The sequence below is a fragment of the Magnolia sinica genome, chromosome 2 (genome assembly GCF_029962835.1).
Source record: "Magnolia sinica isolate HGM2019 chromosome 2, MsV1, whole genome shotgun sequence".
Lineage (NCBI taxonomy): Eukaryota > Viridiplantae > Streptophyta > Magnoliopsida > Magnoliales > Magnoliaceae > Magnolia > Magnolia sinica.
The window spans coordinates 121,798,041-121,862,686 of record NC_080574.1 but is presented as its reverse complement, the minus strand read 5'-3'; the positions used below and the strand labels follow the sequence as shown (position 1 = coordinate 121,862,686).

The window sequence follows — 64,646 nt, the reverse complement described above, 5'->3', positions numbered from 1 at the left end:
CTATGTGACAAAAAGAAATAACACTTCGAACTTCATCCTCTGGGACACAACATCTAAAAATTTGATCAGTCCCATATTTATATAAATACGGGTCATCCCAGAAAAAGTTCCTAACTTCAGTTTCAAAACGCTTCCTATCTTGTGACTTCCAATGATATGACATTTTTCCCGTTACAAGATAGTTCACTATATCCGCATACCAAGGTAATTTGGAGATCACAAATAATTGTTCATCAGGGAAAGTGTCCTGGATATGTATCTCCTCAGGGAAAGTGTCCTCAATGACATTTTTCCCGTTACAAGATAGTTCACTATATCCGCCCCAAAGAAGTTATTTTGTGGAGGCATTTGAGGTGCATTGGGCGCATTAATTTATGGTCCATTCCTCCAACTAAGATTAGGATGGTTACGCCAATTTGGATTGTACGTGTTTCCCATTGGTTGCATAATTGACCTTTGGTAATTATTTATAGCATTTGCTTGATCATGCTCATGCGTGATATTTTGTACAACTGAGATTATTGGATAATCCTTTGTGTCATGGTCTGTACCACCACAAATGCTACAAAAATTACCTAAGGAAGTGTTTGCTTTAACCATATCAACCTTTCTAATTTCCAAGGCTTCGACCTTTCTAGCCAATGCAGCAAATTTTGCATTAAGGTCGTCTTCCTCTCTTAGGACATACATTCTAGCTTTCTCTCTAGGAATGGGTCTAGTTTGGTCTGATTTAGCAGAGACATCTCATGTCTGAGTATTCTCTATTAACATATCTAGAAAATCCCAAACCTCATTATGATCTTTGTCAAGAAAGGTTCCACCACACATCATCTCTATGAACTGACGGGTATCCATGGTGAGCCCCTTTCGGAAAGCATCAATCACATGCCATGGTTCATAACCATGATGTGGACAAGTAATTAGAATGTGTTTGAAGCGCTCCCAAACTTGAAAAATAGTTCATTCCCCTTTTGGGAGAATGACATGATTTCTTGTTTTAGTGCATTTATTTTGTGCTCGGGAAAGAACTTTTTCAAAAACTCTCTATTTAAGGTTTGCCATGAAGTGATGATATTAGGTCTTAGAGAGTTGAGCCATGCTTTGGCCCGATCCTTTAGAGAAAATGAGAATAAACTAAGCTTAAGTACATCCCTATTGCCATTGCTTACTTGTAACATTACAATTACTTCCTCAAAGTCCTTGAGGTGCAAGTAGGGGCTTTTAGAATCTAAGCCATGAAATTTAGGAATTAATTAAATCATACCTGGTTTAAAATCAATGTTCCCTGTGTGAGCAGGGAACACTATGCAAGATGGTAAAGTTGATCTCTCAGGGTGTAAATGTTCACGTAAAGTTCGTGGTTGGTTTAACACATTCATATGAACTTCATTTTCATCCTCAAGAGGAGGATTATTTTGATTTATAGTTAGATCTGGCAGATTTGGATTTAGATTATCAACTGGGTCTGTCATGGAATCCAAGTGATGTTGAGTGCCTCTTCTAAGTGAATAATAAAGGCCTGGAACTAGTCCCCCTTCAGAGGAGAGTCGATTGTTTTGATCTCTACTCCAACGGGACATAAACCATCCACACCACACAACAAATACCACTAATTCAAATCGCAAGTATGATACTTAAAATAAAAATAAAAACTTAAATCAACAACCTTGGTGGCAGGGCCAACCATGAGGGTTCAGTCCACAAAGCAAAATAAATGAACAACCCAGGTGGCAGAGCCAACCATGAGGGTTTAGTCCACAAAGCAAAATAAATCAACAACTCAGGTGACAGAGCCGACCATGAGGGTTCAGTCCACAAAGCAAAATAAATCAACAACCCAGGTGGCAGGGCCGACCATGGGGGTTCAGTCCACACAAAAAAAATTTTAAAAAATAAATAAATAAATAAATAAAAGTAAAACTAATGCAGAAATTAAACTATGCTAATCTGGAAAATAGATTCAGCAGATGATCTTTGTGATCAAACAGCAACTATAGAACAACCATAGCACTTGGGTGATAAAATCCCAAGCAGGGCAACCTTATGTCATAGTTAGTGCTTGAAAGACCCAACTGAATTTATTTTCAAAGAAAAAGAAAAATAAAAAAAAATAAAAAAAATCTACAGAAAATCTGGAGGGTTTAGAAGAAAACTTACCTTAGCTATCTTGCACAGATCTGATCTATCTCAGTCTCTCCCCGGCAACGACGCCAAAAACTTGATTGCTTGCCTCCAAGTGCAGAGGTTCGTAAGTTGTATCCCGTGAATACAGGGTCGATCCCACAGGGAGATGAATTATGAGAAGAAAAAATAATCAAATGCAAAATAAATTAAGTAATAAAAATTAATCTGATGATTTGATTTTGGAATTTTTGAATGGATGTAATTCAATTGAATAAAATAACACCCAAGCTTCAAAGTTCCACACATAGGTTAATGTTCCAAAATCATGATGACTTGGATAACACAACTAGGATTTGAGCACTATGGTCAGCCTAATCGGAAAATAAAACAGTTTAAATATTTAATAAATGATATAAAAGATTAGAAAATAATGGATTTGCACCATTAACATATATTCTCAAGTGCCAGTGATTTTAAGTATTCAATATCTATAGGATAATGAATATCAAAGAAATATAACAGGTTGAGAACATCTCCTATCTAGGAAATCTGATTGATCTAGGATAAGCCTATCCATCAATGTGGATCTCATATGATGGGTGTAATGGATCTCATATTTTAAATATAGCTTCAAAATGAAAATTTGAAGCAAACAGTGTACATACATCCAACTTCAACGTTTTTTTAGATGGCACATTCAAATGTTGGATGATGTCATTCCATACACTCAGTCTTAACGACGACTCCCTTATATATTTCACACTTTCTCTTATGTTCTTTACAGTGTGGTCAATTGCTTTCAACCCTTCTTGTACAATCAAATTTAGAATATGGGCACAACATCTGACCTGGAATATTTTTCCATCAAAAAATAAATTTCTTATTGCCCTAAACTAGCTATGTAAACATGAAATGACACTGTCATTTGCTGAAGCATTGTCTAAAGTTATTACTGAAATTTTTTTCTCAATGCCCCAGTCTTGTAGACAATTGTAGATGTAATCTGAAATAAGTAAACCAGTATATAGAGGAGGAAGATTGCGAAAGTTCAAAATTCTCTTGCAGAGTTTCCAATCTTTATTTACATAGTGAGCGGTTAATGAAATGTATTCTTTTTTCTTATTGGACGTCATCCATAAATTAGACGTCAAACTTATTCTATATACTGAAGCTAAAACTTCTTTCAATTTCATCTTCTCATTTGCGTACATCTTCATGCACTCTCTCTGCACAGTGATGCAGGAGAAATTCTCAGCTCTGGGTTAAGAAATTGATAGAAAAACCTAAACCCTTTACTTTCTATCATTCTAAAATATTTTTCTTCGAGAATCACTAATTTAGCATACCACTCCTTCAGCTTCTCTTTATCAAACTTATGAGTGGACACTACGTCTTGTGAGTCATCCCCTTCTGACTTGGTAAATGACAGCAATTGTTGGCCTGGAGGAGGGAGTCTTGATTTCTTAGAACACGCTTTCAAATGTCTGTTTATATGTGTTGTTGATCCTCCTGGAATCCTACTGTATAGCGAGTTGCAATGAATACAATTTATCTTCGACACACCATTAACCCTGACTTCTTCGAAGTCATCCCACACTGCTGATACCTACAATTGAAGACGTGTCTCCCTCTACGATTAGAGGAAATGTGGCTGATGCACCCACACCGGGGGTATTTGGGGTTTTCTCTTCACTAGTCATCTATAAAACAAAGTTTTTGATATGTTATAATCTTCACTACACCACTATTTATAATTGCAAGATGTAATACTTACCTTAGTTACCTATGTGGTTATACCTAGACGAGCATATTTTCCTAACTGTCTAAATTATTCACTCATTCAAGGTTGGATAGATTGTAATGTCTTTATTTTTCAATTTAAATGCTACGTCGAAATTTCGGCAGCATCTTCACTTATCTCTCTAAAATAGATTCATCCTATATTTGATTCCCATGTTAACCATTAATACAAAGTGTGGACATTTGATGAAGGAAATAAATGCAGGAAATATAACCAGAGAGAAAAATGAGAGATGAAACCAGAACAGACATATGCATTTAAATTGGAATAAATAAAGATATTACATTCTATCTAACCCTGAACTGTCTAAAAATGGGACAATTTGAGAATTTCTGTCTCCAAGAATACATTGTATCTATGTCTGGCAACATAGAAATCCTCAAATGGGTAACTGATTATCTATCCTCATTCCTTACAATCTAATAATAACATATAAAAAACAACTTAACTAATTAACAAATTAACATTTACATCTATTTAACAAAAATAATATCACAGATTCACAATTATCACAATTTAATAAATTAAAGACAATTTAACTAAAAAAACAACTTAGCAAATATCAATTAATAATTTAACACTTACGATTACAATTTCATATTTGATTTATCCAACAAACACAATCTCATAATTTAACAAATTAAAACTTACATCCATCTAACAAAAATAATTTAACTAAAACATAACTAATTAACAAAAACAATATCACAATTGTCACATTTTAACAATTTATAAACAATTTAACTAAAAGAAAAAACCTACCAATTAAATTATAAATTAACACTTACATCTAACCATCATCCAAACCAAATCATCCATAAATCCATACACTTACGTCCATCTATAAATCCAACCATCCATAAATTAACACTTACATCTAATCATCATCCAAACTAGACTACTCATCCTTTTGCCACCTCATTTTAAGGCAAGAACCTATAAATCAAGTAAATTTGAAGCTTAAGTGGACCACATCACAAGCAACTGAGGATTGTCTGCCCACCGTTAATTTTTTTATTATTTATTTTTATCAAATTAATATTAATAAGTTTTCCCTTTGAGCTTACCAATGGTCCACTTTGAGCTATAAATTTGATTCATTGACATATAGCTTGGATATAGATAACTAAGTGGGTCGTACCATGGTTGTATGACCAATTGGTCCAATTCTATGTGTAGCCCACCCGATGATTGCGGTTCGGCCTGATTTCTAGGTTGCACCTTTTGGATGTCATACACAACCAAGTGGGCCCCACAATGATCTTCAGCAACACCACCTAATCCCCCCATACATCCATCATCCATAAATCCAACCATCCCACAGTTCAGTGATCCATAATCCATTCATCAAATAAGCAATTTAATTATTTTTAAATCAATAATATATATATATAAGGGCTACAGCCCACAGCCACCCGGCCAGTGGTCGCTGGTTGGATGGGTTCCGCTACTCGGACGGATGCTACTCGCCGAAAAACTGGAGAGAGAGGGGAGGAGATGGCTCACTTTTAGATGTCGGTCATCCGGACAAATGTTAAAAGGAGAGTATTCGCCGAGCGGTGGAGAAGGGCGATGGATTTGGGCAAATGGATGATACTATTTCAGCAAACGGATGGCCAAGAGGCGGCGAATGGGTTAGGGTTGCTAGCCGATTTGGGTGAAAGGGGGAGAGTTGGACGATTTGAGCACTGGCCGCCGGGTTAGGGTTGGGCGAACAGGTTAGGGTCGAGCGAAGTAAGGGCTTTTTTTTTTTTTTTAAGGGTATATATATGACTTAAAACTTGATCCGAGTTCAGTCGAGCTCAATACCGAGTCGAGCTAGGTCCGCTCAGACTCAACTCGAAATGTTCCGAGCTCATAAAAAATAGCTCGACTCAGTTCGAACACAATTTCAATCCGAGTCGAGTCGAGCTTTTCCAAATCGATCCGAGCGAGCTAATGAGCTAACTCGACTCGTGTACAGCTCTGCCCTCAACAAAAATATTAGCTAACTAAATCTTGGACAATACATACTTTATAACAATTTCCTTCTATGCAGCTTGCTCACGAATGAAATGATAGTCTATCTTTATATGTTGTCCTTTCATGAAAAACAAAGTTGTTAACAATGTGAGTTGTAGCTTGATTATCACAACACGGTAACATTGATGCTCCATTAAGCAATTTGATTTCTTGGAGGAGAGACTTAATTCATAAGAGTTCACACACAGCGTGGCCCATAGCACAATGGCGTTGGACCTTGCAACAACACTATTATTTTGCTTCTCCATGTCACAAGGTTCCCTTCGATAAATGTATCGTACCTCAAAGTAGATCTTGTCTAGTATGAATCTAGCCCAGTCTGCATTAACATAACCTTATAAGATGTCAATTTCTCTTATAAATACTACTCCAAAACAGTGAAAAAATAACGGCCCAAAATTGTTGCTAATGGAGATTAGCAACGATTTTGAACCATCGTAGGGTCTGTCATCGTTGCTATGTTGCAAAACTTATATGCCCAACATGGTCACATCCCACGCTACATGTTATCTCAAGTACTATCTGCTGCTCATAAAGGGAATTTGCCTACAGTTAGGGTGTAGACCATGCAATATTAGACAAGCCCGTCAAGCATGATGCAATGCTTTTTCCTAAATAAAAATTATATTTTCTTATGTTTCTGCTATGTACAAAAACTTAGCTATTATTCTATTTCATGAGAAGATAGTCTATTATATTGACATATCAAGCTGGGTCACAAGGTATTCCTATTATAAACAAATAGTGCAAGTTCATAATCAACAACAACGGCATTTTAATGACATGGGACTCTCCTTAAAACCAATTATGAATTATCCAATGGGAGGCATCAATTGTTTTAAAGAGACCTACTAAAAAACTACATTCTAGTGTAATATGAGTGCATTTTCTACAACATGCTAAAGTCTATTCAATGCAAATTCCCAACACAACAAATATCATAGGAAGAGATCCAATGCCTATAAAGGCATGAAACTTTTATCGAATTGTGCATACATACCATGAACCATTGCTGATTTGTTTTTTGGTTATTCACTTGCATGAAAATGATAAAAGGATTAGGATCATTCGTTGTTGGACTGTAGTGACAAAATTCGTTCTCAGCAATTTCTCGCCTCTGAAACTTCTTGGGAGATTTTTAAAATTTGAGGGTTTTCTCAAGGTATTATCAGGAAAATCTTCACAAAAATAAAAATAGTTATTGCAAATTAATAAATAAATTTAATATATATATATATATATATATATATATATATATACCCCAACGTTTTTATTTTAAAAACTACTGATATTTTGACATCTTGTGATGATATCATTTAGTGTGTTTCTTGCAAAATTATCACAATATTTCTAAAATCTAGATGATATTTGTCATACTATATATGTTGGACCACTTGAATGAACAGTTCGGTCACCTCCCATGTATACCAAATGTGCAGTGATGACACGGAGGTACTTCTCATGTCTCCAGAGGCACAACATCAGTTCCCAATATCATAATATATCATCTATATCACTGATTATTATTTATTCCAACACAATTTCGACTTAAAAAAAAAAAAAAAAAAACTACTTTTCAAAGTGAACTTTAATTCAATTCTCTCCTTAATTCAAACAAACAAATCCTAAAGTAGTAGTAACAAATAAAACTGAGAACTGAGGAAAGTAAGAGTTGAATAACTTGCAAGAGAAAAAACCTCAACCTCCGAGAAAATTTCCTTCTCTGATTCTCCCTCTCCTCTCTTCCGCAATGCCAGCACTGCCAGATTCTTCGAAGCATTGAAACCACCGCTATGCGAAGCCGTCTCTAATTAAAAGGAGGTTGGCTCAATTCGACATCCTTGGAAAAAAGATCCTGCCTGCATGAGGTGAATTGTAAAAAAAATGAAGAATTATGAAAATGAAATTTATTTATTTATTCTTTTTAAGAGGTAAAAATGGATGGATTGATATCTCCCGTGTATAAATTTATATTAAAACAGTTAAAATAGCTAGATCCCCAATGAAATTCTTAAAAAAATCTTCAAAAGACTCAGGTGAACACTACTTGGGTTATCATTCATCCACAAAAAGTAGCTCGAAAATGGAAAACAATTAGGATTTTAACATAAATGGAAGATCCATGTTCAAGAACATAGATTGATCAATCTCCCAAACTAATTTTGGGAACTCTAAAAACAACTGAAAATTTGACCCCTCAAAGGCACAAAAATGTGCCAAAAGAAAAAAGAAGAAAAGAAAAGAAAGTTGAGCACATGGATAGTAGATCAATGTTCTCCAAACTGATAAAAAAAAAAAAAAAAGGAAAAGAAAAATATGTAAATATCCCCAAATCAAACAAAAATCAAGCATGATTTGGTGGATTCAAGGTTATCATGTTGAATCGACACAATACAACAAGAATAAAAGGATTTTTTAATGCATTTTTTATTTTACAGAAAACTAGCTCCTTCACCAAGACCTCGGCCGTTCAAGCCATAGTCCCGTAGTGGTAGACATAGACGGCCTTTGGAAGGATGACGAGGTTTGGGCCTGCCCCACATTGGCCCTAAGAAGCCACAAGAATTGATAGAGACATCTAGTAGGGCGAGATTGGAGCTGTAGGGTTTGTCTTGATCCCAATATGATGTCATACGTGAAGAAGGACGCAAGGACTAAAAATAGAACTAGTGAACCGAGACAAAGCCACTACATGCACATCATGTCTACAAATGGAAAATTGTCCTCCAAAAATTGAGGAATAGAGATATGGTGATTCGGCCCTAGGGCAACCTTCGCTTTCCTCCTTTTGCTTCTCATCTTCGTGTAGATCTAAGATCTTTAACTAGAATCAAGATGTAAAATTTAGATTTCTAGTTTGAGAGAGGGAGAGGGAGATCAATAGGGAGAGAGAAATGTCAATATGAGGGTTTTGTTTTTAAGAGGAATTTGTGATGGCTATGGATTGTCACCGTTGAGAGAATTTTTTACAGCCAAAGACCGTCGTCAATTTAAGATGTAATAAATACCCGTCCTCAATGTACTGCTATGAACCAATATTTTCAAATTCGCGACGGTTTTCATCCATCAAAAAATTCCATCCAATTCCAATCATATTAGTGGCTGTTATAAAATTTAGCGACGGTTACTAACCGTCATTAAGCCAAGTGATTTTTTCGACAGCCTAAAGCTATCGTTATTTTTACTGTTTTGGCATAGTGAAGTGAGCCCCCATCTAGGTATAATCTTTTATTTAGTGAGCCAAGTGATTTTATGTAGTGCGAAATTCAAAAACTACATTCGAATTGTTCTTGGTTTATGTATAAATCTACCAACCTTCAACAATAAAAGAAACATCTGAATGAGTGACCGTTAGGTATATAAGTTTGCCTACCAATCTCATTTATTTCTCCAAGCATGTAAAAGTCTCTCCCTTATCATTATCCAACTTCATGTTTGGATCGATGACAGTGTCATATGGTTTGCATCCCAACTATCTCATCTCTTATAGCAGCTCAAGAGTGCATTTCCATTGAGATAGTAAGATGTGTGAGTTAGACCACACCATTTCAATCCGAATGAACCATTTGAAAGGGCCAAGATCTTTTGTTTGGAACTGTCGCCGCATGTGATTCTTAACATTGGCGCTCTTCATCATCACTTCCGGATATAACAACATCATCAACATATATGATGTGAATAACTACTCATTTGGATTCATGCTTTACAAACATGGAATGATCGACTCTGCAATGATGAAAACTAAAGTTTAAAAGAGACCAATTAAAATTTTCAAAACATGCACATGGAGACTATTTGAGCCCATAGATGGCTTTACGTAGCTTGTACACCTTCCCACTCTCTTCCTGAGTAATAAATCTTAAAGGTCACTCTATGTATACTCCTTAGACAAATCACCATGAGGGAAAGAATTAGCAATGTTGAGTTGGTAAAGAGGCCAATGGAATAGACATCAAAGCTCAAATAGAGTTTAGTTTCGCTATAAGTGAAAATGTCTCCTCATAATCCAAGCAGGCAATCTAAGTGTGCCCCTTGGCAACAAGACGCACCTTGTGAAGCTCAATAGAGCCATTAGGTTTATATTTGATTGTGTGGACCCATTGATAGCTGACAGTCTGCTTACTAGGAGGAAGAGAGGTCAGGGACCATGTGTCAATGCGATGCATGGAAGAGATCTCGTCTTCCATAGCTTTTCACCATCTTAGATGAGCCAGCACATCAAGGTGAGATGAATAGACCACATCATGAGACATGGTCAAAGTAAAGGAGCAGAGAGAGGGAGAGAGAGAGAAAGAGAGAGAGAGAGAGAGAGAGAGAGAGAGAGAGAGAGAGAGAGAGAGAGAGAGAGATGGTGATAGGAAACAAAATGAGACATGGTGTGAGTAGATGATCAAATACCTTTATAAAAGGCAATAATGAGGTCCAAATCAAAGGGGCCTTAAGGTGAAGAAGGTGGAGGAGAGACCACTAACGACAGTGGACGGTCGGAAGGGTGAGACACGTGGCACGTCCTCACTTCCAAAAGAAGGTGTCAGAGTTAGTAGCATAGGGCAAGGTTGGGGTGGCATGGGTCGAGGTTTGGGGTGGAGAATCTTTGAAAATTTATAGCACTTCCTCAAAAATGAGACGTCGGTACTAACATACTCATGGTTGATGGCTAGGTTGAGGCACCTATATCCTTTCTGAGTTCTGAAATAATCCAAAAATAGACATTTTAAAGCATATGGATAAAGCTTGTCAGTAGAACTACCTGATTTATGAACAAATGAGACACATCCAAATACTCTAGCAAAAAATACAAAAGGTTTAATGCTAGGATATAAAATAGAGAATGGAGTAGTCCCTTGAAGAATTGAGGATGGCTACTTATTGATGAGGTAGCAAGCAATGAGCATCACATAACTCCAAAAATGTTAGGGAAAATTCGTATAAGTTAAGAGTGAGCATGCTACCTCTAATAGGTATTGATTTTTCCATTCAGCTATACTATTCTATTGCTGTATGTAGGTGCAAAAAGTTTGGTGCATAATACCACATGAAGTAAGGTAATTTACAAAAGAAAACATTTAGCCCCATTGTTAGATCACAAGAAACATATTTTCTCTTGAATTTATATACCTATTTTCATATCGAAGAAATTAAACACTTTAAACAATTCAGAACGATCATATAGTAAATAAACTCAAGCCATCCTAGAGAATTCATCAATAAAAGTAACAAAGTAATAAAATCTATTCAAGTTTGGTCACTTCCCACAAATATCTGAATGTACTAAATCAAAAGGAGATAAATTGTTATTCGAAGTATGGGGTAAAAAAGACGATCGATGATAATTGGACAACTAACATGCCTCACAATTTATTTGGGTAACACTAGATAGAGAGTGAACCAATTTACATAAAGAATTAAGAGAATGGTGCCTAAGGCAGGCGTGTCATATTGAAGGAGAAAAGGAATTGGTTGAGAGTAGCGCAGAGTTCACACCCTTTAGTTCGAAGTAGTATAGCCCCCGTAATTCATACCCTCCACTAATCATCATTCTTGTTCGAAGGTCCTAAAGAACATAATACAATGGAAAAAATGTGATGAAACGATTTAAAGATTTAGTGAGTTTATTAACAGACAAAAGATTCATAGAAAATTTAGGTACAAATAAAACTAAAATCAACTCAAATCAAGTTCAAATCAAGTTCTTGGAGATGTAGTCCATTTTTCTAGCACTAAAGAGAGTGATCCATTGGCTAAGGACACAAGTGGACAACAAACAAAACTATTAACGGAAGACAATAATGAGTGGAAACCTGTCATAGGATCTGTGGTTGCCGAATCAATCACCCAAGGTAAAAATTCAATGGATGCAACTGAGGTGTTACATGGGGTAACAAGTGAAGTGGAAGCGCTGACACCAGTATATGTAACTAAGGTCCTTGCAAGTAATTCTCCAAGTTCACCAAAGAGAGGATACTGATTTGGCTGGAGAAGATGTCTCACTAGAGAACACAAGAGTGGCTAGCTTGAGGAGAGTTCTAGCCAAAAAGTTCATTCTTCTTCATTAAATCCTAGCATTTATTTACTGTATGATTGGTCTTTTTACAGTAAATGCAAAACCAAGGATGTGAAGTGGATCGACCATGACCACGTCCTCCACCATGCCACCCGTAGTAGATGTGCAGCCCCCCTTGAGCATTGTTGTCCTCATTAGAGTAAATAACAACATTGTCTAGAGAGGGCGTTGAGTGGTGAGTAGGATTGGGGGTGGAAACGTATAGAACACATGCAAAAACATTGGAGAGAGATGATACTTGCTAATTTCTAAGATTTTGAGCTTTTCCTGGGTCCAATTAGGGACACACACTAGCAAGAAATAGTGGAACCAAGACCTCTTCTCGTTGACATAGTTGAATAAATCTTGGACGAATGGGGGTAGAATGACCATTCATCTGCTAGGCCACGAAATTGAGCACAATGCGCATGTAAATTATCTCCCCATTAAATTGTTTGGAATTCATAAAAGACATCATATAGACGTATATTCTTCTATGTAGAGTTACCGCAGATTGTCCCAAATTTCTTTAGCAGTCTCTCGATAAATCACATTGTTGTAAACTTGCTCTTCTATACAATTGAAGAGCCAACTCATCACTTGGTAATCATCCTGAGAAGTTATCAGATTCCTCACTTGGGATGTTCTTTGAAATATATTTGTATTTTCATTTGGATTGTGTAAAAACTATGATAGAACAAGCCCAAGCAAAGTAATTCTTGATGCCTCATTTTTTAATCGTATAATTTGTAGATTCTTAATTTTACTTTCATCCGGGGACTCCATTATAACCATAAAATAATAAATAATCTGAGATGGAATTAAAAAGTTTCTACAATAATAAGCCACCAACAACTGAAAACAGAAAAGTTTAGGAATCCAACTGAACCAGTCTGCAACATGATGAACCAACTCTCGACAAGCCCACTTGATTAATAGGCCATAAATATTATGTGAGAGAGAATCTATTTATACTAGCTTATGGATAACTAGCAACATTGTTCCCGTAAGTAATAAGAGGCATGGGCCACCGATCTTAGCCATGGCATAAAAGAATCCCAGAAAAGAATTCCAACGATGTGGGATCCAGTAAAGTGGGCCCCACATTCACATGCAACAATCCAATGTTCGATGTTCAACCAGATCTTACAGGGAAGATTCACCATCAATAGATCTCCAACATTCTCCACATTGGAAGAGGATTTAAGAGGAATGGGCAATGTCCTCCACAACCAACGTTCCACACACATAGATCATACAAATATAAACCAGTAGTGTGGAGATAATTCAAGAATGGTTAGTGGCAATAAGAGATCCCAACTTGATCTGAACGAATAACCCAACTGGTCACAACAACGAAGAGAAGGTGTTGTATCTTACAACTTTATCTGTTCATGGGGAATATAGAGAACCAAATTAGTTCTCTTCCTGAAGAAAAAGGGAAGAAGAAGGCGTTAGGCAATCAAATTGACAAAGATCCACAACCTTGATTTGTGATCAATCTTTGCTGAAGATCGATGCTATGATCCTACTGCTATGATACCATGTGAAACGGCGACATACATTGAAGCGAGATGACGAAGAGGGCTAATTTTAAGATGGTCACAGTGGTGGTGTAGCATGAGAAGAACATGAGGAAGGAAGAGAAGAGAGATAGAGGAGAACGCCTATGAGAGATGTGAGATCAGAAGAACGTGTATTAGAGTTTCCTTCATCTCCCCTTATTTTATTTAATAAAAATATTAGATAACTATATAGGCCTAGGTCCACATACGAGGCCATTACACATATAAATGGGGTCGGGCCTTTTATTCTCTAACAATATTAACCAAAAGATAAATTATGGAGCTCACATGCGTTGATCTATGAGATGATCTGGATGAGATCTCATGAAGATAAATATAATCGGCATTGTACTTGACTAGATCGTGTAGTCCTATAAGTTACAATGAAGATAGATTCTGGGTTGATCGGATAGATTTCACGTGATGATTGTAAGCATGAGGGTCGCTTGATCATTCACAATATGGGAATAGAAGCCACACATGTTGCGAGATCAGTTACTTTGAAGTGATAGATTGATTCCAATTCCGTTGTTGTGGAGGTTTTGTGGCTCATGTTTCCTTATCATAGCTTGAAGATCCTAAAACTCAACTCAACTTGATGTCTAGTCGAGTTGGGTTAACTTAAAGACTCAGAATGAGTCATTTGACTTGATGTTTAATGACAATATTAAAGTAATAAAGATTTTAATAAATATTTACAATAGGGTAAATAGTATAAACTAACAAATGCGATAAAAATCATGTTTACTGTACTGGTCTTATAAGTTGGTTGTCTTATTGGAGGCATAATTTTATGAGTCGTTTGGCAAGTTTTTATCTTACAACATATTCTAGTAAGTCTTTTAATCATATAGCTAAATTAAGCGAAAGATACCTCGTTTCAACACTTGTGGTCTTGGTTCGATCCCTAGTGGGGGTGGCTAACAGTGAAGTGTCAACTGACAGTGGGGTGTACTAACAAGCTAACAATATATATATATATATATATATATATATATATATATATATATATATATATATATATATATATATATATATATAGCCTATGGAAGAATTATGTCTCTTGGAATATAGAACCTAGATCATGTTGAATTTTTCTTAGGTACAACGTATAATAAAAGCACAAAAGAGTGATGAGCGAAAGTAGCAGAAGAAGCAGGAAATGAAGATTTAGAATTGTGAATACGCATTGGCAATGGTTTTATTTATTTATTTATTTATTTTTTACACACACACACACCCAACACACTCACGCCGGTGGAATTTCACCACCTATGGGTACTCGAACCCTTGACCGGGAGTTGAAACTCCTGAGAGTCTACCGCCCGGGCAAGAGTAAGGACTTGGCAATAGTATTAGATTGAGATGATGATTATTATGACTTCTGGACTATCCAAAGATAAATGGAGAAATCTTAGATGAGGCTCAGAGATCGAAGTCGACCATTCATCTAGCAGAAACCAAGATGTATTATGATGTATGACGCTAATGCTCGTGGAGCAACATGAAAAGAGAAGTCATCGAATACGTATTAAGGTGTCTGACTTTTTACTTTTTTTTTACACACGCACATGTTGAGGGTCAAATATTGCATATTAGACCCCAATTATTACATGATTTTACGTACATGATAATGTTTAACGTCCTATTTTAATCATGTTTTTTTATTGCAAGGTGAATTTAAGAGCTTGGATTGAAAAAGGTTACTAAAAGTATGGATTTAACGCTCAAGAATCACCAAGGCAAGGGACAGATCTTAGGGGACCGAGATTGAAGAATTCACACGCCAAAGATTCGAGAAAATCAAGTGCTTGACGATAAAGAGGCTTGAAAATTGTCCTGAATGCAAGATCACAACCATTCGTTTGGCTCAAAACTTTATAAGAGGCTTGAAGACCCTAAATTAACTGTATACGTTGAAATTCGATCCTTAGATCATTGTGGAAGTGGTCAAACGAACCAGATCAGCCATAAATCACTGATCTGGGGGCCCACTTGATCTCTGGATATGCTTCAATTTTGGTCTCAATCCCTTAAATTAGATGACAAAATGGATAAACAGAGCGAATTTCTCATAAACATCACAGTGGACCCCACCTGGGGATGTGCGCCCACACAATGCACCCACACACGTAGTGCACCGGACCGGAGCGTCCGGTCAACAAACGCTGACCTGACCCTCTCTCCCTCATTTATGCACAGCATCCGCAAGTCTGGACGCTGTGGCCCACCATCAGGGCCCACATGGTTGATCTGGACCATTCATTGTGTCCAGGGGGTGCCGACCAAGTCATGTTAACTTTTTGCTCCCATGCACGTGTCCACACGCAGATCACCGTCAAACGTAGGATAAATGGCAGAGTGATTTGATACAGTGGGTCGCACCAAAACTTAATCAAAACCACCCATTTCCGACTGAAATCTCGCCAGGATCCAATGGACGGGGTGGATTTCTCTGAAAACATCACTGTGGGGCCCACCAAACATCCCAGCGCAGGTCCATGTGCAGGTATGGGCGCAATGCACGTCCGGAAGCTGTGAGCCATTGTGTGATCATGGAGATGGCCGGATACAAGATCCAGACCATCCAGAAGACGCATATGGGGGCCACGACCCTAGCCATGAAATCGGATTCTAAGGACAGGCCATTCACCGTCCCGAAAATAAGGCCAAGCGCAAGTCGGTTTGCGTTTCGTTGCGCACACAGTTGTTTGCTGCAAAAAAAGCCACCGCCCTACCTTGCACATAAGCCCAGCCGACCGACTCTCTCTAGGCTATAAAAATGAGAGAGAAAGACATGGAGAAGGATATCTTGGGATGTGTGGAGCAAAGGAAGAGGAGAGAGAGATCACGTGGAGTAGCCATTTTCGAAAGAGTTTTTTTTCCCTGTTTTTGTTCTTGTTTATTTATATTTTTAAAAAAAGAGAGATTATAGCTATATCATGCCTGCGATTGGATCAACCTCTTAGCTAGGGCTAAGAGGTGAAGCTTATAGCATGATGGGATCTCTTCTATGGCTTTGATTCATGTAAGTTGAACTGCCTTTGAATTTAGTTTGATTATAAGAAATATTCATAGTTTTTAATGGTTTGTTGTGACTTAAATTACAATAGATCTGCGATAGCTTTGAGTATGTTCTTTTCATTATAAAAATTGTAAACTTGGGAACCCTGTTGTTCACCATCATCCCTTAGGCATGGTTGGATGATGAAATCCTTCCTAATGTTCATAATTCGTTCAGATTAGTTGTGGATTGGTAAATTCTATTGTTTACTTTGTCTCATGAGTATGGTCTTGTGATGGAATCAATTCTAGTTCTCATACCTCTCATCTTTTGAAAACTAGATCAAAGGAAGTTCATAGTTGATTTTAATGAATTATCTTCCAATTGAATGAAGATGAGACTCTGATTCTAGTTGTGTTCTTGAATTAGGCATATATCTCTCTGATCTCTACAACTGCATCCTTGAAAACTCTAGTTTTCCACCTTTGAATTTTACAAGTTTTAGTTAAATAGTTCACATTTATTCTCTTAACTTCCTCAGATTTAGATTACATCTTCTTCTAGTTCTAGTTCTGGTTACTTTCAGATTACGTACAAGGTTCAGTCCCTGTGGATTCGACCCCGGTCTTACTGAGATAATTACTACATCGCGACCCCATACTTGGGGTGGTGAACAAGTTTTTGGCGCCGTTGCCGAGGACTGACGGTTGCATTTTTCTAAGATTAACTAGTTTTAGAATTAGGTTAAGATTAGGGATTTCTAATTTTAGGTTTAGATTTTTCTATTTGATTTTTAGAAACTAACCTAACTTTCCTATTTTGTAGGACCCTGATATAGACTTTCTAAATTGATAATCTCTTTCTAGTTTTTCTAGTTTTTCTATCTTTTATTTTTAGATTAGGTTTTATTTTCTGTTTTTAAAAACTTTCTAATTGTAGGATTTCTTTTAATTTTAGAAACTTTCTTTCTATTTTTAGGTTTAGAACTTTCCTAAGTTATTTTTTTATATAAAAACTTTCTATTTTAGATGCTTTCCTTTTTTAGAAACTAGTTTACTTTCTATTTTTTAAGAACTTTCTAATTTTAGAAACTAACTTGTTTTGTTTTGTTTTGTAGGTTTTTAACTTAAGAACTTCTAATTTGGTATCTTCTTTTCAACTTTTTTCTTTCTATTTATTTTCTTCCTTTTTAGGTTTAAGTTAGAATCTGAGACTGAGGGCTGCGAGTGTTTCATGCCCAAGTGGGTCCATGACAACACTCGACGTCTCTTGATTGAAGGAGGATTGGTTGAGGGGTTAACTATCCATTGCAAGACTAGACACCACTCGAAATCTCTAGAGTTAATTGAGGTTATAGCCGCAAATCAATTGGCTAATTAACTAGAGGGACTACCCCAACCTAGGGTTGAGGAAGTCCAGGATGAGAATGAGGTGCATCAAGCACCCCTGCCTCGTACCTTATGAGATTATTTACAACCGGTGGGGGTGAGCATGCCCTTATGCATGGTTTTTCCAGAAAATATGGGACACATGGATATCAAGCTAGGGGTGATCCAACTCCTTCCTAAATTTTATGGGCTTAAGTCAGAAAATCCATATCTACACTTGAAAGAGTTTGATGAGATTATAGCCACTTTATATTTTCCAAATGTATCTGAGGACACAGTCAGACTAAAACTCTTTCCCTTTTCTTTGAAAGAGAAAACTAAGACGTGGTTGCATTCACTACGTCCTAGATCTATTGGCACATGGAATGACATGATAATGAAGTTCATAAAGAAATTTTTTCTACATCATAAAACGAACACTCTTAGAAAGTCAGTCATGAACTTTGCCCAAAAGGAGGATGAAACATTCTTCCAATGTTGAGAGCGGTTCAAAGATCTTGTCAATTCATGCCCACAACACGGTTTTGAAACGTGGCGCATTACACACTTTTTCTATGATGAACTAACATCTTCCATGTGCCAATTGGTTGAGACAATATGCAATGGGGAATTCATGAATAAAAATGTCGATGATGTGTGGAACTACTTGGATAGACTTGCTGAAAATGCACAATCATGAGACACTTACACAAAATCAAGCACCACTTCTAAACTCACTCAATCAAAGGAGGGGTGAATTATACCTTCTTAAAGAAGATGATGATATCAATGCTAAAGTGTCTAATCTCATAAGAAAATTCGAGGCCATGGAATTAAAGAAGGATAAGGTTAAAGAAACTGTTTGCAATATTTGTGTTTGAACATTCACACAACTGAAAATTGTCCAACAATACCTGCCTTTCAAGAGGTGTTGAATGAGCAACCCAATGCCATGAACAATTACTAAAGACCTTTCAATGGACCTACCTCCAATATATGCAATCCTAGTTGGAGAAATCATCCAAACTTCAATTGGAGGAATGGACAAAACGTTACTCCTCAAGGTTTCTTTAATCAAATTCCAAATCAAGTGAATGCTCAAGAAGAACTGGTTCAAAATTCTACGCAAACTCAAGAGTTTACTCAAGCAATACGAGAACTTACAAAATTAATGTAAAAGATGAATTCACGTGTTACGGTTATAGAAAAGGGGATGCTTCCTGCTCAACCTCTCCCTAATCCTAAACTGCAATATGAGATAAGTGATCCAAGCTCTTCAAATCAGATGGAGCAAGCTAAATCTGTCACTACTCTTAGGAGTGGGAAGACCATTGACAAAACCATTCTGGTTAGGGCTGAAAAGCCTAAGGACATGGAAGTGGACAAAGATGATAGATCTAGCCATATTCACAAGAATTAGAACCGAAACCACAAGGGAAACTAGTTGTTTCATTTCCCCAATGGTTGGTTGCACCGAAATCTCTCTCTAACTCTTAGGACTTATAGAGGTTTTGAAACAAGTGAAGGTCAATATTCCTCTACTTGATGTCATAAAACAAATACCTTCATATGCCAAATTTCTGAAAGACTTGTGTACGACCAAAAGTTGGCAAAATATTCAAAAGAAAATCTTCTTAACTGAGAAATTGAATATCATCCTAAAGCAAGATGTGCCACAGAAATTTAAAGATCCTGGTAGCCCAACCATCGCTTGTGTAATCGGAAACTACCGAATTGAGCACGCACTTCTTGACTTAGGAACGAGCGTAAATCTGATTCCCTACTCGGTGTATAAACAATTAGATTTAAGTGAATTAAAATCCACCTTAACCACATTACAACTTACTGATCGCTCTATTCATGTACCGAGAGGGATCAATGAGAATGTGTTGGTATAGGTTAACAGATTCTACTATCCTATAGATTTTATTATCCTGGATACGGAACTCATCAGTAACATGAGCACTCAGATTCCCGTCATTCCTGGTCACCCATTCCTTGCCACTTCAAACACAATTATCAATTGCAGGAATGGAGTCATGAGTATGTCTTTTGGGAATATGACATTGGAGCTAAATATCTTTTTTAATACAGGCAAACGATTAGAGGATGATGACGATTTGCAAGACATTAACATGATTGATTCTTTCATTGAAAATAAAATACCTTTGACCTTATCCTCTGACCCTCTAGAGACATGCCTAGCCCACTCCCATGATTTTGATGATGACATGATTAGGGAGATGGGTGTCATGCTTGATGTTATGTCAGTACTTGAAGTTAACCAGTGGAGGCCACAAATTGAAGAGTTGCCCCAAACCGATGTAGTGCCTCTATCGTCTAGCCTCAAGGCACCGAAGCTTAACCTAAAACCATTGTCATCTTATTTGAAATATGTCTACTTAGGTCAAGATGAGACATACCCAGTGGTGATCTCCTCTCACCTTGATAAAAAACAGGAGAGTATGCTCATATCTACTCTCATTGAGCATAAAGGAGCCCTTGGATGGATGATTACGGGCCTCAAGGGAATTGACCCTTCGATCTGTACTCACCACATTTATCTCGAGGATAATGCGAAGACCTCTCGACAATCACAACGTAGAATAAATCCAAATAAGAATGAAGTGATTAAAGCCGAGGTTCTTAAGCTGTTGGATATAGGTATCATATACCCAATATCCGAGAGTCAATGGGTGAGTCCAACTCAAGTGGTTCTTAAGAAGTCTGGAATCATCATCGTAACCAATGCCAATAATGAACTAGTGCCAACTAGAGTTACTACTGGTTGGAGAATGTGCATTGACTACAGGAAGTTAAATACCATCACAAGAAAGGACCACTTTTCTTTGCCCTTCATTGATCAAATCTTGGTAAGGCTAGTTGGTCATTCCTATTACTGTTTCCTTGACGGGTATTCGGGCTACAACCAGATAGAGATATCCCTTGAAGATCAGGAAAAGACTACGTTTACATGTCCCTACGGTACCTTTGCTTACTGAATAATGTCATTCGGACTATGTAATGCCCCTGCCACTTTTCAGCGATGCACGATGAGTATTTTTTCTGATATGGTAGGGCAATATCTAGAGGTCTTCATAGATGACTTCTCTGTCTTTGGTCCATCTTTTAGCGATTGCTTAAAGAATCTTAAATGTGTACTGAAAAGATGTGAAGAAAAGAATTTGGTACTCAATTGGGAGAAGTGTCATTTCATAGTTCGTAAGGGAATTGTTTTTGGACATATCATCTCATCCAAAGGAATCGAGGTAGATAAGGCAAAAATTGATCTTATCTCTAACCTACCTCCCCCCAAGAACATACAAGACGTGCGATCCTTCTTAGGACACGCCGGGTTTTACAAAAGATTCATAAAGGACTTTAGTCTCTTCTCTCATCCTTTATGTAATCTACTTCAAAAGGATGCACCATACGAGTGGACTGATCAATGCCAAGAAGCTTTCACTAAGCTTAAGAGCATGTTAACCACTACACCTATCATGCAGCCACCCGACTGGAGCCTTCCTTTTGAACTTATGTGTGATGCGTCTGATTATGCTCTTGGGGCGGTTTTAGGCCAGAGAAAAGAAAATAAGCCCTACGTTATTCATTACGCAAGTAGAACTCTAAATCCTGCCCAAGTGAACAACTCAACTACGAAAAAAGAACTCTTGGCCATAATGTTCGCTTTGGACAAATTTAGGTCCTACTTGATCGGATCCAAGATCGTTGTTTATACAGATCATGCAGCACTCAAGTATCTTCTTTTTAAGAATGATGCTAAGCCCCGCGTGATAAGATGGATCTTCCTACTCCAAGAATTCGATTTAAAAATAAAAAATAAAAAGGGAGTAGAGAACGTAGTAGCTAACCATCTTTCTCACCTTGATCTCTCTGATTTCCTTGAGACGACACACATAAATAACATGTTCCTTGATGAACAATTGTTCAAAGTCTCTCATTCACCTTAGTTTGCTGATATTGCTAATTATCTTGCCACAGGTTTCACACCGACACATTGGACTACGTAAGATAAGAAGAAATTTTTTACTGAGGTGTGCAAATTCTTCTGGGATGATCCATATTTGTTTAAATATTGTCTAAACCAAATCTTAAGGAGATGTGTGCCAAATGATGAACATCAAAGTGTCATCTCCTTCTGTCACTCACAGGCCTGTGGTGGGCACTTTTCTGCTAAAAAGACCACGGTCAAGATTCTGCAATATGGCTTTTACTGGCCCACTATTTTTAATGACACTCATGAGTTTTGTAAGGCTTGTGAGCATTGTCAGTGGTGGGCACTTTTCTGCTAAAAAGACCACGGTCAAGATTCTGCAATATGGCTTTCACTGGCCCACTATTTTCAATGACACTCATGAGTTTTGTAAGGCTTGTGAGCATTGTCAGAAGTTGGGAGCATTGTCCCATCGAAATATGATGCCCTTGAATCTCATTCTTATCATATAAGCATTTGATTGTTGGAGAATCAATTTCATGAGACCATTCTCCTAATCCTTTGGAAATCTATCTATTTTGCTCACCGTAGACTATGTCACTAAATGGGTTGAAGCGATTCCGTACCGGAACAATGACCATCGAACAGTCATTAAATTCTTAAAAGAAAACATCATTTCTTGGTTTGGAACACCTTGAGCCATCATTAGTGATGGGGGCTCACATTTTTGTAATAGACCATTCGAGAATTTAATGAAGAAATATGGTATCTCTCATAAGGTAAGCACTCCATACCACCCACCAACAAGTGGGCAAACTGAGATTTTCAATAGGTAGATCAAACACATTTTAGAAAAGATGGTTAACCCTGACTATAAGGATTGGTCAGTTCGATTGACCGATGCCTTATGGGCTTACCGTACCATATTTAAAATCCCTATTTGAATCTCCCTTTAGACTTGTTTATGGGAAGGCTTGCCACTTGCCTGTGGAGTTGGAATATATAGCCTACTGGGCAATCAAAAATCTGAATTTCAATCTGGACAACACTAGCTCGCTACGCAAACTACAATTGAATGAACTCAAAGAAATCCGGAACGATGTGTACTAAAACTCGAGAATTTATAAAGACGGGATGAAGGCATTTCATGACCAACACATTCTTCAAAAATCATTCACGCCAGGTCAGAAAGTCCTTTTGTATAATTCTTGGTTACATCTCTTTCCGGGTAAGCTTCGATCTCATTGGACCGACCCTTTCACTATTATCAATGTTTATCCTCATGGGGCTGTCGAGATTCGGAATCCAGACAATGCAATGAGTTTAAAGTAAATGGATATCGACTAAAGCCATTTGTTGAGAAATTTGATTCATAGGACATGTCCATGCCTCTGAATGATCCTGTTTACCAAGATTGATATGCTAGTCTAATGGAGGTATAGGTAGGTTTACAGCATTCATAGGACTAGGGTAGTTTGTTTTATGCTGTTCTAGGATAGTCGGCTTTATACTGTTAGGATAGTTTACTTTCCATTTGTTCTATAATAGTTTTCTTTTTATTGGTTTAACTCTTGTGCTGACCCACTCTCACGCTGTGATCTTTTGGAAAAGCCTCTTTATTTCCTTGTCAGGTACTACCTTTCCATCACTTCTCCTTTACTTTCGTTGTCTCATGTGCATTGCATGCTTATATCTTTTACATTGAGGACAATGTAGATTTAAGTTGGGGATGGGAGATTAGGTTATCTAATGAGTATTTTCTTAGTCTTATGTAAAAAATTGTGAAACTTTTTTCAATTTTTCTGAAGATTTTGTAAATTCGAGTGATTTTGAAGAATATTCTTGATTTAAGAAGTATAAGATACGTAATGTTTGTAATTTATGACTCTTGGATTCAGTTACTTGTCAGATTTCACAATTAAGTTTAGGTTATTAATCCATGATTAGAAATTTTAAACATTGATTGAGTCATGATTACACATGTCACATCTAGTTATACATTAAAGCCTCAGTTCGATATTGAATTGTTAACCTGGTAATCACTAAGCATGGAAGGAACTAACCTGGGGAATTTGTCCATCATGTTCTTTAAAAAAAAAAAGGAGAGAGAAGAATATCCAGCTAAAAAATAGTTGTCATTGAGAACGCCTACCTGTTAAAGATCTTTAAAAAGGTTGACATAGTGTAAAGCCATCAATGGAAAAATCAAAAGCTGGAAGAATAAAAAGGTTGAACTGCAAGGCAAGTGTCAGTTTAGGTTTGGCTATTCAGAATACTTTTGTTGATTACCAATGATATCATGAAAGTTGAGAATTTGACCTTTAATTGTGATAAGTAGAGGTTGCACTATACATCCATGGAACTCAATGTTTAGAATTATTCTAATCAATGGATTACTACTTTGAACTTGACCATGAAGTTTACTGTGCGCTTGAGTTTAGGAGAAACTAATGCTCAACATTAATGAATCTTAGAATTCTATTGACAGGATTGTTTTTCAAAAATCACTCGGGTTTATAAAAATTGTCCCGTAATTCCTAAAATATTTTTTCGCATACTTTGCTCAGGACTAGCAAAATTTTGGTTGGGGATTGTGTTGAGGGTCAAATATTGCATATTAAACCCCAGTTATTATCTGATTTTACGTACATGATATGTTTAACATCCTATTTTAATCATGTTTTTATTGTAAGGTGAATTTAAGAGCTTGGATTGAAAAAGGGTGCTAAAAGCATAGATTTAATGCTCAAGAATTACCAAGACAAGGGACGAATTTTAGGAGACCGAGATTGAAGAATTCACACGCCAAAGATCCGAGAAAATCAAGTGATTGATGATAAAGAGGCCTGAAAATTGTACTGAATACAAGATCACAGGGTTCCCACCATCCGTTTGGCTTGAAACTTTATAAGAGGCTTGAAGACCCTAAATTAACCATACATGTCAAAATTCAATCCTTAGATCATTGTGGAAGTGGTCAAACAGACAAGATCAGCCATAAATCACTAATCTAGGGGCTCACCTGATCTCTAAATATACTTCAATTTTAGTCTCAACTCCTTAAATTAGATAGCAAAACGGATGAACAGAACGGATTTCTCAAAAACATCGCAATGGACCCCACCTGGGGATGTGCACACACGCAGTGCACTGGACCGGAGCGTCCGATCAATAGATGTTGACTCGACCCTCTCTCCCTCATTTACGCACAGCGTTCGCAAGTCCGGACGTTGTGTCGCATTGTGGCCTACCATTAAGGCTCACATGGTTAATCTGGACCGTTCATTGTGTCCGGGGGGGCGCTGACAATAGCCATGTTGACTTTTTGCTCCCATGCACGTGTACACACGCAGATCACCGTCAAACGCAGGATGAACGACAGTGTGATTTGATACAGTGGGTCACACCTAAACTCAATCAAAACCACTCATTTCCAACTGAAATCTCACCAGGATCCAATGGACGAGGTGGATTTCTCTGAAAACATCACTGTGGGGCCCACCGAACATCCCAGCGCAGGTCCATGCGTAGGTATGTGCGCAACGCACCTCTGGAAGTTGCGGGCCGTTATGTGATCATGGAGACGGCGGGATGTAAGATCCAGACCATCCAGAAGACGCACAAGGGGGCCACGACCCTAGCCATGAAGTCAGATTCTAAGGACAGGCCATTCACCATCCCGAAAATAAGGCCAAGCGCAAGTCGGTTTGCGTTTGGTTGTGCACGCAGTTGTTTGCTGCGAAAAAAGCCACTGCCCTACCTTGCGCATAAGCCCAGCCGAGACTCTCTCTAGGCTATAAAAGCGAGAGAGAAAGACATGGAGAAGGATATCTTGGGACGTGTGGAGCAAAGGAAGAGGAGAGAGAAAGAGAGAGGGAGAGAGAGATCACGTGGAGCAGCCGTTTCCAAAAGAGTTTTTTTCCTTGTTTTTGTTCTTGTTTATTTATGTTTTTTTTAAAGAGATTATAACTATATCATGTCTGTGATTGGCTAAACCTCTTAGCTAGGGCTAATTGGTGAAGCTTGTAGCGTGATGAGATCTCTTTTATGGTTTTGATTCATGTTAGTTGAACTGCTTTTGAATTTAGTTTGATTATAAGAAATATTCATAGTTTTTAATGGTTTGTTGTGACTTAAATTACAATAGATCTGCGATAGCTTTGAGTATATTCTTTTCTTTATAAGGATTGTGAACTTGGGAACCCTGTTGTTCACCATCGTCCCTTAAGCATGGTTGGATAATGGAATCCTTCGTAATGTTCATAATTCGCTCAGATTAGTTATGGATTGGTAAATTCTGTTGTTTACTTTGTCTCATGGGCATAGTCTTGTGATGGAATCAATTCTAGTTCTTATATCTCTCATCTTTTGAAAACTAGATCATAGGAAGTTCATAGTTGATTTTAATGAATTATCTTCCAATTAGATGAAGATTGGACTCTGATTCCAGTTATGTTCTTGAATCAAGCATAGATCTCCCTGATCTTTGCAAGTGGATCCTTGAAAATCCTAGTTTTCCACCTTTGAATTTTACAAGTTTTAGTTAAATAGTTCACATTTATTCTCTTAACTTCTTCAAATTTAGACTACATCTTTTTCCAGTTCTAGTTCTGATTACTTTCAGATTACGTACAAGGTTCAATCCCTGTGAATTTGACCTCGATTTTACCGAGATTATTACTACATCGTGACCCTATACTTGGGGTGGTGAACAGTACACACACCCCTACACACTCACACCGTAGTGGAATTTCACCACCTATGGGTACTCGAACCCTCAAGCAAGTGTTGCAACTCCTAACAAGTGTCCGACTTGTTATCATGTGAAAGCAAAACATCAAAGAATTTTAGGACTCCTATAGTCATTACCCATCACTGAGTAAAAGTCGGAGCATATATAATGGACTTTGCAGTTGGGTTTCCAAAGACAAATTGACATCATGATACTGTATGGGAATTTATATATAGGATGACAAAATCCATGCACTCCCTTCTGATATGAATTTCTGTATATATGAGCTTACTAGAATTTATATTAAGGAGATTGCTAGACTTCACGGCATCTTTGTGTCCATCATCTCCAATCAAGATCCCATGTTCAAATTGCACTTCTAAATGAGTCATTAAGAGGCTTTAGGAATGACGCTGGACTACACTACAACTTTTCCCCGCATATAGATGGCCAAACGAAAGGGACGAATCAAATTTTAGAAGACATGCCATGCAGTTGTATCCTCAATATCAAGGACAACTGGGATGATCATCTTCCATTAGAGGAGTATGCCTACAACAATCGCTATCAAACCAGCATCGATATGGTGACAATTGAAGCCTTATACAGAAGACCTTTTAGATCATCAAATTGCAAACTGCTGGACCGATTAGGAGAAAAGACGTTGTTAGGACTAGAGCTCATTTAAGAAACATCCGGAAAATCGTTATTATTCGGGAACAATTACATGCTGCTCAAAGTCATCAGAAAACTACATCGATAATTGATGCAAGGATTTGGAGTTTTGTGTGGGAGGTCATGTATTTATAAAAGTATCCTTAATGATATGGATAATACATTTTGGGAAGAAAGAAAAAATCAACCCATGCTATATCTTACCATTCGAGATTCTGCAAAGAGTAGGTGTTATGATTTTGCAAGTTCCGGCTTTTGGTTGGCCATGGATAGAGAGGAATTGGCACTACTTTCAAGATACACGCTTCCTTTTTAAAAAGGTTTTGGATATTCTCTTTCGGGACATGGACTGGTCCCTGATCCTCAACCTTTACAGCAAGCCTTTTTCTTTTCTGTTGGGCTAATATGTTGACCTCTGGTCTAAATAGTCTTCTATTGTCTATTCATGTTGTTTAGAATTTTATAGTTTTTTTTTTTTTTAGCTTTTTGCTTGTTTTGTGTTATTTTTGTTTCTTGATCTTTTGTTTTCTTTTCTGCTATCTGTTTTTGGTTACTTCGGTTGCCTGTGATGGGATTTTCCTATTTAGAATGAAGCATGATAATTCAGTACACCTAAGTACCATAGAAAAAATTGGAAAACTTCTCTGATTTAAATTCTCCAGCAAAGAGGAATATATAGGTGTTAGGAATAGGTTTGAAACATTTCCCTTATTTGGAGGATTAACACTAGAGAATCTACTATCTATATATTCCATGGTTCGTGTATAGTGTTCTCTTTTCAGTATACACATACAGCCCACAAAGGAGATAGGCCTTATTTTAAAATCAGGAGATATTCATAGCGGCCCACACTTGATGAGTGGTCGAATGAGGCATGTATCACCTAATTCTACTTCCATTCAACTCAAAAGTATTGTTAAAAAAGGACCAAATCAGCAGTAGAATGTTGCAATGGGTGTTTAGTCCTTGGGCTAGCCAGCTGACCCACATATTAGCTGGGGATGGGCCACACCTGGGTTCAGGACAAAAATCGTGAGCCGTGAAATGGGTCTGCCTTGGACTGAGCCCAACCTGATCCCACCCATTTATAAGAACTATTTCATGCTAAACAGAACAAGGCCCTGACCATCCAAAATCAATCTAGCTACACAATCTGAACAGTTTCTAGGCCAAACATCTTACTAATAAACGGTCATTTTAGCTTTTCTTTGTCATTTTCAACCATGAAAGCCAAGGGCCTGTTTGGATATATATATATATATATAAGGAAATGGGGTGAACCTCATGGCCCCACTGTGATGTGTGTCGAACATCAACACTGCATTTGATGGGTCCCCTTTAGATCATGGGAGATCCCAAAAATCAGCCCTATACACGGAACTCAGGTGGGCTATACCATCTAAAGACATGCCTAAAACATATAAAAGCACTTGGTTGGGCCCACCTGAGTTTTGGATGCTGCTGGAACTTGGTCTGACCCTTCATCCAAGTGGGACACACACAATGGATGGACTGGATTAGTGAACCACATCTCAGTGGGCACAATAAATGATTATGAATGTTTTAATGGGAGATATATATATATATATATATATATATATATATATATATATATATATATATATAGGGGTTACTATGAGGTCGACCTCATAGTACCGTTTCCCTATATATCCGAGGAGTGATTATGTAGCTGTCACTGCCGGTTGGGAAGCCACCTGATGGTTGAGATTGATCTCACTGAGGTGGGCCATCAATGTGTATGGCTTTCTCAGGGGAGACCCAAAGGTGTGGTCCACACGCCTATACTCTCTCTAATTTAAAACTTGGGTTTCAAGAATTATCCCAAATCTAGGTACGGCCAGGGCATACATGTTCACTAATCAAGACCATCAAAATCCTGGGCCCATTGTAGTGGAGGAGATACGAGAAAGACAACCATATAATTTTGGCCATCTCGTTACACAAATTGAATTTGGACGGTTGATCGCCTTCTCTTTTGATGTGAGAAGGCATATTGATCACGTGCATCATATGGGTAAATTACCATGAGCTCTTGCTGTGGGGCCCACCATGATGATGTGCAAGACCCATCCACAGCCATTAGACTTGGGGCCCATGTTTAGCTGAGATCACAAAATCCAGCCGTATAGACAACTCCGGTGGGCCACAACAAAGGGAATGTGGGTGCCCCCACCCGGATAATGAATATGCCTGCCACCCATTCATCAGTTGCGCTCCATCCACACCAATACACAGGTGGGCCACACCATGTGAAATGATAGGTTTTAGATGTCATCGTACATTCCACCCGGTCGGGCATCCCCCCTGAGTTTTAGATCAACATGAGGCTAACCTGATTCACGGTCTGCATTCCACACGCATCATAGCTGGGACCCACAACTCGAATGCTCATTCCCCTTTTTCAAAACCATACAAATGGCACATTACCTGTTTGGGTTAAACCCAGATCCAGTGCCCAATCCTGGACCCGATTCCATATCAACAACCCAGACCCAGCACGTGATTCCTTACTTGGGTCCCAATACCAATAACCAATAGACCACGATCCAACCCTAGAACCCACTTCTGATGGCCTTAAAAAAATCACATATACAGAGCTGTTAATACATCACATGAACATGACACCAACACGGGCCAATATCAGCACATGAGCGTGCAACATCCCAACAACCATTCAGGTGGGTCACACTGCATACGTCTTCCGGGCCAGAACATCAAATGGGACAGTAAAATCAAATACATGCTACAATCTCTCTACCATTCCCTGCAAAATTGAAAAAGAATTTTCCATTCGGGAAGGGAGGAATAAAGAAATCCTATGGATCGTTATTTCTCCAATCCTCCGGTAAAAGCATGAAAAATAAAGAGGCTGGAACGATGCAATCCGTCCATCTCATCATCACAGAATCAAAGGTTTGATTTAGTACTTTTGGTCTGTGACTATGCCTTGTTAGGCACACCATTTTCCCACTGAGACCGAACCTAAACATCTTGCCCAAGAGAGCTGTCCATTCACTGATCCATGTGTTTCATTCACCGTAGCCCACCTGATGAGTGGACCTGACTGACTTTCGTGTCAAAGGATCTAAGCAGTGTAGCACACCTGATGGAATGGACCGACTCAACCCAACATATGGCTTACGGGCATGTAAGCAGGGAGGGGCGGTTGGGAATGGCCACCAAGACAGCGGGGGAAAGCCCCAAGAACCTGATCCTGAAATTTTTAAATAATACAAAGATGTCTTTTAAGTTTGGGAGTCCACAAGCTAAAACTTACGGGTGTGTTTGGATGCACAACTGAATTGAATTGCAAAGATTCAATTCAATCAAAGAGGAAATGACCAAATTGCAATGACATTAGCCACAGAGATGCATCCCTTGAAGACACAATTGAATTCCTTCACAAGTCCAACATGAAAGTAATTTCATTTGTATTCAATCACTTCCACTTCATTATATGAACAACCTGCTATTCAATTCAAAACTACATCCAAACACACATAAGAGTTCGAACAACAACTAGGAAAACACATAACATTTTCTAGGGTTACTACTGCAAGAGTTGGCTTCCCATCTTCCAAGAATACCTGCAAAAAAAAGGGAGAAAACAGAACAAAATTACACTAGCTGTGAAACAATACACAAATTGAAAGAGAAAAATACATTATGTTCCAAGTTAGTACTTTGGATTGATGAGCCAGAGGCTCCATGTCAAGAAAATAGGCACATTGGGATCGTAGTCACATCCTACACTTGTACTTCATGATGACCCTATAATTTCTCAAGCAACTATGCCTCATAACAACCTTGTTAAATATACAAATTATTTCTATGTTAAAACAATATAATAAGGCTTGAAAAGACTTAATTAATTTCTTCCCTTTTATTTTTTAATATTTTAATTAAAGTCCGTCGAACAAGCCAAGTCCCAGTTCCTGATTTTCAGATAATCAGTGTTCACTTGGACATTGGCCACATGTTCCCGAGTGAGATCCTTTGTCAAAGTGTCCTAAAGTTTCTGGTATAGCGAACTTAAAAAACCTAGGCATAGCAGCACATCCGTACACAAATAAAAAATATTTTAATAAATAAATAAGACAATGAAGGCATAAAAATCAAAGGACATTAGAAAATAATATTCACATAGTTCCAATAAAAATCAATAAACTACAACAATCGATTAACCAAACATCAAAAACCACATAAAATCATCTCAAGAAATAGTAGTTTGTATGTACATCACTTCCTCTCCTAAAAATTAGAGATCCCCAAGAGAAAAAGGAAAACAAAAAGAAACAACAAAGCTTGTTATTGTTTATAGGGGCATGGTACCAGTGTAATGAAAAGAACTCAAATCCAGCATGAGAGGAAGTCCTCATGAATAATTTCTCCAACAACAAAAGAATGGAGGCAAGCTTGAGGCCTCAGAGTGAGAATCTTCAGCTAGAACAAAAGAAAGTTGCATAGTATAAAAAATTGAGAAAGATGAAGGAAAAGCACTACAGAGAATAGCTTTGGATGCTTCACTTAAAAGTGTTTAACAGGAAACACTTATTAATGACATCACTAGGACACTTGTCCATACAGATTTTAACCATTGTGTTCTGTTGGAGTGACCCTAAGTACAACAGAGTGTTCTGCAGTTCAGCACAGCAAAAACCCAAAAGCATTACTGTTCAGGTAACATTGAAAACGATCCCTATACTAGTAAATATCCTCCAAAAAAAAGGTCCAGAAAAACACCACAAACCTAAAAAGATTTACTTTTTTTAGCATTATTTTCTTTCTTGTATCACAAGATTCACAAGTCATACCATATGGAACCCAGCTCACAGCTTACAAGTGACGAAAATGCTACTTAATCAGTATAAATTGCAATGGCTAAATGTGCCTTAAATGGTCAAATACACAAGCAACCCCTAAGCCGCCACAGCTTTGCAGTTACATTTGCAACGATACAAACTAGCAGCTTTATGAAGGATCCAAGTAATACTCTTAGGCTGGCAGAATCCCAGCTATCTTGTGCAGCTAACTACTCAAGCATGGCCTTTTATGTTCTTGGGTGGCATTGTCTGGCAACTTCCCCTCCATAGCCCTAATTCATCTGCTCACCCTTTGGGGCAGGCATGTAATGGTTGGGCTAGGAATCGACACACGTGAGGCCATGTTGGGCTGTGAGTAGTGTTAACATGAGCATTTGCCATGGCTTGTTCCAAGAGGCCGGGTGAAAGAGGGAGATTGATCATAAAACTTCCCCCAATCTACCATTTAAAAACCAACCCCAAATTGCTAAGAACGAAAATGATGAGGATTATCTACAAAATGCTACATTTGTGACAAAAGCAGATTTAGCCATATATCAATTCTTACAACCTACTAAAAGGGGGCATATTCCTCGCATATGAATGATGCATAACAAAATTGGCCAGTTTTGGTAATTTTCTCTAGGTGCAAAGAACCAGTGCTACACGGATCCTTCAGAAAGTTGGGGTACACTTCAAGTCATATACTCAGATACTCGATAAGGTTAAGGTTACCGAATCCCCCTTCCCCTACGTCTTGAATTGATATCTGCTAAGATTTGAGCTCTAGAGCTGTCAGTATTGCAGACATGATCATCTCTACTATATACCGCGAGTAACAGGGGACAATTTTACCTCCGAACTTGTTTACAAGACCCATGAATTTAAAATCTCCACAGGACATGGAAGGCATCTAAATTAAGACAATGATGTTTAGGGAATTTTAAAATGTGACTGCTTGCAAACATATGGTTTGGATTTTACCAACAAAAAACCCACTCAATGGCCTACATTTTACCCAAAAAAAAAAGCCTCTGATGCACGTGGATGGCTCCTCTGCATGTAACTCACATCCTTTCCCTCTCTGATATCTCTCACCCCAATTTCTCTCCCTTCATATCTCCACGTGCATTGCACATGCCACACCCCTTTCCCTCCCTAATATCTCTCCCTGATTTCTCTCTCCCTTCCTCTCTTCATACTCCTAGTAGTAATAACCAATCTCTACAGTACCCGTGTCCTGATAATTTGGATTTTAAGGATCTGAAGGACCTGATCCATGCTCGGGTAACATCGGCACATACTAATGATAAAAATGTGAAATTAGGGTAAGATATCAATAAGGTGCAGATCGGGAACTTCAGAAACTTAAAACACCCACCAGCATTGCTTTATATAATAAGAAACAAAGAGCAGCATGTACAAAGTCTATTTCAGTTTACCGACAACAAACTAAAGGCCCGTTTGGCCGGGTGGATTGGAAGGGATTGAATGGTATTAGGGTGGATGGCCCGGATTTCAAGGTAATGATGGCTATGTCAGTGGATTGGTGAAATATCCATGGGATTGCTATATCCTGGGATTGCTACATCGAGTCTGTTTGGCACGCCCGGCCAATCCCGGGATTAAACCTTCCCATCCCTTCCAATCCCTCAAACCAAACACATCCCAGGCAAATTTGAACAGATTAGGGTGGATTGGATGGGATTTAAAGGTAATGATGGTGTTGTCAGTGGATTGTCTTAAGATCCATGGGATTGCTATATCCTAGGATCAGATCACCCAGTCTGTTTGGCACGCCCGGCCAATCCCGGGATTTAACTTCCAATCCCTTCCAATACCATCCAATCCCTTCCAATCCGCCCGGCCAAACGGGCCCTAAGAGAAAAGTAATAAATATTCATGCATGGAACCATGGATAGCTATAAAAAGTTGGATAATTCTTCATTAAGTGAAATTTTCTCTAAGGGGGTGTTTGGTTTTCTAATTACTTGTAATGCAAAGTAAATAAGCCATCATTATTATTTCAAGGTGTCTGTGCAATCAAGAATTACGGCTCGTAAATCAATAGTCAAATACACTTATAAAGCAAAAGGGTAAAGGAAATAGTCAAATAGTCAAATAGCCATCATTATTATTTCAAGGTGTTTGTGCAATCGAGAATTACAGCTCGTAAATCAATAGTCAAATTCACTTGTAAAGCAAAAAGGTAAAGGAAATAGTAATCATTATATTAATTTTTTTCATTATAAAACTACTAGCTTATAAATGGTAAAGTCAAAGGTTTGAGGAGTTGGTGCCACTGGGGGTGTACACGAACCGAGCTAGCTCGGTTAGCTCGCTCGACTCGACTCGAAAAAGCTCGACTCAACTCGGTTCGAAGCTGAGTTCGAGCCGAGTCGAGCTGATTTTTTTAGCTCGAAAATGAGTCCGAGCAGGCCCCGGCTCGACTCGACTCGAATCGAATCCAGCTCGAATCCCGCTTAAATCCAGCTTGAATCAAACTTGGATCGAACCAGTTTGGTGACTTGGTTACTTTGCCATTGATGTTGCTCACCAACTGTTTGATAAAATGACTCAATGAAATGTGGCTGGTCGCAAGGAAGGTTTGGCCGGTGGCAAGCAAGGTATGTACATTAAACAAATACCTTTTTTCTCTTTTTTTTTTTTTTTTTGGTTTTTTTGTTACTTAGAAGGTGTTTGATAAAACACCAGTAAAACCATTGCCTGTGTTTGTAAAACAGTGGACTTTTGAAGTCGCAGTTCAGGTGTTTGTGGAAATACCTCAATGGCGAACTCGGCTCAATCTTGGTTCGAACTTGGACCGAGCTGGCCCAAGCTGCTGACCGAACCAAGCCGAGCTGGCCAGTCAGGCTCGAGGACCGAGCCGAGCCAAGCCGAGTTCGAGCTGAGGTCGGTCAGTGTTCGAGCCGAGTCGAGTTGAGGCCAGCTCGACTCGGTTCGACTCGATGTACACCCCTAGGTGCCACCCATCATCTAAAACTACCAATTTTATGGTGATTGCTCGGTGAAACAAACAATGAGTAAATTCATCACTACGGTTAAACATAGGTGATGTCACCATACAATTACAGGGTTAAGTAATCATTACTCATTTCCAGCAATTTACCTTCATAATCAGAAAACTATACACACCCTAAGAGATGCAAAAGAATGGTCCAAAACTAGATCGACATTATATATAAATATATATATATGAACCTAAAGTGAGATTTGACAAACACAAGTGCAACAGCTGAATGACTGATGCCACCCATCACAGTATGAAAAAATTCAAATGACATGGATCACGAACTCTAAAACCCCATAGGTACCAACTTCCATGCAAGAAACGAAACCCCTCAAAGAAACAGACAAAGCGATCAGTTTCTTAACCAAGAGGCTGTAAGTTCAATCCCACCTTACCATGACAAAAGAAAATTGAAGCATGTTCCATTCATAAGCTTGTAGAACACAATGGATTATATGATATTCAACTGAGGATATGCAGCGTCCTCAAGTTTGGAGTCTGTAGAAGCTGGGCCCATTGTTCAGTGATCCAAATTGCAAACTTGATGGAGGTACCATGGATGGACTAAGGCCCAAAAATGTTCAAGGTCGGAAGATCCTAGCCATCCATCCTTCGGCTTTTTTTCCTGGTGTATTGAATGGTTGCCGTAGTTCTTCAAAACATCTATGTGCAGACCACCAATCTAAGGGTTAGGGATTGTCACATTGAGGACATTTTGGGCCATGTTCCATTCACAGCAGAACCTGTTATAGGTCGTAATTCATAACAACAACCTGAATCAATGGACCATGGATCCCACTTTTACAAACTGCAAACTCGAGGATGCTATGCATATTCTTTTTAGAAGTGATTTACTGAAAAAAAGAAAAAGGAAAGAAAAGAAACACTCAAAAGAAGCATTCAGTGGAAGGTTGCCCTATTGTCATTCCACAGCACCAAACTAAAGGGTGAAAGAAAAGAAAAACCAAAAGCACATCAACGTCACACCTCTGGGCTAGGTTACCCAGTCCTTTCTCAAGGAGTCAAAGAAGTCCCTAAAACTTCCGAGAGCACATGAACCCACACAAAACCAGAGAGAATGGAAATTTCAAGGGGGAGCAAGGGAGGAAGGCTTGCCATAAAATATTATAGCATTCCTCTCCCTCCAAATCCCCCAAAGGGTTACATGGGGGAACACCGACTAAACACATTTGCCACACTCTGAAGAGGGCCAATGGACCAGAAAATGATAACATCAAAGAGGGACCTCTGTCACCCACTTGACACATAAGAGTTGAAGATTTTAAAAGAAGAAGAAGAAGAAGAAGAAGAAGAAGAAGAAAGGAACTCTAATAACAATAGCAGGCTGACAATTGTTTTCATGACGCATTGCTCCTCACCAAACTGCCACCACCATTTTGCAAGGCCAATTATTTTCTTCCATCCCGCCCATTCCACGACCCCCTTCTGGGGCCTTTGCACCTCTACCAATCATCTAAAGACCCAGCGACTCAGATCGACTCAATTGGGCCTAGGTCGACCAGACGAGTTGGGTTAATAAGAAAAAATTGAAAATACAGAAAAACATTTTTTAAAATGAAAAATGGATGTTAGGAAATTTTAAAATTATAATTGTTTAACATATGACCTAAATTGCAACATATGTAATACATGATGTTGACAGTATTTATGTGATGAGTGATAATTGATAAACTCGTAAAGACATAAATTCATAATCGATAAACAATATGCATAATTAGAATGTATAGCTTAGATATTTACTTAGATTTATGCTTAGGCAAGAAAAAGCAAAAAATGAAAAACCATATGTAAAACATTTACAAACTATTTTTCCGATTAAAAATAATTTTATTAAATTAATAAACATGTGGAGATTAACAAGGAAACCCCCATGATGCTTTCTTTCAAAACATTCAAGGCTTCAAGCACAAATCCCCTTAAAATTACCTTCTTTCATTTTTCAAATTTTAAAAAAAAAAAGGAAAAAGAAAAAGAAAAAGAAAAGAAAAGAATTTTTACATATTTCAACACTTTATTGTACAAATTTCTTTTAAAATAGCCTAAAGTGCAAATTTTCTATAGGGATTCTATAAGTTATGCATAATCACTCATTTCTAACAAAAATAAAGGAAACATTTTTTTAGTTTTATCTCGATTTGGGGATTGTGACAAAAAACCCAAATTTCTTCTCCAAACAACTTCAATCCAGAGTCCCGCACAACCTGTCCAAGTCGGGAGATAATAAATTGGGAGATTAAAGAGGGTGGCCTTAATAAGGAAAATTCAACCAACCCCAATGGGGGTAAAATTTCTTCCACTTTGCCTTTCTCAATTCTTTCAACAACAATATCCCAAAAAGAGGAAGCTTTAGCACTAACCCAATAGGAAGACCAAGGCATTTCACTAGGAGTTAAGAAACTCCACAGCATACGACCTTGGCAGAAGTGTTCACCATGTGATCCTCCATGCAAGCCCCACGAGAACATTTTAACTCATGTTTATTACATGGCTCAACACAACAAAATCCTTCAGTGCATCTAATGCATCTCACTTGATTCCTAAAAGCCTCAAATAAAACAATGGTATTCTCTATAGATTAAATATGAGATATCTTCATCTTTGATCCACCAACCCCATATCCTCTCACCACTTCAAGATCGAAAACCTTGAACATAAGCAAACTCTTACCTGTGGGCACAATTGTAAATAACAACAAAGATAAAGGGTCTTCTTGAGCTAGCAAGACCTCTTAAGCTAGCAAATAAAAAAAAAAAAAAAAAACCTCCAGGGGAACCATTTATCGAAATGGAGAACAATGCCGTGCTAATGCATTCTCAAATCCAGGACACCCATCTTCCAAAAACGATCCTATAGAAAACATAGAGCAAAAACTTTCAATCAACATGTTCATATGCCTTCTCCATGCCCACCTTGCATAACAAATCCTTCTCCCCAATTCTGATTCTTGAGTCAATGGCTTCATAAGTAATGCATTGACATTTTCACACTGGGCTCGAGTTGGGTGGCATGTGGGATGCAAGGGCACACTCCGGGTGGGCGGCCCGTGTGAGGCGGGCCCCACCCGTGTGAGGCAGGTGGCTCGTGTGAAGCAAAACCCATGTGAAGTGAGGCCCATGAGAGGGGGTTCAGCTGAGGTCCTAACCCATGGGATGTGGGGCCTGGGCTATTAGATAAAATGGATTAATTCGTCATGCTCTATCAGTTCGAGCTTTTAGAGCAAGTGGTTAGTTGTCCTGCATCAAATTGGTATCAGAGTGAGAGGTCTTGTGTTCGAGACTCCTCACCGAGGGCGATTATGCAGGGGCATTTTCATATCGGGCTTGTGTGGGGTAGCCTGTGGGATGCAGGGGCACACTCGAGGTGGGCAGCCCGTGTGAGGTGGGTGGATAGTATCTTAATGAGAATCTTATAAACACCTCCATTCAAGCTTATTAGTTTATAATCCTAGATATTTGAAGTGTCATCAATTTTGGGAATCAAGTAATGAATGTAGTACTAAGACCCTTACTCCATATAGCTTAGTCATGAAATACCTTCATGAAACGCATGAGTTCTTTTATGATCTTTCAACCCACCTGGAAAAAGAAAAGCTATAGAAGCTATAGAGACCGTTTGCTATGCATTTTTAATAAAATTCAGTTATCTTTCAAAGAAAGAAGTGTCTGCCCCAAGGCCCTATCTCTATCCATGGCCCAAATAACCATCATTGCTTCCTTCGCTAATGTTTCACATATACATTTTTCTTGTTCTTTTTTCTTTTTTTATTTACTTTTATAAGCATAAATCTTAAGTATGGATCTAAGCCATGCATGTTATTTATGCGTATTATTTATTGATTACGAGTTTGTCTTTATGACCTTATTAGTTATCACTTATCACATAAATAGATTACAATTTATCAATCAAACAGAAAAAATAGAAATTGCGTCAGCAGCATGAATTGGTATTTGTCACAATTTAGTTCATCTATTAAACAATTTTTAACTTTAAAGTTGCCTAAAGGCCATTTTCCATTTTTTTTTTTAAAAAAAAAAAATTCTATATTTTTTAATTCTCTCTCACTAAATAGGGAGATAAGGAGCGATTTGGCCCAACTCTTCCGAGTTGGACTTACCTCATTCGGATCAACTCAACCCAAGACCAAGCAAGTCGATCCAAGTCACCAGGTCTTTAAACCATGCTTCCCAAGATTCACCTAAGGGCCTTTTTGATTTTCCAATTACAATAGTTACTGGCTATAAATGGGTAATGATTATTTACTCTTGTAATTGCATGGTGACATCACTTGCATTTGACCGCAATGATGATTTTGCTACATTGTTTGTTTCAACCACAAGTCATTGTAAAAATGGTAGTTTTCTAATGTGAAAATGTAATTATTACAATTTACTTTTCCTACTTCCTTTATAAGTGAATTTGACTCTCGATTTACAAGCCATAATTCCTTATTAAACAAACACTTAAAATGATAATGATGGCTCATTTACTTTGCATTTCATAATAAATTGGGAAACCAAACAGCCACTAAAGGAACAACCATCAAGCGTTGACCTCGAGAAATCTTCTTTAGAGTAGAGGCAGCTACAAAAATCAACTATAGCATCTCTAATGAAGGTCATAACTTGTAGCAAGGACTTGCGGATACGAATTTTCGAACATGATTGATCCATCTTCTGTTCACAATCTTGTGAAAGAATGTGGTGTCTTATGATTCATTCTATGCATGTTAACAGGTTAAGCATAAACCCTCAAAGAAAATAACCAAGAGGCCTAATAAACCATGTGTTGGACATATTTCATGAATTGCTGCCCCAGAAGACAACCCCACGTATCCAAATTTTAACAAAAGAATGGGCTGTGTCAGATGATCTCTTTCGAAATGCCATGAAGACAACCTCATTTTCTTTTCCTTTCCTTTCTCTCTATTTTCAGGGAAACAGCCTGATGGAGAAGAGAGAGGGGAAAACTGAATCTAATTTAATGGAGAATTATGAGTACCAAATTGAGACTGCAATATAGACCTCCATATGCCCCAACATATGCTAAGCGTCCAATAAAAAAATTGCGAACAGAATTTCCAGTAGTCTTCTAGTTTTGAGAACTACAAACATTGGAGAAACAAACCACACGAAAAATAATAATAATAATCCGGTCAAAATATTCACCATGTCATGGCATCTTCCTTATGTATGGCTATAAATGGGTATTGTATAGTCTTCTTCCATACATATGGTTATAGATAGATATTATGTAGTCTTTCTTTTCTAATGGTGAATATATATATATATATTAAAAATGAAGCAGAAACAAAATTATGATGCAGGGCAACATCCATCCCGGGCATGTGACCCACTTGTCACTCACACAACCAAAATAAAGTCACGTAACCCAAAATAAAAGCAACCAAACAAGGAAAATCAAAAAATGAAAATGAAAATGAAAAACTAAGAGCAACAGTGCTCAGTAGGATAAACCAAAATAGTCAAGAGGACTAAAACATCAATCAGGAAATTTTATTTTTTTAAAAAAAGGTTCTCCTGACCCAAACGACGACTCCTTCAAATACCTCCTTCCAATCATTCCTGAAATTTTGATGGGAGAGACATTCAAGCCTTGGAAGGATCCAGTCAATGACCCGAACTACGATTCAAGCCTTGGAAGGATCCAGTCAAATGAAAAACTATGATTCAAAACCTGTTCGTAGCCCAAGCACTAGCAATTTTATGAAAAAAGCTAGTTTTTTTTTTAGTTTTTTTCATCTTTAAGCCATGTGGCACGAAGTGTTGTTTCCACTTAATCTCCTCCTCTCTTAGCTGACCATCATAGGCCAGAGAATATTTAGATCTCATCAGCTTTTCTTCTTCTGATAACTCAGCCCCTTTTGCTTTCAAATCTGAAGTCTAGATGTTGCTCAACAAAGAGTCCATTTCAGCCTGTCTCTTCCTCAAAACTTCCTTTTTCCAAACCCAAATCTTCTCTATTTAATCTTCAAGGGAAAAAAATAAATAATAATAATAATAATAAAATCTTCTCTTTTAAAAGCTTGAGCTTCCTACATAGAACAAACCCAGCATAGCCATCAACCTCAAAGGATTGCCACCATTCCTTGATAAGAGAGGAGAAACCATCAATCAATAACCAAAAGAATTCGAAACTAAATGGTTCGAGACCCCAATTCTCCTCCTCGACCTCCAACGGTATGGGGCAATGGTACGAAACTGGCATAGGTAAAATACGTTGCAAAACAAGAGGCCATTTCTCCACCCAAATCAGGGTAAAGAAGAAATCTATTGAGCCTCAACATGATGGCTGGAGACTAACAATTACCCGGTGATGTTAAAGTCATCTCCCACACAGCAAGGACCCCTGAATAGTTGCTTGGCAATGCTAAGCTCTACCCACAACTCAACCCTCATTGCCACGCATTGCCAGGAGTTCAAAACTTCTGACACCAAGCACTAAACCCGTCTCCACCCACCACGCATCCCGTCTCCCTAATGATGCTCTCGTGGAGCACGGTTTCAGTGGACCATCACCTTCACGTTGCACTTCCGCAACTCCGGCTGCCAAACTTCCATTACCAACCGGAGGATGCTCTATCTCCGTTTCCCTTCAATGCACCTCCAGTTTCTACAGCATGATGGGAACCCTAATCTCCCCGATTGCAAATGAGATTGATTCCAAGATCGACAAGGCTCCTTTCCTTTGAACACAAATCCTAGCTGAACCGGCTTCCACCCCATCCGCCCTTGAGAGTTCAAGGTCGATTGCCATCACCTCCACCACAACGGCAACAACTTCTATGAACCATAGCTCCATCAACATACCTTTAACGGAGAACCGTGCTTCCTCCCAACCAGAGGGGTCCAGTCTGCCCATCTACAAAGCCCTTTCACTAGACCTCCATTGAACATGGCCCTTGCCAATAGAAGCTTATCCACCTCCGAACTCAGAGCCAAGCCACATCTCATCGGACCAATCCTTGTGGACACACTGATCTCTAGCAACCTTGATATTATCTTCAAACCATTGCTTCACCTCTAGAAGGGAGCGCACCACCCCCCCGGGAACTATCTCTGACCATGCCACCCTTTCTGATCTATTCTCTCCCCTAAAAACCTGCTTTGCAGACTCACCCCTCTTATCGCTCCTCTCCTTCTTCAGCTCCACCTGCTGGTTCACCGAATCTGGCCCATATCAAACACAATTCACAGAAATCTTGTAGCCATCGAAGTGAAGCCTTCCACAAAAAGAGTGGAAGGATTGGCAATAGGTAGGAGGCTCACCCTTTCACTCCTAGCTTTGGCTTTCCACCAATCAGGGTCCATTCACTCCCTTTTGAAGACTCCACCGGGGAGCATTATCGTCCCCAAAATCTTTCCCTTGATCCACCAACTCTACAATTTTCCAGGACTAAGACATCAAAATCGATGATTCTCCCACCGCAACATCCTTAGGACCACTGTGCAAGCATCCTCTAGATGGATTGCACCCATCTCTTCTCCAGACCAACTCACTAATGAAAATAGTCCTGTACTCCTCTCTTCTACAGGATCTACCTCTGAAGCTTGCACCTCTAGCTGGCCCATCGATTCCAGATTTTCCCCTTGAATTCTAATGATCCGTCACAAGTGATCTTCCCCAAGCCCTCGACGAACTACAATTCCTTGATCTCTCTCGAACATTGGAGCTATCTTTAACCCCATTGCAATCGCGGTCCCACTCTCTCAGAAACATCCTAAGGTAACCTACCTAAACTAACTCAAACTAATTTGCAAGGAATTACGATACAGAAGGCAAGAGACTGGACAATAAATAAAGAATCCTGAAAGAGTATCCAACTACTAAAGTTACCCAATTTGTGCTACTGTATAGACTTCAATGGGGGAACGCTTTGTAAAAACCCCAAAGTTACCTCATGCAATTTGCAAATAAACCCAAAAAGAATCATCTAGTTGCACATGCAGGTCCCACTGTTCAATTAATTCATACTTTTAATCATCTGATTGCATCCGTTGGACCCATAGCTCAATTGGACCCTTGATTTTGCTCCAGATCTCCTATTGAGACCAAGCTGTGGTCCAAATCTACAATTAGCATCATTGGATTATATTATGATCTTCAATCAGGACCCTTGGATTGGACTGATCTTCAATCAGGATCCTTGGATTGGTTTGATTTTCAATCAGACCTTGATTTGATGACCAGATGGCCATCCATCACAACCCTAGAAAGGATACGTAGAAGTGCACCATTTAGAAATAGTACCACAAGAAAGAAGAAAATGAACATGTGCATCAAGTACTTAAATCAATGCACATGCTGCTCCAATATTACAGGAATCTAAAGTGCAAGGAATCCAACTCATTCAGTTTGATAAGAAGTTACCCAAAGTGCTACCTATCAAGAAAATGTGTTGAAACTTCTCAGACTAATATCCATGCCATTCTGTAGGCACTATATGGTAGGTATATTGTCATATACCAGACGGTAACATGGGCTTCTGTAGGCGCTCCTACCTGTTACATTTCTATTGTCACACACGAAGCTAAATAGCCATACCAACACACAACACAACAACTCTCAAATTTCCCAAAAGCCCTAGCGTGATATGCTAGGAACCTTGTAAACAAACAGTAAAATGGTCTTCTCCTCAACAACCTACCCAACAGTAACATGACCTTCTAGTCTACAACCTTAAGTAACAGCGAAGCCCTAACCCTGGGTCATAATGGTGGACACTTATGCACAAAACTAACCGCAGCCCTGGGCAGGAGATTACAAGCATCGTAGAATCATTTTGCAAGGCCAAGATATTTTATTTTGTATTTCTAGCATATAATGGATCATGAAATATTCACAACTTTCCCAGAATCCCACGTTGAATTTGACAAGATAATTGTTATGATACCTTGACTTTAAAAAAAAAAAAATTATACCTTGACTAACACAGATGCACGTGCACCAAGGTCGAAACGGGCACGCCCCCGATTTTGTGACCGTAACGGCCGTTACGGCCCATAACGGCTGTTACGGACCCGTAACGACTGTTACAGGCCTAAAGGAAATAGGGGGGAAAAAAAACACATACCTTTTTCTTTTCTTTTCTTTCCTTCTTCTTCTTCTCCTTCTTCTTCTCGGGCTACGGTTGCGGCTGCGACTGCAGCCCCCCTCTCGTTTTCTCCTTCTTCTCCTTCTCCTTCTCCTTCTTCTTCTTCTCGGGCTGCGGCTGCGGCCCCCCCTCTCGTTTTCTCCTTCTTCTTCTTATTCTTCTCGGGCTGCGGCTGCAACTCTTATTTTCCCCTTCTCTCTCGTTTTCTTCTTCTTTCCCTCTCATTTTCTTCTTCTCTCTCCATTTCCCTTTCTTTCCCTCTCATTTTTTCCTTTTTCCCTCTCATTTCTCTCCCTTTCTCTCGGTCTCGGTCGGGAAAAGAACGGAAGCGGATTGGTTGGTGTACCACACACCAGCTATATCGCTGCTGTAGGCATGTGTCATGCGAAGACGAGCACTGACGCTCCTTGAGCTCTGAGTTGTACGAACAGTTTAAAGAAAATCAAAGTTACATGGCCCCCACAGTGATGTATTTACTATATCTACACCGTTCATCTATTTTTAGAGTTCATTTTAGAACATTACCCAAAAAATGAATCATATGCAAAGATCATCTGGACCACACCATAAATAGTTGCGAAGATAATGATTTTCACCATTAAACAATTTGTAGGGCCCACCATAACGTTTATTTTACATCCAATTTGTTCATAAGGTCAAAAATACCTAAATGAAGAGGGAATTTTTTTTCATATTGATCCAAAACTTCTGTGACCCCAAAAAGGGTTTCAATGGTAGACGTTCAATCCCCCACTGTTTTTTGCTGTGTGGTCCACTTGATAATTAGATCTATATTATTTTTCGTGTCAAGCCTTAAGACGAGCTCGTCAAATGAATGGACGATTTAGATATAACACATACCTCATGGTCAGACCCATAGGACTTGTTGACGTCAAATGAATGGACTGCATACGCAGCACGCTTTTATCGCACGAGTTAATAAAAGTACACGTGCCACATGGGCCCCACCATGATGTATGTATTTTATCCATGCTGTCCATCCATTTTGCCACATCATTTTAGGTCATGATCCAAAAAATTAGTAAGATCCAAATCTCAGGTGGACCACAGCATAGGAAACAGTGGTTATAAAATGCTCACCATTAAAATTTTCTTAGGGTTCACTGTAATGTTCATTTTCCATCTAACCTGTTAATTGGGTCACACTGACGTGGATGAAGGGAAAACACATTTATCACGGTGGGGCCCAAAAAACTTTGACACTTGTGTGCTACACTTCACAATCCGAGTCCCGCCTAATTCGAGCTTTGGATCTGCCTCATTTTTGGGCTCATGCCCTAAAATTATTTGGCAAAATGGATGGACGGTGTGGATATAACACATTCATCACGGGTGGGGCCCAAAAAAATTTGACACTCGTGTGCTACACTTCACAATCCAGGTCCCCCCTAATTCGGGCCCTTAAAAAATTATACACGAGACATGTATTAACTTAAAATTTACCAATTAAATTGTGAACTGTAGTTGCTAACTCGCAATGCCAAAATCAAATTGTTTAAATAGTTTTAATTGTTAATTTGTAGACGCTTATTTTTTAAAATAGGGCCTTTTGATTTTTTTCATGATTCACTATCCAATAAATGTCCACCAATTCATAAGTGGGATAATGCCAATAAATTGCATGAATTTGAGGTTGATTTGGGGCATGAATTGGTCCTCCAAGTCAGCCCCAAATTGGCAACGCCATCTACCTAAATTTAATTTAATTTTTTTAAAGAACTATTGGGAGAAATGATATCAAATTGTTGAGTGTATAAATTAGATATTTAGAAAACTAAATATATGAATTTTGTAATGAAATTCAGGTTATCTGGTTCATAAATTTATCAGACAATCCGATACAACTTCTCACCAAAGAGTGGACCGTTACACCACCATAAACATGTTCCAATTTATAAATGAATGCATATTTGAAATGCTTATAATATTCCGGATTTAATCCATATTTTTTCATATTTTTTTGGCAAAACAAAAAAATTTTGCGTTGTTACGAGCCGTTACGCCCCCGTATCGCCGTTACGCCCCTATATCCGTATCGGTTTTGGAGGTCACGGTTACGCCAACCGATACCGATACGGGATACCTTGACGTGCACACGCGTAGCGTGTACACATGCATCCATATGTGTATGTACGTGCGTCTTTAGGTGCACTTGTGTTTGTGATCATGCGTGTCATTCTTTGCATGTAACTGTGCTCGCATATGTATGTGGTTAGCAAAATCAACAGCGCCTATTCATTGTCTACCATCATCTAATCATCGAAATATTGTCAGCATATATCATGCACATGCATGTGTCTATGTGTCTATGTGTGTTTTTGTGCACACCCATTTATTTCTCATTGTTTGTTTAGGTGCAAGCATGTTTATGTTTGTGTATGTATGATCAACGAAATGCACGATGATTATTCATTGTCTACCATCATCTCAGCATCATCATCATTGCCCATGATTGCTGCTGCTGCTCTTGGTGGTGGCAAATAGATGATTGAGAGTTCCTGTTTCAATTCAAATCTTGCAATCAGCAAAACAGGCTTTGTAATGCCAACCACAAATAGCTGGAACAAGGTCATGATGGTGATGGTGAGGGTGATGATTGTCTACCATTATCTAAAATAAGTGTGTCACACTCATTATATGTAAGTAAATCAAGTACCCTTCGTACCTTTATAACTTGTCATCTGCAAGTTGCAAAAGCAGCCACTTTCCCCTTTATAAAGAACATGCTTCTACAGCTGAAACTCTTTGACACTGGACATCAAGTTGGTCATACAACTGCTTATATGGGTTGGTGAGGGAAAAATCAAGTGTTCCACCCACACCACCAATCTCTTTGTATCCTTTACTAGCATCATTGTTTGTGCGCACACCATTACCAAAGCTCCCACCTTCGACAGGCTGTTTCGTTTGGATGGTCTGACCAAACAACTGGAAAGAACCACCACCATCCTTTACTGTCGCCTTGCAGGTCTGGTTACTGAAAAGCTCCTCGCCAACGAAATGGACACTGCCCTGGCTCTTCGGAGATGAATTCTCAGAACGTGATGTGCTCCCAATGTTTAATTCTGTGGACACGCAACTGACCTTTGGTGACATTTTGTTGCCAAAGAAATTATCAGAGAACAATGAGTGATGTTGTTTAGGTATGAAGTTGGTTGACACACAAATTGGATCATGCCTGGCTCCCTGCATGCCAGCAGGAGAAGTGTTGAAATTGAACAGTGATGGATTCACGTGGCCCGTCATCGTATTAGTTAATCCTGTCAGTGGAAGGAACATTGGGCCCCCGCCATCAGCTGGAAATTCGGGACTCTGAGGAAGTCGAATTTTCTTTGTGGGTGGAAATGGAAATTGAATTTGTGCTGTGTTAGGTACCAGTTCCACCTGCCAAGGGCTTACCCTTTTAACATTTGGCAATACATCCGGTTCATCCCAGGTGACCTGATTCACAAAACTAGCAAGATTAGTTAAGTACTTTTAGGTGTCGCCCACATATATCAAAGAGCTAATATAAAGTAGGGAAAGTGGCAGTCAAACATTGATCTCAAGAGCCACCATGTGGACAAGAGCAAAAATCATGGCGAACAGAAAACAAGAGCAATCCAATCAGTGCAATTTTTGCAAATTGAGTGCAGACAGCTGCTCTTTCTGTTAACCTTTTTTCCATCGACCATCCATCTATCAAGGCAGCTAATGTGATGACTAAGATAGTTTATTACAATAATTTTTGAGCTACATCACATAGTGGCCCACCAGATCAATGATCACAATCCCCTATAAATGGGCTGCATGTGTGGTGAAGTACCAAACCAAATATGAGAAACACTGCCCAAGGAAAGTTTATAAAGTGACCCTTAAAAAAACACTTCATAAAATAATAAACATATATAACTTTAGGGGCTGTTTGGGAAGCTGAAAATGGTTGGAGGTGAAATCAATTTTTGCTAAATATGGTGTTTTCCACTGTTTGTATTGTAAAAAGTAGCTGTGAAAACTGACTCTCATTATTTACGCTTTTCCTCGGAAAATGAACGAATTGATTTCTCCCCAAAAAGCTAATCCACAGGGAATTATACGGTAGTGAGAGATGCCTCACCCTGTTGACCCTTGAACTTTCAACATTTCCATGAAAATCAACCATGCAAAACAGACTACATATATTGTATTCCCTGCCCATAGGATTCCACCTTGATTTTCTGTATTCAGGTTTTGGATTCTTCAGATCCAAACAGTAGTTCTGGGTTCATTAATTCATACTTGGAAAGAAGCAGAAATGATGTGAATATAAGAGATGGAAATTCCTTTACGTTAATGGTAACTCTAAGGGTGCCAATGGGCCGGGTACCCTGCCAAACCCAACAAGCCTGACCCAGCTTTGGGCTGGGCTTGCCTCGCATGCATGGCCTGATTAATTTTCAGGTCGGGTTTTAACTCAAGTAATTTTAGCCAGCCCAGCCTGGCTCGACCCAACTTTGTATGTACATGTGTATCTTACAAATATGCCATTCCAATTCTTGGTTAGGCCAGCCGCAATCCATACATCTCGAATATAGACCATTGGTTTCATTCATATATTCATATAAAATGTCTATTTCTTTGTGAGGTGTGGCCCTCTTGATCAATGGACAGATTAGGAACATCCGTGAGTGAAATAGGGATTTTATCAGTTTTTTGGGCCAGGCCAGGTTGGCCAGGGTCAGGCCCAGGCCCAACCAATTTCCAAGCTTGGGCTTTGGCCTGATGTGCTAGGCCCATGCCAGGTTCGGGCCTTGGTTCGTAGGTGTCGGGCAAGGGCTGGACCTAGACTATCCCGGCCCATTGCCACCCCTAGGTAACATATGGATATTCCTCCAGACCCCCTCTGGAAGACGACCAAGCCTTACCCGTGCATACCAATGCTACCTTCTTCCCCCACCTCACCAACATAGTAAGCTACAACATCTATGATATTGTAATTCATAAATCCTTTTATGAATCCAAACAGGAAGCAATAGAGAAACCTAGTGATTCCTTGTGTCCATCATCTTCATCAGCATCACACATCACTCAAGCTGCCTAAAAAATGCATGAATATTTGGTGGTCCACCATCAATATATCATCATTGATAGTCGCTCAAACATAACAAACCAATCGACGTGAAGTCTCAATAGCCTTTGGAGTTTTGACTCAAATGAACCATAGTACTCGCAACTATTGTACCGTATTTATGACCGTTCTTGAGAAACCCAATTGGAAAGGACATGTGTTATAGCGAGGGAAAGAGATTGCAGGCTATAGATCTTCAACGATGCTTGGAGTGATTTTTACGGAATCACAGCTGACATGATGACAAGATAGGGAGCAATTGAGAGGAATTCAAAGGCAAACCAAGTAGCCAACCAAGCGACCGATAGCTATCTAGGAAGTCGATCAAGCGGCCGATAGCCATCTACAAGGCAAACCAAGCGACCGATAATCATCCAGGAGCTCGACTAAGCGGTTGATAGTCATCTAGGAGCTCGACTAAGCAGCTGATCAAAATGCCGTCGAATCAACAAGGAGACCTGGAGTGATTACTAAGACAAGTGGCAAATTTAGAAGTAAGTCTCTAGAAGGCCATGTAATGCTCAAACGGTTACAGCAACCATCCGAACGTGGGAAGCATCCAGAAGGAAAGCAAGTAGTGTTGAAACAGTTGTAGCAACCATCAAAATGTGAGAAGCATCCAAATGGCCGGATTGAGGCTATAAATAGCAAATGAATTCAGTATGAAGATTTGTCTCATACCAACTCAATCAAACCCAAACATATTTCAATTACCCGTCATTTACATTCCTTAGTGTAACCACTCTACTTTTTCTGTAAGTCAATTACAATTCTTAGTGTAATCTTTTATTTTTCTGTCTGTTGTTTACATTCCATAGTGTAATCCATAGCGTTAATCAAATAACTGGTGACTTTAGCTGTAATTTGAGTCTACGCTCATAAGTTGGATACAATTCTTCACTCGGAAAAGTATTGCGCCGCCGTTCTCCGTGACTGACTGTATGAATCCCTTTCTCATTTTTATTTTATCTATACTAAAAAGTCTTTCTGTACGGAAGGCAAAGGTGTAACCCATCATCAGAGGACGAACTCTACCCTCTAAATATCGAATGATCCTATTTTAAACATTGAGCAAATGGCTGAATAGGCGGCCGATATCATCCATATTGTGTATCTACCTATCTCAAAGCTTGGGGCCATAGTTGTTCGATTTGAATTGAGCCGCAAACTCGATTATGGCACGCCCGCATTCCAACTACCGAAAATGAGCACAAACAAGTTTTTGGCACGCCCGGTGGGACCCATAACATGAGCCAGTATGAAAGTAACGAGAAAGCAAGATAGTCGACAAATCTTTCTGAGATAATGATGGCTTGGCTACATGATATGCAAATGGGGAATCAGCATATAGAAGAGCAGTTACAAGCTCAGGCTAAGCAGTTACGAATTCAGGATGAGACCTTCAACAGATGGATGGCCAACTAGGCCGAATATGATGTTTTCTGAAAGAACATCTACCATGCCGCAACAAAATGTGCATAAGCAATTGTTGATATTAGTTCTGTCGGAAATCTAGCGTTAGTACCACCAGCACCGCAGTTACCCCTTCCACAACAGAATATTCATCCGGCTCCAATCCAGGAGATATGGAACGCACCGCTATTCGTCAAGTTCAGGCGACCAGAGCGGAAGATCAGGAATTTTATCCCTGAAGAGGAAAATCAGGATATACCTAAAGGGGGAAACCATTCCTTAAGAATCCACTGTATCATGGAAGAAAAAAAATCAGATAGGCCCTGAACCACCTCCAATGGCCGAATCATGCCGTTTAAAACATGACCAGATTATTCAAATGGTTCAAGAAGTAACAGGCCAACTTTGCGGCCATATTACCACCTCTCCATTGTCATGGCCGAATTTGTCATTTCCTAATCATGATAGTCAAGTTCAACCAAGACGGCCGAATATACCGTTTTTCGATCACGATGGCCGAGTTCAACCAAAACGACCGAATTTGTTGTCTCTCGATCAGGATAACCAAGTTCGACCAGGACGATCGAATTTGCCATTTTTCGATCATGATGGCCGAGTTTGACCAGGACAGCCTAATTTACCAGTTTTCGATCATGATGGCCAAGTTCGACCAAGATGGCCAAATTTGTTGTCTCTCGATCAAGATGGCCGAGTTCGGCCAAGTCAACCAATTTTAATGTTTTCCAATCAAGATGGTCGAAATTGATAATTTTATATGCCCAATCAATCATATTTATTGTGTCAAACAACAAATTAACATCGCATTCACCTTTTACCAAAGGAGAAGTGATGTAGTAGGAGGGGGGCAATGTTGTACCGTATTCCTAACTGTTCTGAGGAAACTCAATTAGAAAGGACACGTGTTATAGCAAGAGAAAAATATTATAGGCTAAAAATCTTTAAGAATGTTTGAAATATTTTTTTACGGAATCACAGCTGACAAGATGATGAGACAAGGAGCGGTTGAGAGGAATTCAAAGGCAAACCAAGCAGCCGATAACCATCTACGAGGTTAATCAAGCGGCTGATAACCATCTAAGAGGTCGACCAAGAGGCCGATAGCCATCCAGAAGGCAAACCAAGCGGCCGATAGTCATCCAAGAGGTCAACCAAACAATCGATAGTCATCTAGGAACTCGACCGAGCGGTTACGTCAACAATGAGGCTTGGAGCAATTACTAAGACAAGTGGCAAGTTTAGAAGGAAGTCTCTAGAAGGCAATGTAGTACTCAAACGATTACAGCAAGCACCCAACCGTGGGAAGCATCCAAAAGGAAAGCAAGTAGTGTTGAAATGGTTATAGCAATCGTCAGAACGTGGGAAGCATCCAGATGGCCAGATTGAGGCTATAAATGGTAAAGGAATTCAGTAGGAAGATTTGTCTCATACCAACCCAATCAACCCAAACATAATCTTTCAATTACCCGTCATTTACATTTCTTAGTGTAATCACTCTACTTTTTCTTGCAAGTCAATTACATTTCTTAGTGTAATCCTTTACTTTTCTATTTGTTGCTTACATTCCATAATGTAATCCATAGAATTAATCAAGTAGTTGGTGCCTTTAGTTGTAATTTGAGTCTATGCTCATACGCTATATTCAGTTCTTCACTAGGAAAGGTATTGCGCAGCTGTTCTCCACAACTGACTGTAAGAATCCCTTTCTCATTTTTATTTTATCTATATTCAAAAGTCTTTTCGTACAGAAGGCAAAGGTGTAACTCATCATCAGAGGATGAACATTACCCTCTGAATATCGCATTATCCTATTTTACATATTGAGTGAGTGGCTGAATAAGCTGCTGATCTCATCCGATCTCGGTCATATATTGCGCATTTGCCTATCTCGGCGCTTGGGGTCATAGTTGTTCGGTTTGAATTGAGCCGCAAACTCAATTCTGGCACGCCCGCATTCCAACTGCCGAAAATGAGCACCAACATCAACATGCCAATTCTATCCAACTCAAGTAGCAAGCCCACTACAGCAAGTACATCACATAAAGAGGACCCTAGAAAAACATGGTTGGGATCGGTAGTAAAAAAAACTCCAACTAAGGAATTTGCTATTCTTATGAGTACATTGATGGCATCGGACATAAGCCTTGGTGAATCTAACCTTAATTATACAGCTTCCATTGCCAAAATGCTAGAGGAATCATTACCGCAGCTCAGAGGCCTATACAATAAATCAATTTTCAACCTAATGAAAAAGACACATCATGCAAAATCATGACAATAGAATACGTACATAATCAAAATGCATACATTCGTCTCATTTACTATTGGGATGGTGAGAAGAAATATGCTAACAGTAAAATCATATCCATTTAATTTTAGCCAGGATATAGATGGTTAAATGCAAGTATGGCTGTCTTCTGCTCAATAGATGAGCTGGTAGAGACCATAGTGTGTGTGAGTGATCGAGGGTTCAGTCCCTGGTGGTGTTACCTTTCCCAAACAAAAAAAAAAAAAAAAGAAGTCAGTATGGTTGCTGTGATAGCAACGTGCACGAGCAAATCCTAAAACAACAAGCTCAATCCAATATATTCAGACCAAGTTGTCAATCCCTAGATACCCACATGATGTATGCTATATGGGAAACAATGCTATGTGAAAACCCAATAAGAAATGCTTCATGGTGAATCACAGCACAGCACCAGCCAATCAAGACTGGATTCTAATGGGAAGTGGGCCACACTTGATCACAGCACCTCCTAAAAAGTCAAAAGCAAGTGGGCTTCACTTCATTCCCCACTTCTTAAAAAGTGAAAAGTGACAGGCCATGCTGACACCACTGCCTCCTAAAAAGATAAACCTTTTCATCCTCTTGGAAATAATGGATCTAGTCAACTACACCCTAGAGCATGAATATTGTACGTAGAAGAAACAATCTAATGAAACAACAAACTCAATCAATAAAAAGAAAAGAGCAAACAATCAAATATTTGGGAGGAATTATAATTCTCAGCCTGGGAATGTTGAAAGTATCCTTGGACCTCAAGTTCATAAAAGTCAGACAAGCAAGAGGCCGATGATCTCACTGATGGGCCTGCTATGGAAGGACTATGCCCCAAAGAGAAAAGCTATAGTGGTCTAAGTGAGGAGGGCTCAAAAAGGTGAATCGTGGCACACACATGCAGGATCCTGAGCATCTACAAGCTGGCGTTCTATGTGCCCTATATCAAAATCCAGATTGGTCTGCCCATTAGGTGGGGTGCGCATGTACTTTGAATACAGGGTCTTGGTCATTTCCTCTCTAACCACCCATTTTCCTCATATGAGTGTGGTCCATCTAATGAGTGGATCAGTCTGATTTATAAGGCAGGGCATGTTCACAGCCAGCCCCACTCAAATAACTGGTCAAAATCTTACACACATGTTCAGCACATGCCATGACTCACCTCTTTAATCTCTCCTAGCACAAATCATTGCTGCACTCCCTGCCCCAACAGTCTCCCAGATTGAAGGATCTTAGCCATCCTAACAGATCAACAGCCTTCTTTTTTGGTTGAATGTAGACCATCAATGTATTTTTCTTCTTATTTTTCTTTTTTATGATAAGCTTTTGTAATTTTTTTCTTAAAAGTTAATTATTTGACCACCAATTGAAGGGCAGGGACTGTCCCATCAAGGATCCTTTTGTGCATGTGCTATCCATTCCTCGGTAAGCCGATCACATCAGTGGTCTGCATCATTCAACCAATGGGACCCACTTCTACAAACTCAAGCTCAAGGATACTGCTCATGTTATCAGCCTGAGGATCATATCCTCTGTAAAGATTTACAAAATGGTTCCTTGAACTTAGATCCACAGACTAGCTGTACATAACAGCTGCTACAAAACAAAAAACCAAAAAAAAAATAAAAACAAAAACAAAAAAAACAAAACAAAGGACCCCAGAAAATTAATCGCCGGTTTAACGCCGTTAACCATTATTTAACAGTCGTTTTTCGTAATATAACACCACATAGAGTGACTGTTGCAGTCACAACGGCCGTTATACCAGATGTTACGACATATCTTAAACCTTCAAGCTTCTCATATTTGTAAAATTTCAAAGCTGCAAAAGAAAATACATGAATCTTTGAAGAGACAAAATAAAAGGTTAGTAATGACCTGAAGCATGCGCCAAGGTGAGCCCCGCCACGGCCCACCATCTGTAGCCCCAACAGACGACACTGTCCCCTGGTACCAAGCCATCCGTGCTGAGTCCTCCGTCTCCACCGCCATCTTAACCCTCATCCCCACCATCCAATGCACCTTCATCGCCACCTCCACAGCCTCCGCCCGCACCACGAAATCTGCAGACCCCACCCTCGGATAATACACAACCTTGAATGGCCTCCCTTTCCCTGCCAGCTGGACCGCCTCCGCCACCGTCTCCGCCATAGCCCTCCCTTGCCCGCCCCTCAAGAACCCATCTTCCAATTCCCGACAATGCCACCGTAGATACCCTCCCCCGCTGCCGCATGACCGCGCGGTCCGTCGCACACCCGCAAAGAGCTCCCCGCTGCGGCAGTTCCTCATGAAGACTACAGAATCGCCCGCGACGAGCTTCTTGCTGTTGACGAACCTGCTCCACCCGGTGGTCAGCAGATGTCGACGTGGCGTCCCACGGTAGATGTGGCGGAACTCGTAGGCAACTCCATGGACGTCTCTGACTGTGATTGTCTGCACCGGTGGGTCCGCCTCAAAGTTCAGAGGAGGGAAGATCGAGTCGGCGCAGAAGCGCGGGACCGAGAATCCTCCTCCGTTGTTGGCGTCGCTCGGGGTGAGGATTTTGGCGAAGGAGACGATGGTCTTCTCCGGCGGGGTGGGGTCGGCAGGTGGTGGGACGGGCAATGGACGGATGGATGAGTGCGGGAGGGATTGAAGGCAGATACTGACGAATACTTCATCGGTGTCAGGATCAGCAAGGAAACGGACGGCTGAGATTTGACTGAGGATGAAGGGGGAATGAGAGGGGGCATTTGGAAGAGGTGTGGAAAAATGCTCAGCGTGGCCTTGGGGGAAGTAGTAGACGGAGGAATCAACGGTGGGGATTTGAAAGGAGGTGCCCGCGATGGCTTGGAAGATTTGGGGGTCGAGAGAGGTGAGGTGGGCCATGAGAGAGAGAGAGGGACAGACAGACAGAGAGCGAGAGAGAGAGAGAGAGAGGGAGATGAGGGGGGTTTTGAAAGGGGCCTCGGTTTTCTTATAACAGAGGGGAGGAGCTCGTTGCCTCTGTCGCGACTCAGTGTCTAGCATTCGTCGCCGCCCACTGGAGCCCACATGCTGATCTATCTAAGAATCCGATCCGTACGTGTTGTTTTCTCTAAGGGAAGTGAAAGAAAATCACTGTGAACGGATTATTTACTCATAGACAGTGAAGCGAAATTTTCAATGGCTCGTATTCAACTCTAAGATTTAAAGGTTGGGATCAGCAGGAAAGCTTGATTATGCGGGAGTAGCTTATTAATGGTAGTGAGTAGGATATGGACAGTTCAAATCATCGGTCCATCTCAGAATGTGGGCCCATTGGGTGGCAATACACGCTTCGTCCTTTGTCGCGACTGAGGCAAAACGAGCTCCACTGAGAGACGGTAGAAATGCTAAGGTGATTCGCGCGAGGAGAAATTTGAAGATTCCATTATTATTCGCGGCACACGTTGGCACCATGACCCGTTACACGTGTATGCGATCAACACCGTTCGTTGGGGACACTGAGCATTCCGATTCTGCAGCCCAAAAGTAGCGTTGTGGTAAGATGGAAGATAGCGTGGAGCTGGAAATACGGTGGACATGAACACTGTTTTCTTGTGGTGTGGCCCACCAGAGATCAGGCTCTGCCTCAATTTTTTGGGCTCACACCGTAAAATAGCTGAAAAAATGGATAAACGGCATGGATAAAAGACATACATCATGGTGGGCCCCAATGCTCTGACATCAGCTAGCTGGCTCGTGCTGGGGTCATTAGCCAAGCCACGCCCGAATATGGATTGTTGAAAATAGAAGATTTAGATAGAAAATACGGTATCAATACACTGGCCACTCAAGTTAAGGTCCATCTTATCTACGGTTTAGACACTCTGATGTTTTCGGTATATGGGCTAGTTGAAATGAGCTAACCGGATCAACGGCATCAGTACATGGGCCAATGATGAATGGTTGAGATCATTAGCTAAGTTGGCAAGAGTGCGCGAATCGCCTCTTCAATCTCTCCTCGCGCGAATCGCCTCAGCATTTCACTAGAGCAAGCGGACACTTAGACGCGACAGTGCGACTGCGGGGTCCAACGACAGAACCTACCAACTGGCTTTAGGCGAGAACCGTGCCACCGGACTCGCGACTCCCGTGTGCCGCGGAGGCTACGCGTGCAAGATCCAATCCGTTCATCAGATGGGCCCATCCTTTGAAATATCAGGGCCCAAAAACTAGAGTGTTCCAATCATCCTGTGCCGACATTCCTCAAAAGGAACTGACGGTTAAAACTAATGGATGATATGCAGGCACTTAAGAATTTACTTAGAAATTGCATATCTTCAACATAAGAAATTCAAATTAAACTGTCCAAATGATCCTATTACAGCAAAAATGAAAAATATCAAATGATCCTATTACAACAAAAATGTGTCTACGAATCCGAGATTATGGCTAATCAACGACTCTGATTTTCAGACCATGACTTAGAGAGACTTGGTTCCACAATTCAACCTGTTAAAATTGAGTTACTATTTACATGTGTACAAGTTCCCAACTGCCTGCGTATCAAGCGGCATGCCCTGTCAGAGTATCAAATAACTTCCCTCAAAAGTAATAAACTAATGATCAACGCCCAATGTACTTGTGGCTGCCCAAACAAGAAGATTAGCATTTTTTTTAAAATAATACATTAACAACTTGTGACCAACCTAATGAACCGTTTGGATATCATTCACGTGTGCCAGGTAGGCACGTGTGAGCACACGAAATCTCGATTCTAGTGTACTCAGTGCGTCGGTGTGTACCAATTTCTTACAACATCTCCTCTCCACACGACGAATTGTCGGGTCCTGATGCATTCTGACATTATTGATGTCCTGAACGTGATGCCAATGGAAACGGATTGGCTACTCCCCCTGCCACCAGCCCCGTGGCTGATGGTGGATGATCCGTGGGCCGCACCATGATGTATGTATTTCATCCATTACATTCATCCATTTTTTCAGAACATTTTAGGGTTCATCCAAAAAGTTAGAGAGATATAAATCTCAAGGGGACCACAACACAGGAAAACAATAGTGATTGGATATCCACCATTAAAATCCTCCTAAGGCCCAATGTACTGTTTATTTGATATCCAATATGTTGATTAGGTCAAACAAGCCCTGATGAAGGGAAAAAACAAATATCAGTTTCATCCGAAACTTTTATGGTCCCTAAAAGGTTTTTAATTGTCGACACTCATTCAACACTGTTTCGTGTAATGTGGTCCATTTGAGATTTGGATATATTTAGTTTTTGGTTTCATATCATAAAATGATCTTGAAAAATAGATTGACGGCATGGATAAAATACATACATCATGATGGGGCCCTCATAAAATGATCTTGAAAAATAGATTGACGGCATGGATAAAATACATACATCATGATGGGGCCCACAGAGCACCGACCACCAGCCATTGGCTGGTGGAAGGGGGAGTAGCCAATCCGTTTCCGATGCCAATGGCTCGTACAAGTGGGCCCGCGGTTGGGAGTTCCCTACCTTGAGACCGTTGATATGATAGCCCGAGCGTATGTCTGAAGACTAACGGATGTTCCACGTTGGAAGATCCTATCCATCTAATCTTTAGCTTTTTGTTCTCGACCGTTGTGATGTTACATAATAACAGATTTTGAGATATCCCGATCCACGGTGAATCTCACCAGATGAACGATCTGGATCGCCAAATCAATAGACTCACTGGCATGAAAGACACATTGTTACACTTCATGTCCAAAATCCTTATAATAATACCTGATAATTCTTCGTATTTTCACAGATTTTTTTTTGCATTGAGAGTGGCGTAATGGGTTTGCCCAGGCCTATAGGACCTGTGGGGCCACAGTTTTGTGATTAAAACCATTAATCTGGTGGGTCTTGCTAGTGTGCCCCTCATAATGCCAAATCTCGTTCTTGGCAATTTCTCACGAGATCTTTAAATTTTGTAATTTTTCTCGTGATATTATCGAGAAAATCTCGCTAAATCTCACTTATTATGAGAAAAAATAAATATTTATTTCTAAACTTATATACATGTATAAATAATAAATAATTCAAAATTTTCAATACATTTCGCATTAATTTCTCAATAATTTCATAATAAAATTATAAATAATAATAATAATAATAACTTATAAAGATTTTAAAAATCTCGTGATATTAATACGATAATATCATTTAGTTTATGTATAGTGAAATACAGCAAAAATTTTAAAACCTCGGCACGATATTTGTCAGAGTAGTGACAGGAAAATCTAAAATAATTAATAGTTGCGACCATTTGTCTCCGCTTTCCTCCACTGAATTTGAACTCTTATATATTCGTATTTTTCCAGCGTTTGATAGATGTGATGACCGTGCATACGTTTTTAGAGAGTATATAGGTATTGCGCACTACTCAACTCATCCAAGTTATGGGACCTAATGTAAAGAAATCATCTTCAAATAATCAGTTTGATTGAAAAATACTTATCTCTGATTAATAAGCATTTATTTATTAAATGAAAGCTGTTAAATTTTATATTTTAGCCGTCTGTTGAATATTTATCAATCGATTTATTAGGAAGTTTAATTAGTGTAAAGTTTCATTTATGAGCAATCTAAACTAAGACCCATGATTTTGACCGTTTAATTTTAGTTATTCATATACCCTATGCATACTTTTTGAGTGACCGTATCAATCATTAAAACTTGTCGAAGAATTCAATTTTTTTTTTAAATTTCCTTAGCTATTTAATGCCTATTTTTAGGTTGTTGAATTGATTATTAGGATCTCCAAAATCTTGAGTATGAATGCCAATGGGTCGAGTAAACCCAACTATCAACGGATCAATGGACCGAATCCATTAATACACAAATTTAGACCCAGTGGAATAAGTTTGAGTACCAAATTTTAACTTAAATCACTAAATGGGTCAGGTCTAAAACTTTTCAAAAACATTTAGACTTGACTGGAACTTGACTTTTAAATGGGTCTGATTTGGGTCAACCTAAAATAGTCCTCAAGTCTCTAACCTATATTCAATTTGTGTCCGGACCAATGTAAAAAAATACTTAATTATAATAAGCATGGGTAAGTCTAAATGTTTGATTGATTAATAATGACTAGCGTAAGTGGAAGCCTATAAACCCTAAATGAAATCTAATAACCAACACTAAATCCATTTAGAGTTGAAAACTCAAATAATCATTTTGAATTTTAGAGGACAGAGCACATAGGTTCAAGATCCAGTCCATCCATCAATGTTGATCTAACCTTTTATGCATTTTTACAAAAATAAATCTAATCCACTCAACATGTGGTCTTCAATATTAAAAATGGGTGGACATGTTAGAAAATTTCAACTAAGTTTTTCAGAGTTATAAAAGCATTTTGCAAATTATAGCTCACCTAACTAGTGGATCATCCTACTTCACCGTCCAACCCATCAATATTGGGATTCCTTTCTTATGGATGGATTGGATATTATACCTATCATCTCATACTAGCACATGTGTGACGTGTACATGAACTTCATTGCACATGTGTAAGCACTGCGCAATGCATTGGAGGAAATTATGTTAAAACATTATTTGTGTGAAAACTCACTTATTTTTATACCAAACTTATTAGATAAATGGTTGTGTCAGATTTCTTCCATACTCAAATATGACCCATTAAATAAATGAATTGTTTTTTTTTTTACATTTTATTACTTAAACCCAAGTCTAACTTGACTCGAATTTTAATAGTTGGGATTAGACCAAAAAACAAATTATTAAATGGACTAGGTCCAGAACTTACCTTGTGCCAATGACTTAACCCTATAGTATCCTCATTCGTGGTGTGGCCCATCAAACTAACAATCTAGAGGACAAGATCATTGAACATGGTTGCCATGTGTTCATATCATTATAGAAGCCTACTATTCATCATTTTTACTTAATGAATAACCACGTCATAGATTACCCAAGTGGACATGTCTAACAACTCAATTTGCATAGAGCCTAAAGATGAGTGGTGGTAGGTTTTCTCAAATGAGTGGTTGGGACTGACCAATTGACCAGATTTTCAACCACATGTTGGATCTTGCACACATTTGACAAGTCTTCACAAGAATGTTCAACAAATAACTGACTAAAAATTAGCATTTTTACAACAACAACTATCATTAAACAATATATAGGTAGATAAGTGACTCCCTTCTTTATTGAGTGGTACACAAGTTCATTCCTCTATATGGTTGTCAGCGGACCTTTGGTAGACCTGATTGGATTTTACTAGTCGGGATCCAGACTCATTAGGTTTAGGTCCACCATTTTAAAGCCAGTTAACAATTAGGTTTAACCGGGCTTGGGAGGAGTCTACTATCTTGGACCCCATTAAAATCAGGCTAGGTCTACTTAACTTTACTAAAAATGCTATCTCTACTGTATATAATGCAAGTGGCTTTTAGCAATTAGTCTTAAGGATGGATATAAACTTTTAAATAAAAAATAAATAAATGGGATGTGGATGGCTCTTTAAGTGATGAAAATATTGTTATATCATATATTTCATGCAAGCTCTAATAATAGCTTTGATTAGGTAGCTTTTACAACAAATGCTTTGTGGAGCTCTCTATTATAACTATTTGACATATATTTCATGCATTTGTTGCAGCAGCTTATATGATGACGGCATCAGCTTAAAAAATAAAATAGTTCTAAACTTCAAGTGAGCATAACCTTAGAAAAAGTAAGGATGAATCTTCTCTCTCTCTCTCTCTCTCTCTCTCTCTCTCTCTCTCTTCTTTGCATATTGTACCTTTTTCATGTCTCTTTCCACTTTTCTCTCGTTGTCTCTTTACGTGTGTTGGAAGCACCATAACTTCTTTAGTATATATATTAAATGCATGATATATATTGTAATAATGAAATAAGGTTTGTTAAGCCAGATATATCATCCAGGGAGGCTCCTCAAGAATTTAACACGTGTTGTGCATGCAATGATGAATGCACGAGCATAATATAACAGTCGTAAATGATATATCATATGATCATTTTCATTCTCAGGTTTAAATCAAGACAATTCCATATTATCCAATGATATTGATAAGACATTCAACTCCTAAGTAGTATTGTATTAAAATCAGAACATAAATTACTTTGACATAGCAATCAACCTACAAGATACATTCATACATAAAATCAAACCATGAATTATATCAAAACATCAAATTAAATGATAAAACCAAGTATAATTATTAATACATTAATCAAACTAATGTCCAATCAAATCAAATTAAGCATTTAAACAGAACGAACAATTAGTCTATTTTAACTTAATGAAGATAAACATATTGGGATCACTCACCTTGATGTAGTAAAAATGATTCCGCGAAACAAATGGTTTGATTTGAATTAAAATTTCCTAAAATCATATAAATAAAATTATTTTTTAATCTCATTGGTTCACATGATGGGGCCCACCTTTAATTGATCGATCTAAATCCATTTAAATAATCTTACAACTAGATGTCTCATTTAAATAAAATTACAATAAAATCATGAATTAAGAAGCAATATTGTAAAACTTAAGATGTTGTTAGAATCTGGCCACTGAAATTTATGCAAATTCGGGTTGTTTTCAATAACAACTTGTAATTTGGATTTTTATAAAGTTTCGAACTGCATTTTGTAACATTTTAGAATTTATGCCAAAATCATCTAACTTAGTGAGAATTTCTATTCTAATCTTGAAATTCTGAATTTTACATAAATAAATCTATACTTTCTTACTTTCAAGGATATTATTAATCCAATAGTTCAGATTAGAACAATCCATTAGCTCCCACACGATCAATTTAGGGGATGACCAATCAACTTGAGACGTCCAATAGATCATCAAATATGAGTTGTCCAATCTTTATTTTTTTTATTATCTTTAACACCCATCTGTCGTATTAATTTAATTTTCTTTAATTAAAGTAAAACTTTTTGTAGATATATGATTGGTACGGTCCATTAGGATGTCGAATTGGTCTGATTCTTGAGATCACTACATAATTGGGTCTTGTAAAACATATGAACCATATAGATTAAATCAGTCATTTTACATATGACAAGAAATAAATCAATGTGCAAAAAGGCCAAGGCCATTGCGCATAATTCCATCAAGTAAATTACTTAAGGTGACTAATGAACGTATGACTAATCGAAGCCATTCACCATGTCATATAAAAACTAAATAATGATACTGCAAAAAAAAATAATCGAGAAATCACGTAGATACCAACTTAATAGAGTGGAGTTTAGGTTCCTCGAAGCCTCTCATCCTCTTTACGAAACCTTTTTTTCTTTTGATTTGATTTGTTTGAATTTTAGTAGGACTCTTCCTCTTGAGCTCCTTCCTTAATGAGGGTTTATTGAGGGATATGGGGAAGAGTTAGGATAAGGAGAGATGAGAGATAACAAGGACGAAAGATCCCGCTCTCTCTCTCTCTCTTATATTTCAATTTAAATTTTGATTTTTTTTTAAAAATAGTTAGGGGTTATATTCTACCCTCTTAAAGAAAAATTTATCCTCGAAATTTACCTAAATTCATTCCTCAAAGAGATGTGGATACTTCTCGCGAATTTCTCTTTCTGATTCCCAAGATGCTTCGTCTGCTCCATAATGTAATTATAAAATTTTGACTAATGGTATAGTCTTGGTATGTAAGACGTGTTCCTTGCAATCTAAAATATGATCTGGCTTCTCTATATAGGAAATGACTTATTATAGTTCAAGGTCTTGCCACTCAATTACGTGGGAAGCATCCCGTTCATACATCCACAATGTCGATATATGGAAAATATTATAAACACTTGCAAATTGAGGAGGTAAAGCGTGTCAGTATGTCATTGCTCCAACCGATTCAAGAATCTTAAATGATCCAATAAATCATGGTGTAAGTTTTCTTTTTGTATCAAACCGCATGTGTCCTTTATTGAAAAAATCTTCAAAAACACATGATCTCCCACTGCAAGCTCCAAATTACGTCTTCTAGTATCAGCATAACTCTTCTGACGACTCTGCATAGCTTGCAATCACTTACAAATAATCTCAACATTTTCAATAGCTTTTTGAACAATATTTGGCCCATTAAACCCTTTTCACCCACTTCATTCTAACAATTAGGCACATGATAAGGCCACCCATATAAAGCTTCGTATGGGGCCATTCCTATACTTGCTTGATAACTATTATTATAGGCAAACTCAACCAAATGTAAATTGTCATCCTAACTTGTTTTAAAATCGAGGGCACGAGCGTGTAACAGATTTTTCAATATCGGATTCACACGTTCAGTCTATCCATTGGATTATGGATGATATGATGTATTGTAATTTGCAGTGGTTCTCATAGCTTCCTATAAGTTGGTACAGAATCATGAAGTGGAACGAGAATCACAATCTGACACGATAAAACTGAGGATGCCATTGAGTCTTAACACTTTTTTAATATACAACTTTACAAGATCATCCAACGAGTAGTTGATATGGATGAGAATAAAATGTGCTGACTTTGTCAGTCGGTCAATAATCACTCATATCATATCATCTTT

The 64,646-nt window shown here is 38.8% G+C and overlaps 1 protein-coding gene and 1 non-coding gene across 4 annotated transcripts; both read right to left on the bottom strand.

Moving 5' to 3' along the window:
- Positions 1-11,236: 11,236 nt before the first annotated feature.
- On the bottom strand, positions 11,237-56,020 carry LOC131237509 (auxin response factor 17-like). 3 transcript variants are annotated; one of them, XM_058235330.1, is made up of 3 exons: positions 54,973-56,020; positions 46,962-47,737; positions 11,237-11,501 (listed from the first exon to the last, which is right to left on the bottom strand). In XM_058235330.1, exons 1-2 carry the CDS (start codon positions 55,960-55,962, stop codon positions 47,009-47,011), a joined length of 1,719 nt encoding a protein of 572 aa, XP_058091313.1. In that variant the 5' UTR covers positions 55,963-56,020; the 3' UTR covers positions 11,237-11,501; positions 46,962-47,008. The 3 variants fall into 3 exon arrangements, with proteins under 3 accessions (XP_058091313.1, XP_058091311.1, XP_058091312.1); XM_058235328.1 differs by lacking the exon at positions 11,237-11,501 and adding an exon at positions 30,519-30,896; XM_058235329.1 differs by lacking the exon at positions 11,237-11,501 and adding an exon at positions 31,469-31,752.
- Positions 18,366-18,472, bottom strand: LOC131238383 (small nucleolar RNA R71). Its single transcript, XR_009167787.1, has one exon. It is a non-coding gene; the product is annotated as a small nucleolar RNA R71 (small nucleolar RNA).
- Positions 56,021-64,646: the final 8,626 nt, after the last annotated feature.

What these genes read in the sequence shown, in the direction of transcription:
- LOC131237509 (XM_058235330.1), bottom strand. Translation starts at nt 55,962, where the DNA reads ATGGCCCACCTCACCTCTCTCGACCCCCAAATCTTCCAAGCCATCGCG. An exon ending in CACCTTGGCGCATGCTTCAG is followed by an intron (nt 47,738 to 54,972) that starts GTCATTACTAAC and finishes TTTGTGAATCAG; the next exon opens with GTCACCTGGGATGAACCGGA.